The sequence below is a fragment of the Oryctolagus cuniculus genome, chromosome 5, assembly GCF_964237555.1.
Source record: "Oryctolagus cuniculus chromosome 5, mOryCun1.1, whole genome shotgun sequence".
NCBI classification, from domain to species: Eukaryota; Metazoa; Chordata; class Mammalia; order Lagomorpha; family Leporidae; genus Oryctolagus; species Oryctolagus cuniculus.
This window is the reverse complement of record NC_091436.1, coordinates 33,705,152-33,776,870: the sequence shown is the minus strand read 5'-3', so window position 1 is coordinate 33,776,870 and position 71,719 is coordinate 33,705,152. Positions and strand designations below refer to the sequence as shown.

Sequence of the window (71,719 nt, the reverse complement as noted above, 5' to 3'; positions counted from 1 at the left end):
ATCCAAGTCCCCAACATGGGTGTTAGGGATCCAACTACTTGAGCCATCGCTCACTGCTTCCCAGAATGTGCATTATCAGAAAGCTGGAATCAAAAGCTGAGACAGAACTTAAATCTGGGTAAATAGAATGCCGGAGTCCTAAACAGGATCACAACCACAACACCAAATGCCTGCCCCTCAAAGTTGTTCTCCATGAGAGAACAGAAAATAATGCCTGTGTTAAAGCTGGGATTCAGACACAATTTCTTGTTCTAGATTGGTTGCTTACCAGAAATCATTTGCTTGAAACTCTGGGGTGTCTCTTGGGAGAAGATTCTCTCTATAAAGAAAAACAGCCATTCAAAGAAACATGGTGTAGTTAGGATCCAGTTTCTTGAGGGGGGAAAAAAAAAAAACCACTGTAGCGGTTGGAGGAGAGAGGAACTGAGTGCTGCACCCTGATCACCCAGTAGTTTCCTCCTCTGATGCAGCCCCCGAGTGCTGTGTTAGCCTTGAGGCTGTAACACTAAAGGCTGTGCACGCCTGCTCAGTGCACTGCTTGTCTGGAGCACCGTGCAAGCTCTTGTGGGCTCCATGAGGAACTCAGCCCATGGCTGCCTGTGCCTGGTGGGGATGACTTAGCATTAGCACCCCAGGCAGCTACTGGGGTCACACAGGGGTGAGGGGAAACACTTGGAGGGAAAGAATCCGCAGAACCATGACTAGCTAGAAGGGAAGGTTCTTAAGTCCAGGTTGGACCTCTCCAAGGGGCTCCCAGGAATGAGAATTGTGTCTGAGTAAGGGTCATGAAATAATGGGGAAAAGAGTCCAAGAGCCATGGGTTTATGCAAACCTTACTGCATTAAAATCATACAAAAATGATAACAATGGGCTATTCTGGTTGCACATTCTAAAATGAATCCAGATAATAAAGAGAGTTAGTGATCACCTTTCGTATCTGTATTTGTGAATGTCCACATGATGGTCATGGACTTCACCTTCAGGGATGAAGATGATGCGAACTACTTCATCATGTGTCATTGCTTGAAAATGCATCCCATCCAAGCCAGCAGTCAGTGAGACACACATTTCTTACAACACCCTGTTTTAAAAAGAAACTAATTGCAGAAAGACCAGCGACTTGTCCCAGGTCACACAGAACACAACAGAAGGCGACCTTCAGCCTCTGGAGCTCAGCACCCGGAGAGATTTTCCTAGGCCTGTCTGACTGCCCGTTCTCACGGGCAATCCTTGGTGATTCCAGGGGCAGCAGACAAAAGCTCAGGCTCACCACGGAGAAACCCCAAATGGAATTCTCCTGGCTCTTGCTCAGCTGTCTCTGACCTTGGGAAAGTCACTTCACTTTCTATTTTAATTCCCCCATCTGCAGAATGGGTTGGGTAGTAACAACACCTGCCCCACCCAGCCTTACATGAATGTTACCAAGAAGAATTAGATAATGTCTGCACTGAGTTTTGCTCTCCTTAGAAGAAAGTCTCTATAAAACACAAGGCAGAAATTCATCTGGCTTTACGAGGGCTGATGAGATCAAAGCCTCCGGCCATGGCCTAAGGAAGCTTTCCCCTGCACGGAGACCATTTATTGCCCTACGCTCTAATAACATTCCTCCCTCAAGATTCTAAAATGATTTGCAGATAGTCATTAAGTAAATCTTGCTGCCCTCAAGCGAAGTGCAATTTGCACCATAACAGCCTAAAGCTTTATGAAAACGCAATCTCAGGGAAGCAGAGGCGCTGCTGAACAAAATAACGCAGGAGTTAGGGTCCTGGCGTCTCCTTTCTGATCACCTGCTCTCTAGATGCACAAAGTATGTTTTATATTTAACTCTTCAGCTTCCCAGTCCTAGCAGCCAGGCAGGGTGGGAAGCACCATGCATCAATGAGGGAAAACAAAAACTCTAAAGTGTTAGTAACTTTCAAGAGCGTAGGGCAACTGGACAACTTTATAGGTGTCCCTAGTTTTGATACTTATTGAACCAAAAATCTCCTCTCCCGTCCTGTTTGCTCTGCAGGTTCTTCTTTCCTTCAGAAAATAGACAAAGTCACCAAACCACCAAAGAACCCACTGCTCAGTTTTAGGGAACCCATCTCCCCCAAACATGAGGATGCATTAACCAGGTCTTGAGACGTTTGCATAATATTGCCTCACCTCAGCTTCTGATGTCTCAACTTGACTGCATTTCATTTTAATTTATTAAACTTCACTGGCAAAGTCTCAGAGTAAAATGCTGTGCTATCTTATTTTTGAATCTCCATGTTAATCGTGTCTAATTGGCCTTCATTTCCATCTGCACAGATCTCTGGTCCTCATTTCTGGAATTAGCAGATCCAACTTTCCAAGCCCAGCCCCAGTCATGACCTCAAGACGTTCATTTGACTTTGCCTCAGTGTTCCAGCAAAGCCACAGAAGTTACCAGGCAGAGCGAGGCCCGCGTGATCAGAAAACGAATTCAAGCTTTTCTAAAATTTCCTGTTTGGTTTCTTGTCTGTTGAAAGGCCAGGCTTCAAAGCACGGGAGACCCCTTACTCTCAGGCAAGACGGACCTAGTTGTGTTTTCTTTCTCTTAGACACCTTTGCTGGTGTTCACTGAAATGAGACTTAGCGGTCAGTGTCGAGGAAACACACATTTATGAGACTGAATATCCCTGAATCTCTCCAAGAAGTATTGTTTTAAAAAAGGAGGGACTGGTTTGATCTAGTTCTAAAAAGGGAAGACTAACTTTGTATCAATGCTAGATTAATTACCATGAGGACTTCGCCATCCAAAAAAACCCTAAATCTTCTATGCCAACTCAGATTTGGTATCAAAGGATAGCCTTCAAATAATTTCCAAGGTGTTGCAACGGTGCCTTTTTGCAAAATAATTTTCTTCATCCACTGTTGGTGTGTTTCCTCTCACAAAATCCTCGGGCGAAATGCAAATAGCTCTAGAAGCTTCTTTTGGTCATTCACACTGTTGTGTGAATGAATTGACCAGACTCTGTGGGGGTGGGGAAGGCGCTGGGAAGGAAAGTCACAAAATGTTGCGTGGCCAGATGTTTTCTCCGTAACAACACAGCCTCCCTTCTGTTCCCCTCCCCAACTTTGGTGCCTGAAACGACCCACCAAAGCTTTTCATGGAAGTCTACCCAGGCATTCCGTGTTCCCAGAGTGAGAAGATGAAGAGGTGGGGGCAGGCGCTGAGGTTAATTTTCTCCTCTGTGCCCAGGAGGGCAGGCTGGGAATAGCATTCAAGCCGACAAACCTGCAGCAACACGCCAGCGTCCAGGGTTCCAGACGGAGGGCTCAAGTGCAGAACATTTCATTGTCATCGTGCCAAGGAGTCTGAACTGCAAAGTGAAATAATAGAAAGACCTCATCAATGCTGGGAGATTGTGCACTGCAGTCTAACTGCAACTGGGCCACTCAGAGTCACAGAGGAGTTGGTGCTTCCCGGTCGCCAGTTCCTCCAACTCACAACTGCGAATTAAAATGAACGCTTCTGTAAAATGACAAGAAATAAAAATGCAACAATGCCCCAGCACATTTGGTGGCTGGAGAGGTGAACTCTACTTAAAAACATAGCTGTGGGGCCGGTGTTGTGGTGCAGCAGGCTAAGCTGATGTTTGCGGCACCAGCATCCCATACTGGAGCGCTGGTTTGAGTCCTGGCAACTCTGCTGCCGATCCAGCCCCCTGCTAATGCACCTGGGAAGACAGCAGATGATGAACCAAGTGCCTGGGCACCTGCTACTCATAGAGGAGAACAAGATGGAGTTCCTGGCTCTTAGCTTCAGCCCGGCCCAGGCCTGGCTGTTGTGGACATTTAGGGAGTGAACCAAGGGATGGAAGATCTCTCTCTGTGTCTCTGTGTGTGTGTGTGTGTGTGTGTGTTACTTTTTCTCTCTTTCTATTACTCTGCCTTTCAAATACATAAATAAACAAATAAATATGCAAATATTTGAAAAACCATACGATCACACTCAACATACAGGAAAAACGTAATTTCAAAAATCTTAAAATCTTCCTATTGTTTATGGATAGTAGAGTAGACTGATTTTGGTTTAGTAAACAGTATGATGAGCAAGTTCAAGGAGGTGTCTTTCCTTTGCCTGGTATTTGTGCTGCTTTGGGGAATGAGAGAAGACAGGTGACAGCTTCATGGAGGGGAAGCAGTGTGGACGGATGGTGGCTAGCAGAGCAGCAGGACAAAGAATGCACACAGGGAACTCAGTGGGAACTGGAGGTGACAAGTGGCTGGAAGGAAGCAGGCACCCATGTGGGCATCTCAGGTCAAGGACAAGGTTTTCGCAGAGCTCCCTGTGGATGTCTGAGCTGCGTTATTTGTAAAAGCAGAAAGGAAAAGAAAAGGGTAAAGCCAGAATGCTGGAGGATAGCCTTCATACCTAATTGGCTTGCTCTGGCTGCATAAGGCCTGATAATCACTGGAAGTCATGGTTTCTTTCTCTCTCCTAAGACACACCTCCTCCCTGCTTCCACTCTGAGATCCAGAACCATCTGGAACGGTCGGATTCTGAATCTGGGCACAGCTTCACATAGTCCAATCCAGTTGTGTGTTGGTAAGCTGTCTGGTGGAGCAGGCTGATTATTAGGGAGTAAATACACCCACTTTAGCCAATTCCAAGCTACAAAATGTACATCACTGAACAGGAAGTTGGGAGGAGACATGTGCAGGACCGGCTCTCAGAAGCCAACATAGCCCTCACTCAGTCCATATGGCAGCAATTCATTCCATTCTGTCACTGGACCAGCCACCTGGCCTTCTTTCAATTCCCTTTATTTGCTCTTCTTCCTCCTGCAAAAGGGCTTTGTACTTTCTGTTCCTTGTGCCCAGGACGCTCGTTCCTTCCTTTTCACCTAATCAATGTCTACTCATCCATCTGTTCTCAGAACAACTGTGTCTTCAGCTCAACTTTGGTTGAACCTTTGGCCAGCTCAAGGACTTTCATTGCATCCTGCACTTTCCCTTCCTAGACTAGGTCAAAGGTATCATTTTGCACTTCTTCAACTATTGATTTAATGAAGGTCTGTCTCTCATCCTTGAGGGTAAACTCCAGGAGGTCAGGCCTTGTCTGCTTTAGATCGCATTGCATCCCTGGCACAAGGCCTGGCAATGCTGAATGAATGCACATCCCAGATCATTCGCCAGTCAGCTGAGCCCTTTCACTTGAAGGTGGAAGGGGTGGAGCACAGACTCCATCTTCTCTCTCCTCTCCATCAACACCGTAGGTGCAGGTCCTTTGCATCAGAGGTGTTCTCTGAATCAGACCCACTGGAACAACCGCAGTGCAACTTCATATCTGAAGACCCACTGGCAAAGGCCTAGAAATCATTTGGTGTCTCCTTGAGACATATACATAACAATGTGTTGTATGGTTGCTTGATAGCATCTTCATCAATTCAGCAAATTTTTTCATTATTTTCTAGCCACACATAGCTACTCAAGACACTCAAGTCAATTAAAATTAAATTAATCCTGGAAACAATAAGAGAAATTAGAATTCTTAACAATAGACATATGCAATTTCTAGTGCTCAACATGTTAACATTTTTTTTTTTTTGACAAGCAGAGTGGAGAGTGAGAGAGAGAGACAGAGAGAAAGGTCTTCCTTTGCCGTTGGTTCACCCTCCAATGGCTGCTGCGGCCGGTGCGCTGCGGCCGGCGCACCGCGCTGATCCGAAGGCAGGAGCCAGGTGCTTCTCCTGGTCTCCCATGGGGTGCAGGGCCCAAGCACTTGGGCCATCCTCCACTGCACTCCCGGGCCATAGCAGAGAGCTGGCCTGGAAGAGGGCAACCAGAACAGAATCCGGTGCCCTGACTGGGACTAGAACCCGGTGTGCCGGCGCCGCTAGGCAGAGGATTAGCCTAGTGAGCCGCGGCGCCGGCTCAGCATGTTAACATTTCATCAGTGAAAGTTACATTAGCATTTCAAAAATGAAAAGGTTTATATCACGTAGCAAGTTGAAGAGCTTACGAAAAGTTGTTAAATAGCTGAAAGTGTGGAGTATAGCTATGGACAGAGAAATTATACTTTGGGCTCAAGGTCACAGGGCTGGAGATAATGGAGACTTGGAAGTCATGACTCTGACACTGGAGCCCACACATCTAATCACCAAGCTCTGAAGGCTAAGGGGAAAAAAATCAAATGTAACATAGATAGAGTGAAGCTTCAGTCGGGGAGGAATAATGTGGACACGCACGTCCAAAAGGAGTTGAAAGAAGGCAAAAAGGAATTTAAATAACCATGGTTGACTAAGAGGATCGGATCAGGTAGTTTTTGTTTGTTTGTTTTAAAGTTTCACTGAAGAGTACTATAAAGCAATTCTTAAAAGGGACAAAAAAAAAAAAAAAAAACCAGCTTGCATCTTCTGACCCGTGGGGCCTGCCCACACACTGTCATTATCTTGCTAAGGATTCTAAGAGGAAAATGGATTTCAGTTTATTCCTTCCTAGCCACGTGAGATGTGGCCTAGCCTAGTCATACTTGTAAGAACATATTTTGGCAGTAAAATCATCGTTAGATTTAGTTAAACTGCTTAGCTATGCATCAAAAGTTAAGAGTTGACTGCAGGTAGTTTAATATAACTTTCTGTAAAGAATCCATTAGGGGCTAAAACCAAACAAATAAAAATGAAGAAGACTTTTAGAGACAAATTAAATATCATTCCCTGCAATCGCCACTCAGTTCCCTTCACCGGTAACAATTCTTTCACTGAGAACTTCCCATTTGCCAGGCTTAAGCTAAATGCTGTGGCTGGACACACATTACTTCACCTGACTCCTACAAACTCCTGTCATCTGCCCATTGTTAGTGTCTTCATTTCAGAGCTGAGAAGGGAAGTAACTAACTCCAGTGGACACATTTAAGGGAAGAGAGAGCAGAATTTGAATGAAATTATTTCTGTCTGATTCACTCTACACATTTCACTGACAAACACAAAAAAGCTGAGAAGACAATTTTCAGTTCCAACTGGCTATGGGCAGAACTTGACCCTTTGGCCATGTCAATCCATGACCATTTCTTCCCTCTGGAAACATAGATCACAAGGGAACTTTTTGTTGGTAAGAAGCTTGACAAAGCAGTCTTCTTGCTCATTGGAGGAAAAAAACACACATTTGAGAAATAGCAAAACCATAGCATTAGTTTTCAATTCTAATATATTCAAATCATCTGAAGAATTTCAGAAACCAGAATGCTAGTCCTTGGGCCCCATCCAAGACCAATTAAATCAGAATCTCTTAAGGGTGAAACCTGGGCCTCAGTGATTCTCATGTACAGCAGAGCTAGGAGCAGTTTGCTTGCCTTTCACCGGAGCGCTGAACTCCACTGAAGGGCTTCCCTCTGACCCCTCTGCCTCCTTCACCTCTAATAAAGCCAGGGTGGGTGAAAAAAATGTTCATGGGTAATAAAAGTTCAATGTCAATAAAACTTTTTGCTAAGAAGTTTGATTGGCAACGCACACAACTACTTGCAAGTTGTTTTATAAACTTGTCTGTGCTCTGCCACTTTAAGTTTTTAATTTCAAAAGTCATACCAAAAGGCAACAGTAGATGGCTCACCTCTCTCAAAAAGAAAGATCAAAGACCAGACACAGTTACATGGAAGAATGGAAGCTTTCCTTGTAAATTAATGTGAGTGGAAGACGAGCGAGAAAACTAAAACACGATGGAGAAAATAAAAACTGAGAGTCTTGTCTAGAAAATTGAAAAACGGGTTAAAATAATCTCTCTCTCTCTCTCTCACACACACATACACACACACAAATACATAAAAAGACAGAATGCAAAGAATGGAAACAAGCAATAGTGATTCCCAAGTAAACATAGAGTCTTTGATACTGATAATGAAAGTAGTGAAAGTCAGAACAGGGAAGTTGGCAAACCATAAAAGTTGAGTTCCAAAGTTCCCCCTAATATGGATATCTTTTTTCCCCTTTTGGGATGAAAGTGGGAATGGAAGATTTTAGGTTTAAGAGGACAACATCTGTGAGGAAATTTGGTTATGTTCTCTAACTGCCAATGTGCACCAAAAAGAAAGAGCAAGAAAGTCCAGGAATTTTCCATCGCATCATCTATTCTTAAAATTGCTCTCATTTTCACTTTCACCGTTTGTATTATACTTCAGAGTCACCAAGTGAACATACCATTCATAAGAAATTAATGAAAGTAAAAGTCTAATTAAAAGCTAACTTCTGGGGTGAGAGTGGGGCCCAGCAGTCACGACACTGGTTGGGGTGCTTACATCTCGTCCTGGAGTACCCAGGGTTGTGTCCTGGCTCTGCTCTTGATTCCAGCTTCTTGATAATGCGGACCCCAGGAGGCAGCAGGTGATGGCTCAAGAAGTTGGGTCCGGCTCACTTAGGCTAATCCTCTGCCTTGTGGCGCGGGCACACCGGGTTCTAGTCCCGGTTGGGGTGCTGGATTCTGTCCCGGTTGCCCCTCTTCCAGGCCAGCTCTCTGCTGTGGCCAGGGAGTGCAGTGGAGGATGGCCCAAGTGCTTGGGCCCTGCACCCCATGGGAGACCAGGGTAAGTACCTGGCTCCTGCCATTGGATCAGCGTGGTGCGCCGGCCGCAGCGCGCCGGCCACAGCGGCCATTGGAGAGTGAACCAACGGCAAAGGAAGACCTTTCTCTCTGTCTCTCTCTCTCTCTCACTGTCCACTCTGCCTGTCAAAAAAAAAAAAAAAAAAAAAAAAAAAAAAAGAAGAAGAAGAAGTTGGGTCCCGCCACCAACAAGTTCCTGACTCACAGCTTTGTCCTGTCCACATCCAGGCCATCATAAACATTTGGGGAGTGAACCAGCAGGTAGAAGCTCTCTGTCTGTCTCTCTCTTTTTCTCTGCCTCTCAAATAATTTTTTAAAAATAATCTTTTATCTTCTGTATATGAAGGTAATTGAAAATGAAACTCGATGAAGGGTGGGATAGGAGAGGGAGAGGGAGAGGGAGGGCCGCGGGAGGGAGGGAGGTGGGGGGGAGCCACAACAATACAAAAGTTGCACTTTGTAAATTCACATTTATTAAATTAAAAAAAAATAATCTTTTAGGGGCTGGTGCTGTGGTGTAGTGGGTAAAGCTGCCGCCGTCAGTGCCAGCATCCTGTATGGGTGCTGTTTTAAGTCCTGGCTGCTCCACTTCCAATCCAGCTCTCTGCTGTGGCCTGGGAAAGCAATAGAAGATGGCCCAAGTCCTTGGGCCCCTGCACCAGCATGGAAGACCTGGAAAGAAGCTCCTGGCTTCAGATTGGCCCAGCTCTGGCTGGTGTGGCCAAGTGGGAAGTGAACCAACGGATGGAAGGCTTTTCTCTCTCTCTCTCTCTCTCTCACTCTCTCTCTCTCTCTCTGTCTCTCCTTCTCTCTGTGTAACTTTGACTTTCAAATAAATAAATAAATTTTTTAAAAACAATAATCTTTTAAAATAAAAAGGCCAACTTCTATACAGTTAATTCTCTAGCATGAAGTATTCATTATAATTCAAACAGTTTAAGGGGATTATCTTTTCTTATTATGCAAGTGTAATTTTTAACTAATTACAGTAATAATAGACACTATCGAGAATTGTCTTATGCAGATCTCAATACACACCTTTCCATTTCCTAATTAATAGATAGAGAAAAGGCGGTTTGACGAAGATCCTCAAGCAAAATTAACTTCATCACTCCAGACCCAGAGTTCTACTTTCTGACTTTATTGCCTCTGGGTTGGTAGAGATTTGAGCTTATAGTTTCACTGTTAAGGAAAATTCTGTCCTAGTTCTAAGATCTGCCATGATTAAACGCTTAGAGTCCAATTGTAGTCATTAGTTTCAACTTTTGACCCCAAACTCAATCTGGACCTATGCAAAGCCAGTGGCCCCACTTAAAGCTGCAGTTGGGGGGGGGGGGGCGTGGAGGGGTGGGCATGCAAGGACATAGCCCTCTTACAGAGCTTAAAACCCAACTCTTGACTTGATGTGCTAGGAATGTGGACCTCACTACAAAGTTAGTCTCCTCCATGCACAAGTCCAATATGCTCCCAAAAGTGTTGAGCTTTCATTCGGGTTTCAATCTGGCAGTGTGTACAGCTATGGCAGTGCATTGATCCTTCCCCGAAGCTATGGTAGAATATAGAGATGTTTGTCCTGTAAGTCCACTCATTACCAGGTGTTAGTGAGCAGAGAGAAGGGGCTGGTGGGAGTGGCTAGGCTAGACAACGGTGTCTAAAGCAAAGCAAGCAGCCATGGCCATGACACCAGGTAAACAGTGGGCCGGGCCACAGCTTAATCACATTCTCCAGGCATGAGCTCACCTCACCACTGGCTGAGCTCCGTATACAAACAGGTACCTATTCAAATAGGTAGAGGTCTAAGGATGCATTCCTTTGTATTTATTCTACCTGTGCATGTCAGGTAGTTTGTAGAAGACTGATTTCTGTTCAGTGCTCAGAATGGGAAGTTACTGACCCTCGTTTTTAATAGTGCGGACAATTCCAGCTGAGTATGCGATGCATGCAATTGGCAGCTATAAACACACGTGGTGATGGTGAGGCTGGTGATAGAGCTGTCCGGTGGTTCACTGCATTCCTGAGTCCTTGATTAACACCAACTGTAACCACAAGCAAGTACAAGTACTGGAGTTGCCCCTATGGACATGCCCTCTATGCCTATTTTCAGGGAGTTCTTATAAATCTGATCACCACGGTGCTGTAAAATTGTTGTATTGTTCTCTGTTACCTCTAGGATGAGCTTTCCAGTACAAGGAATAGAAGTTCTTCTTGAAACTCTCTCCACCAGATCTCACCATCTGTGTCATCTGCCTTGCTCTACCAGCCCTCCCATCCCCCAGAGCAGATTCCCTGCTCTTGCTACCCAGAACCAACCATTTTCCAAGCGTGGTATTGGCCACGATTGCCACCGGAGATCTGGGGGCCCATCTATCCTACAGACAAGTTTCATTTGGGCCTTAGAGTGCTTTAAACTATTTTTGTTTGGACATTTGACAATACTTTTTATCTTCTTGTGAAAAATGGAAGATTTGCCAACATACTAGCATGACCCACATATTTGAATGGTGGCAAGTCGTGGCTTTCTGGTTCAAGTGTGGCATGTTAGCTTCTCACAATATCCACCTCTCCCCATTGCTCGTTCCCAACCTGCTTATTCATTTTCTTTATCTCACCTGTCTTCATCCGACCACGACCTTTACTCTTCCATATCATTCTCTTATGCTAGTTACTCTTTGGGAGATGTTTTCATGAGTTTCTGCCTGGTAGGCTTCTCCCAGTATGGGCTCAAGAGCTCCTCCATTGGGAAGTCCTTCGCTGATGCCTTTCATCTGTGATCTCTTACATATATTGTTATCATAGCATGGATCACAGTATATAGAGTTTATTTTATAACCACCAAGTCCCTGACTACCAAGTCTCCTTGAGTGTAAGAACCAGCTATTATCGATGTTTGTACTGCCAATATCTAGCACAGATCCTCACGAATACATACATATTTGAGAAAGTCATAACATGAGATAGAAAAAAGTGAATGATTTCCCTTGACATTGAGGAGAGAGTGATTCTTTTTTCTGAGTCAGACGTCAGTTGTGTTAACAGTGGTTGAAAGTGGGGCAAAAAAGTAGGGTAACAAGAAAGTTAAAACACAAGAAGAATAAATTCAGATGTCAGGACTCAAATTGTAAATACCCTTTGAATATAGACGTGTTTGAATGTAGTCATGTTGTTCTTATAATTTAGGAAAAACAATTTCAGGAATTATTTATAAACCTGTTCTACTACATTACATAGGTAAGAGATTCTAACTACCAAATGTGTATTGTGGAAGAAACAACAAAAACAAAGAGAAAGTAGTTCTCATATTTTTGTTCACTAAAGAATGAAATGGAGGGGGAAAATACTGACTTTATTAACATCTAAGAGGTTTACTGTTAAGTAGACCAGAAGTTAACTGTATATTTCCAAAACAGCAATTATCATCACATCGTCTTTAAATTTCTTAAGAGATGTAATTGCATCTTCAAAAATTTAGCAAGCAGCAAAACTATGAAGAGTTGAATTGTTGAATGGTTGTTGACTGAATGAGGCATATGAAAAATAAAAGTGATTTGCACACATCATAACAACACAACTAATAGATACCCTGTAGTGAAACAATAGTCTTGTTTATGTAAGTCTCTGTATTACTCTCACAGGTACACATACTCTCTTGTAGAATTCTCAGAGCTCTTTCTTCAGCTTCTACATAAAGCACTTTCACAAATGTGTTTCAATGCATTTAAATTTATCCTTTATGTCCTTTGCTGTTCATCTGCCCCTACATCTTTTCCATTAGCTGCTTGAAAAGGAAGAAGAAAAGCAGCCTATGATAATTGACCTAAAAGACAAGTCACCAGCTTTTTAGGTGAAAGAAAGGAAGTGTATTGTCGGTAAGCTTATTGGGATGATTATTTTGAATGACTTTGGGGATCTCATATCTTTCTTCTATAACATTTAGTTGGTGGTGTGTTCTTAGGTTTAAAAAAGTTTTCTCCCCTCTTACAAAATCCTGTTGAAAAAATAAAACACACACATCTAAGTATAAGGGGCTAATTTCCTCAAGTATCTTCTTGAAGTTACAAAACTCATGATGAAATAACAGCCTCTTTAAACATTGTGTTCAATATCTCTGACTTCAGTTTATGCCGTTAGAAAGTCCCTGGCATCAGAACTTTCATTCTCAGTCTCTTGCTCCCCACACCTCCACTCCGTGAGAAGACAAGAAGTAGAAATGTTAAGAGGAAGAATTGAAATGCTGTCTTCTGGGAGGAAGAAAGTATGTCTTCACATTATCATTCTAAAACATCTATTATCATGGTCAAATCCCTTCCTGTCACCAGTTTTCTAAAGTTGAATGTCTTCTTTTTACTTGAATGGACATCAACATGTATAGGTTTCACAGACAATGTCTTGGACCACAAAGTCTTTAAAACATTTTCTTGCTGCCTTTGGAAAGCTGGTGAAAATTTCATGAAGATAAGTTAAAAGCAAAATGACATTAATTATGGTTTTATTTTCCTCCATTTCTGTTCTTTGGGAAAAGAGAAATTGACCTTTGACTTAAAAAAAAAAAAAAACAACATAAAATTCATTCTTTTTTCAGTGCATGAGTCAGCATGAGTTCTTGCCTGTCTCCTCCCCTGAAGCGAACACCTCCCAAGTGCAGATGTGCCTACCATAACTCAACCTTCATGCTGAACGTGGGTTTTTACTCGAATGCTTTGTGTCTTGTTTTGTGGCATTATTCTGTGTTTGGGCTCAATTACATTGCCTATCAACATGTGGTCCAAGTCATTTGCAAGTGGCCTCATTTTCACTTGTGGATATTCACCAATTAGAGATCTAGTGTCCTAGGACCAGTATCAGCCTGCATCCCTTTAAATTTGCCACTGCCTGTCTCTGTTACATTGGGCACATTTTCTAAATCCCTTTCACTCCATTCCCTCATCTCGGAAAAGAGGTTAATTCCATAAATTGTGGTATAGCTGTAAAGATTAGGTAGGATAATGCATGCCATGTTCTGGGTCAAAGCTGAGAACATAAAAATAGTTAGCAAATGATAATGATAGCCAAGATGGTGAATGGGGGAATAGGCAAAAAGAGAAAAGAAGAGTTGAGTTTTTGGCTGTTCTGTATCAAGCCCGTGTGTTCTAAATAGAATTGATGAATTCTTTTCACTCAGTCCAGGAACTGTTGGGAAGAATATAAGGTTGTCAGAGCTATTTGAATGGTCTAGAGGGATGAGATTCTATTGATAGGCTGTGCAGAAATAATTGTTCGGCTGCCTGCAGTGCCAACATCCCATATGGGCGCCGGTTCGAGTCCCAGCTACTCCTCTTCCCATCCAGCTCTCTGCTATGGCTTGGGAAAGCAGTAGAAGATGGCCCAAGTCCTTAGGTCCCTGCACCAGTGTGGGAGACCCGGAAGAAACTCCTGGCTTCTGGCTTCAGATTAGCACAGCTTTGCCACTGTGGCCATTTGGGGAGTGAATCAGCAGATAGAAGACCTCTCTCTCTCTCTCTCTCTCTGCCTCTTCTTCTCTCTCTGTGTAACTCTGCATTTTAAATAAAATAAATAAATCTTAAAAAAAAAGAAGTAGAGGTTATTTTCATTCTTGCATTCATGCACCAGATATTTACCATGTGCCCACTGTGGTACGAGGCCCTCTTCAAAGCACAAGGGGTATAGCTGTGAAGAAATAAATCTGCCTGCCCTCTTGAACTTGTATCTTAGAGGAGGAGACAGAGATAAACCAGTCCAAATATCTCGTGCATCAGAAAGTGGTTAAGTGCTGACGAGAAACCTTCTGCAAAGAAGCGGCACTGGGAACGTGATGGTGAGGAGCTCAGCTCTCTGCGCACACAGGAAGATCTCAGTGAGAAGAAGACTTTAAACAAAGGTCTAGGAAGCAAGGGAGCAAATCACGTAGAGAGGGAAGAACACGCAGATAGAAGAAAACCCAAGTGCAAGTGCCTGACTGGGAGCAAGCCTCGTGTGGCTCAGGGGCAGCCAAGAAAGCATAGTAATAGAAGCGCCCTGGGCGAAACCAATAGCCGCAGCTGCAGAACCAAATTGGGATGGAAGGCAGGGGTGGTGAATCGCACGTTATGTTGTTAGAGGGACTTGGATTTTTACCCTCAATGGGAATCCATCAGAAGCTTTTAATCAAGGGAGTACCAGGGCCTGATCACTCTTTGAAAATGATCTTTCTAGCAGCTGTGTGGATAACGACTGGAGGTGGGCGATCAGAGCCGTATAACATGGTATTGAAAGGTGAGGGTAGCTAGGGACGCAGTGGTAGTCACGGAGACCTGGTCATACTCTGGATATTTTTAAAGGAGAAGTCAACAAGATTTCTTGATGGATTATGAAGAGAAAAACCAATAACCCCCAAGCCTGACAGCTGAAAGAATGAAATTGACATTTAGTAAGAAACAAAATAGTTAAAAGGAGCCAGATTAGAAAGCAGGGTAGGGAGCCATGGAAACATAGTAATTTTGTCACATAAGCCTGGAGGGCAAGAGTCAGATCCAGGCTAGAGATAAAATTTCAGCATCTGGGTCAGGGGTTTGATGCAGTGCTTAAGATGCCCGTAGCCTGTATCAGTGTGCCTGGTTCAAGTCCTGGCTCCTCTGCTTCCTATCCAGTTTCCTGCAGATACGTGCCCTGGGAGGCGACAGGTGACAGCTCAAGTACTTGAGTCTCTGCCACCCATGTGGAAGACCCAGAAGGAGTGCTGGGCCCCTGACTTCAATCTGGCCCAGTCCTGGCTATTGTAAACATTTGAGAAATGGCCAGTGGATGAAGATATACATACATACACATGTGTGTGTGTGTGTCTGGTACATATCTACCTTTTAATAAAATGAAAATAAGTAAATATTTTATTCTTAAAGTTTCAGAATCATAAGTATATAGGACATATTTAACCCATTTGTAAGGAACTCTAAAATAATTATGAGTAAACACCTAAAACAAACTTGGGCAGAATGGAGAAGAGAAAAAAGACCATAAAAATGAAGACATGGTAATGATGTTTGCTGCGCGCGCTCTGGGACCCAGGCTGCTGGACCCAGCCCACTGTGACAGCACACTGGCCTCGGGGCAGGGCTGTGAAGGCAGATGAGCAATTCTGCCTCCTCTAGGCCCAGCACAAGGCCCTGATGATCTCATCCTGCTCTTGGTTCTTTACACCTCAGCCCACCCTCCACAGTCAACAGACACCTGCTTCCTGATTTCACCCTAACTTAATTTCTCTAGTAAAAAGGTAATAATTTACTAAAGGACTTATTATATAAAAATAACATTTAAAAAGGCTAAAAAGGGGGCTGGCATCATGGTATAGCAAATTAAGACTCCCCCTGCGACACCAGCATCCCATGTGGGCGCCCAGATCCAGATCCAGTTTCTCTACTTCTGACCCAGCTCCCTGCTAATGTGCCTGGGAAAGTAGTGGAAGATGGTCCAAGTGCTTGAGTCCCTCCACTCAATGGGAGACCAGGAAGAAGCTCTGGGCTCCTGGTTTCGGCTTGGCCCCACCCTAGCCATTGGGGCTATTTGGGGAATAAACCAGTGACCCAAAGATCTGTGTGTGTGTGTGTGTGTGTGTGTCTTCTCTTTGTAACTCTGCCTTTCAAATGAATAAAAAAAACTTTAAAAAAAAGGCTAGAAAGTAATATTTATCTACTCTATATGCATAGAAAATGTTAAGCTTGCATTGGCATGTAACTGTGCTTGCTAAGAATCTTTCTTGGGGATTTAGTGAAGCAGGATCTTGGGATAATCAGCCTTGGTTGTAACTCATGGCCAGTGACACCTAGAGTGCTTAGGGCTTCTCTTCCCACACTCCGTTCTTGGATGGGTTTCCTCCCTCATCCCATGACCTACGTTCTTGGTTCCTTCCCCTATTCAACCTGATCTCTCTCTCTCTCTCTCACTTGCTTGCACACTCTCTCTCTTTCTCTCTCTCAGTTATCAAACACCCATCTGAGTACCACCATATCTGGTGATGTTCCTCATTTTTCTACTTCTCATACTAAGCCCAGAAAAACAATATTCACATCTTCCATCACTTAGAGGAATCTGAAAAGCCACACCTGCTGCGGCAGGCATTGGCTTTGTGGGTAGGAGTACCTGGGTTTGAGTTGCAGCTCTATGCCTGAATCCAGCTTCCTGCTAATGCGCACCCTGAGAGTCAGCAAGTGATGACCACAATAGTTGGAGCTGGACCAGGCTGACACTAGGAGCTTGGAACTCCATCCAGATCTCCCACATGGGTGATAGAGACCCAAACACTTGTGCCATCCTCCACTGTAATCCTAGGCACAAAAGCAAGAAGTTGGATTGGGCGTAGAGCAGCTGGGACTTGAACAAGCACTCTGATATCTCTCTGCACCACTAGGCCAGCCCCAGTCATGTTCTACAATTGAAATATTACCCCCTCTTAGACCACTTCTGTAATTTCTGCATTTTTATATATATCTAAGATTTTAATAATTACCCAGGAATATGTCTGTGTCAACAATGGTAAATCCCTTGAGAGTCATTCCTGTACTTCCTTGTGGATGTCAATTGACTAATTCCCAATTTCAACAACCTGAGACCAGTTGGTAAAGGTGGGGATATAGACATCAGAGATGGCAGTAAGATGCAATGGAAAAGGAAGGGGCTGATATCTTGTCATAGTAAAGACTTGTTAGAGTTGATGTTGGGGGCCGGCGCCATGGCTCACTAGGCTAATCCTCCGCCTAGCGGCGCCGGCACACCAGGTTCTAGTCCCGGTTGAGGCGCCGGATTCTGTCCTGGTTGCCCCTCTTCCAGGACAGCTCTCTGCTGTGGCCAGGGAGTGCAGTGGAGGATGGCCCAGGTGCTTGGGCCCTGCACCCCATGGGAGACCAGGAAAAGCACCTGGCTCCTGGCTCCTGCTATCGGATCAGCGCGGTGCGCCGGCTGCAGCGCGCTGGCCACGGCGGCCATTGGAGGGTGAACCAACGGCAAAGGAAGACCTTTCTCTCTGTCTCTCTCTCTCACTGTCCACTCTGCCTGTCAAAAAATAAAAAAAATAAAAATAAAATAGAGTTGATGTTGGATGTGCTCCATAGAGTTGTGCATACATAGCCTCTATATAACCACACACACAGCACCTGATTAAATATACTTGAACCCATGTATGAGAAGGTCTGATTGTAAACAATACCATGAAAGGCACAGATGAGGCACAAAGAACAGACACAGTTCTGTTGCATTCCGAGAGCTATCTAGCTGGAGAGGAGAATGAACAATGCAAGACAGTATAGAATTAATTTATGTACATGGAATAGACGGTTCTGGAAAAGAAAAATCAATAAGAATCGTAATGACAAGATTCATACAGAGGTGAACTTAGTGGTGGTCTTAAAAATGGGTAAAATTCAGGGACAGACTTTTGACCTAGCATTAAAGATGCTTTTGTTCCACATCGAAGTATCTAGGTTTAATTCCCGGCTCTGTTCCTGACTCCAGCTTCCTGCTGATGCAAACTCTGGAAATCAGCAAGCGAGGTTCCAGTAGTTGGATTCTTAACACCCACATAGGACACCTGGATGGAGTTCCCAGCTGCCCACTCCGGCCCACTGGCTGGTGCAGGCATTTAGGTAGTGAGTCACTGGATAAGAGCTCTCTTTCGATCTGTTTCTCTCTTTCTATTTGTCTGTCATCTAATAAATTAAAATTCCAAGCTTAAAAAAATAGGTGAAATTCAGTGGCAAGGGAGATTAAGAAAAAAATGCACATCTAAGTTCAGGAGTGTGTGCACAGGAGAATCGAGAGTCTGACCTGCCTGAAGGAGGGGCTTATGAGGTGGTGGGAAATCAGGGAGAACATGCAAAAGACTGAAAAGCAGTGCAGAAGGGGAATGTGCGTGCCTACAACAAGAACAATTAATCTGAACAATCTGTAACTACCATTTGACCCTATAGTTTATCAAAGGTCGATGATTCTTTCAGCTTGGTTGAATTCTCTTAGGTCTTCCTAAAGAAGAAGTACAATGACATGGATCCAGCAGTCTGCAGAAGTAAAGGAAAAAAGGGGGCATGCCTGGTGTCCATCAATGGAGACACAGCCCCTGGCTAAGGAGGGACATTGTGAAAAGCAGTCTTTGGATTTGATTTTTTTTTTTTTTTTGCCATATGTGTATGTTAAAGCGGTGCACTGTATCCCATAAACAGTTGTATAAATATTATACCCAACTATTTGATCCATCACTACTGCCTCCCAGAATCCATTTGAGCAGGAAACTGGAATCACATTAATTGAAATTTAAACAATATAATATTTTTTTAAAAAGGAGGCCATTGTTCCTCCCAGGGACCAAAAGACTGATCTTTTTCATGGGAAGAGCAATATCCAAAGAAGTTGCCTAGTGGGCAATCAGAGTTAGGATTTCTGAGTAAAACATCAATTAGCGACCAACAAGCATGTGTGCAACTACAGAAAGAGCACTTGAAGGCTGGTCCAAAGAGACATCTTTGTGCACGAATGTGATGGAAACAGAAGATATCAGTTAAAGAAAGGACACGAAAGGAAATGAAAGAGAGGTGTGAGGTTTGTCAGCCTTCTCCCAGTGCACCCTCTCCAGCTCTCAGCGAGTGCAGTGTAACTACCCAACACGACCAAAAACTCATCGTGAAACTCCAGGCAGCGGCAACACCGAATGAGCAATTTCATAGAACAACTGACGTGAGCTCTGTAACAGAACTAGAGAAGAGTTAACTGTTAAACCTCCAAAAGTTATGTTCTGTCTGCTTTAAAAACAGCAAACTTCAGAGACCATACAGTCTTAAGTTTAATCCCCAAATGTAGTGCTTTTCTTTTATAAGCTTGCTTAGAAACTGAACACACTAGACTATAGGAGATTTTTTTTCTGTAATTTGTTGTGTATTATCAGCTATTTACATAATTACTCTAATTAAGCTAGTTACAGCAGTTCCTGTAAATATGTGAGAGATCACTGAAACATGTAATTATGTCCTTATATCATTAATTAAACTGTATCAGCTGGGAAAATTACTGTAAATATGTCTGGAGGTGTCATTAGTCTGTGTAATGGAGACATAGAATTCTTTATTGAACTACAATAAAGTGTTCTGCATTAATAATCCATTTAAACACCACTTGTGATTTTTTGAAGTTCAAAATCGCAGCCTAAAAGAGAAATGTATCTTTGCCCCACAATGGTTTGGAAAACTAATGCGAGTTTTGGCCTTTATTATTAACTGAGTTGAAGGCAAATTGGCAAGAAAGCTCAATTCCCTAGCGGTCATTCTTGGCATTGCAGCAGGAGACTCAAACAGAGGCCTAGCCAAGGCCTAGGCAGAGAGGACCCCAAGGACATGTCTGGCCTCCATGCTGGACCTGCCCCAACTGTTCCCTCCCAGGTTCACATGCACCTACCAACCAAACTCTTTCTCAGTGTTTATGTGTAAACAGATGTGGCAATGCCCCTGGCCAAAGTATTACATTAATAATGGGATTGCCAGCTCACACTGCTTTTTAAAGCGCACAAACCGAGAGAGAGTGGAAAACCTCAAGGTAGTACATTTCTGAAGGTAGAATTTCAGACACTGAGATCATGGTTAGTGCAGCTGAGAATCCAGCCTTTCAACCCGCCCCATCGCACAACCTCTGCCTCCCTTGAGGCAGGCCCTGTGGTCAGTCCCCCTTGGAGGTGCATCAAGCCCTTGGCCACGAAATGGTACCCTGAGTCAGGGAAGGGAAAATGCAGAGATCCCCGCCAGGGCCTGGCAAACGGCAGCCCCAGAAGGCCTTAGTGGGTCAAAGGATGCTCACAATGAAGGAAAGGTGCTCAGGGCTCAACAGATGAGGGGATCCCCAGAGCTTCAGAAAGACACGCAGGAAACCCCCTCCTTCAGAAAATAACAAACAGAGAAAGCTTTCAGTTCTTCCAGTGTAAAAAATAAAAGCTTGTGACTAGAATTTGGATTCTCTTTAGCCTGCTGTGTATTTCTGGGGAGAGGAAAAGGTTAACTGTGTTTCTTATATCAAGATCTTATGCAAGTTTTCATCATTTTTGGCGGTGAACATCCACATTTTAAAAGCACAGTCTTTGAAGTACAAGTGTCTAAGTTTTGGGACAAAGCACAGGATTTTCCTTTTAATAGTTATAAAACTGCAATACTTCCCTTTGTCTCTATTCTTTGTATGTAGCAAATAGCATCCTTGACCTTGGTTGCAGCAAATTCATACTTATGAGTTAAATAGCTATTTTGAGAGTATTTTGGATTTAATTTCTACCTTCTCTCAACTTCATTGCCTGAGGCAGAATTAAGCATATTCAACGAAATGACACGTAAGGATGCACCAGCGACTCCCCCCATTTTTGGGACCTCTGGCAACTTCACGAGCCTAACGACCATTACGGAAATTCTGCCCCTGAAGCAATTAAAACTTGAATACATTCACTGTGTTCATACAATTGTTGCACACAATTTTAAGTGTCCCCTAAAGGGTATTCATGGACCCAGATTATCTCTGAAATATACCTTGACTTTTATATTATTTTTCTTTTTATTGGATTGTGAGGGCTCTCTGTCAGGAGATCTAGAGTTAAGGTGAAAACTTAAAAACTTTTACTGAAAGAACAGAATTAATAATGTGCAGTGCTGAATACTGGCACGTAAACCCTGGTCAGGGACTTAGACTGACTTTTAGCTCACAAGTCCACTTCCCATCCTTCCTTTGATTAATCTTCACATATGTATAAACTGGTTTCCAACATATTCCTGAGGTCAGATGGTCTTTCTGATCCTGCAGTGCTGTTGTACCGCTTCCCCAAAGCAGACAGCCTCAGCACACCCATCCACACACCTGTCTTGATTTCAGGATTCCAGAACCTTCAGGAGAAATCTTGTCCAGAAAAGTGAAAGGATGGTGCAGAAGGCAGGTTCTTAAACAAAAAGGGGGGGGGGGGGATAGGGAGCAACTGTGAGAAAGAGAAAATAGAAAACAAGAGAGATTGCACTTATTCTCTGCACCCCTAGAAATGCACACCCCAAATTGTAAGCCAGTAAACAGAGCACCTCCACAGCCTGCCTGCTTCTCTTCAGGTTGGAGGCAGCCAGCCTTGATCTTACTGGAAAGCCCTCAGTTAGGCTGTGCCAATGCCACGTTCAAAACCAGGCTCCTCTGAGGTCGGTGCGGAGATGCAAAAACAACACAGGCGCTGCACATTTCACATGGGCCTGTAGGACTCTTCCTCCCGGCAGGTAATCAGTACAGCAAATCTCTTGGTCAGTCAGGGTAAACACGCCTGGAGGCTCACATGGCTGGCCACAGAGTTCTTCCTGGGGGATTAAACTACAAATGGAGTTCCTGATACCATCAATGGATTAACTCACCTCATTTAGGTGGGTAGTTGTGGCCTTGGTGTGACTGTTTACATTAAGGAAAAAAAAAAAAAAAGCTAATCCAGACTCTGTAAAGACTACCATGATATTTTCCAAATCACAGGTCTTGGAAGAAATTTTTTAAAAATACACCTGACAACATGTGGCGTATAATGGACACTTGTGGGAGTTGTATTTATTATACACAGAGCAACACTGAAAAAGCCAGGTTCATTCAAGGCTTCCTCCCAAGACCATTAATGGGGTACACTCACTGAAACATATCTCCTATCTAAGGAGGTGTTTCAATCCGGTGTCAATCTGGGCCTGTTTTCAACCCAACCCCCAATTCAAAAGTAAATGCACATTAATAAGGAATAGTTATAAACAGATTGGTGTGGTCATTTAATTCAAAGCAATAGTTGGAACAGGAATCTGCTATCTCCCCTGGGTTATTATGTGTCAGACAGGCAGGGAAAGTATCTTTGTTCACACTTGTCTACAAAAACGAATTAGACTGAGTTACACAGGGCAAGTCTTTACCAACCTCTTCTCCGCTTGTTTCAGAATTAAGGAAGGGGCAGGCATCTGGTGCAGTGGTTAAGATGCTGCTTGGGACTCCCACTTCCCGTATCGGAGCACTTGTTCAAGTCCTGGCTATTCTGTGTGCGATCAAGTTTTCTGCTGGTGTGCAGCCTGGGAGCAGCAGTTAATGGCTCAAATACCTGGGTCCTGGCTGACTACATGGGAGACTCACAATGGAGTTCCTGGCTCGCGGCTTTGGTCTGATCCAGCTCTGGCTGTTGAGAGCATTTGAGAACCAGTAGATGGATGATCTCTGTCTCTGTTTCTTTGGCTTTCCAATCAAGTGAAAAACAAATACATAAATACAATAAATAGAATTAAGAAAACCCAAGTTCTCTTCCATAGAACTTTATGTATCTTGTCTGATAATTTACTATAGCCTGGTCTCCTCCACTAAGCCCCTTCAGGGCACAAGCTTGTCACACTCATCTTTGTCTCTCCAACTCTAGCAAGGGCCCATTTCATGGCAAATCCTGACCAAAATGCTCTAGTTATATGAATATGACAAACACAGCATATGCTAATTATGAATCTCTTAAAATGTTTATTTATTTTCATTTAATTGAAAGGCAGAGCAAGAGAGAGAGACAGAAAGACGAGAGATGAGAGAAATATCTTCTATTTGCTGGTTCATTCTCCAAACACCCTCAACAGTCAGATCAGGGACAGGCCAAAGCCAGGATACTGGAATGCCATCCGGGTCTCCCATGCAGGTGGCTGGGGGCCTAGCACTTGAGCCATCTTCTGATGCCTTCACAGGCACATTAACAGGAAGCTGGATCTGAAGCAAAGTAGCTGGGACTCAAACCAGAACTCTGCTACGGGATGCTGGTGTCACGGTGGCTTAACCAACTACCCCACAACACAACCACCTTCCCCTCAGTAGTTTTCTTTAATGAATGTGTGCCTAATCATTGCCAACTAACTCCCATGGCTCCAGGCACAACTCAAAGCTAGAAATGCCAGCAATTACCCAGCTCAGAGGATCACATATTCCTTCTTTGGGAAATTATCTGTAGCAAATTCTCTGTGGAGTTAGTCTGCACTCTATTGCAATGAGTTAACCTCTTATAGACCTGGAATTCCTTAATCTTTCTCAGAATGAGTTGTATCCTCAGTTCATTCATTATTTGTAGCAACCATAAATGGGTTGTTTTATTCAATCACAGAGAGAAAATCTAGGACTCTCACATTTTTGGCTTGTTTTAATTTGGCAAAACATCTAGGAAAGCCCATAGGCTTTGAGATGCCATCCGGGTTTCCCATGCAGATTCAGATTCTGATTCTGAACTTTAAAGGTGGCACAGGTACTTGAACTCTCAGCTGCTCTGAGTTTTTCTCAGTCAAACAGAGTTGAGATTATCTATCTGGCAAGGTGCTTTGAAGATTAACATTAGTCCAGAGTGGCTGGAATATAGTAAATGTTAATAAATGATAGGTATTCATCTAGGATTTTTTTTTTTTTTTTGACAGGCAGAGTGGACAGTGAGAGAGAGAGACAGAGAGAAAGGTCTTCCTTTGCTGTTGGTTCACCCTCCAATGGCCGCTGCGGCTGGCATGCTGCGGCCGGCGCACTGCGCCGATCCGATGGCAGGAGCCAGGTACTTATCCTGGTCTCCCATGGGGTGCAGGGCCCAAGTTCTTGGGCCATCCTCCACTGCGCTCCCTGGCCATAGCAGAGAGCTGGCCTGGAAGAGGGCAACCGGGACAGAATCTGGCGTCCCGACCGGGACTAGAATCCGGTGTGCCGGCGCCACAAGGCGGAGGATTATCCTAGTGAGCCGCGGCGCCGGCCCATCTAGGATTTTAATCTATTAGTTATAAACCATATTTGTATTCTTGTAAGTTATCTACAGTTTGCAAAAAACATTAACATATGAAAAGAGAAAAAGTTCATGGGACAATGGAAATTAAAATATAAATTAATTTTATTGTAAAAGAAATTAAAACTCACCCATAGTTTTTCGTAATATGTATTTTCTGTGAGTGTTTTGAAGATCACTTGATCCTCACTTTGGTTGTCATGCATGAAATAGGGACCATCTCAGTTCTATAGATAAAGGTATGGGCTGAGGTAGTAAGCATTTTGCCTACAACCACAGCTTGTTGGGGAGTGCTAGGACTCCAACTTGGGGTCTCTGACTCAAAAAAAAATTTTTTTTTTGACAGGCAGAGTGGACAGTGAGAGAGAGAGAGACAGAGAGAAAGGTCTTCCTTTGCCGTTGGTTCACCCTCCAATGGCCGCCGCAGCCAGCGCGATGCGGCCGGCGCACCGCGCTGATCCGATGGCAGGAGCCAGGAGCCAGGTGCTTTTCCTGGTCTCCCATGGGGTGCAGGGCCCAAGCACCTGGGCCATCCTCCACTGCACTCCCGGGCCACAGCAGAGAGCTGGCCTGGAAGAGGGGCAACCAGGACAGAATCCGGCGCCCCAACCGGGACTAGAACCCGGTGTGCCAGCACTGCAAGGCGGAGGATTAGCCTAGTGAGCCGCGGCGCCGGCCTCTGACTCAAAATTGATAGTAATTTTTGTCCCTCATATCACACCACCTCCTGTCACTGACCCAATCGGCCTGTTCATCTCTTTAAGTTAAAATGTTCAATAAGTAAAATTATAATATTGGATAATCTAACTGGAACATATTAGCAGAAATTTTCTTATTGTCAGCAGTTAAGGATTCTCCAAATCTAATTCTTAAGAAAATGCAGAAAGTGAGTTTGAAGAGCTTGAAAATAGTTTTTTAATGAGTATTGAACCTGGAAGAATTTCATGTTCTAGAGTTATAGTATCTCATAAAGTAGCCATAACTAAATATAGCCACTGAGAAACTGAATTAGATGGAAGAACTGAATAAAAATTTGTTCTTATTTTAATTAACTTAATAATTACTGATTTCCAACTAATTTATCAATTATTGACTTGTTTATTAATTAATATTAATTAATTTAATGTTACATTTAAAATCTGACACTTCAGTTACTGGAAAGCTCTTAAGTATTTTTAAATAAATTTGGATATGTGAATCCACTCTTTACATTGTAAGTTTTATGAATTCTAGATACAAATCAATTTTGTTCTGATGAAAGTTTAGCATCTGAATTGACATGTACACACTGGATTTCAAAGTTTATCACCAAAAAAGAATCTTCTTTTTGAGATTTAGCAAAATTTCATACATGAAAATTATAACATTTTAGATTTTAGAGTTTCAATAAAATATATTATTTGAATTAGCTTGTCTTTTTAATGTTTAAAATTTAAAAATTAATTCTTAATTTTTAAAATAAAATGTGATTTGAATTAAATGTCACTTGGCAGTAACATCCTATAGGAAACCCAACTATCTGTGTAACTGGGGAAAATCAGACGACATCACTTTTCATTTAATTGATGAAGTTTCACTTTTGACTGGCCTGAGTCTGATTATCATTACTACAGTCTTTCACAGGCGCTACCTTCTCTGAGGCAGCCAGAGATGCAAGGAGATGAGTTTTTGTTTTTGATGAAAGTGGAGAGACAGATGAAGGCCCCAAAACTCCTGAAACTGACATAACTCTTGAATTGAACGCGATGTTCAATTTAACTCAATGCCTCCAACACTTATGACGCATATGCAAAGTGCAAATTACTTGTTGCACAAAGCTTAATTGAGCCCCAAATGCTGACTTCTATGGTGCTTACATTTGAGTGCAGTATTTCTTGAGTTGTGGTTTATAAACCATCGCATTAGCCTGACCCAATTCTGCCGATTTAATAATAATATATATTCCTAGGACCCAAATAGGCCTATTGCGTTAGATTCTAGATGTGGCTACTTAGAAATCTGCATGATAAATGGTCATGTTTATGCCACCAGTGGACAAGAAAAGACTCACTGCTCCAGAAGGAGGGAGAGAGACACAAAACAAACATGGATGGATGTGGTGGGGCAACCCTGCTGGAGGCATTAAAGCATTTGCAGAGAGCCATGACGATGCCTTTGAGCAGCAGGCCCCAGAACAAAGGGTGGAGTTCCAGCAGGAGTTCGTTACTAAGGAAGATGGGAGGAGAGTGGCAAGCAGAGGACCAGAATGAGCCAGGTGCCTGGACACAGGTTCTGCGGGTGTGTATGTTGAAGCCAAGAGCAGTGGGCTATTCCCATAGCAACAGTATGGAGATGAGGCTGTGAAGAACTTCGGATGAAATGTTAAAGACCTGGGATGTTTCACCTTTAAAGTAGACTGGTGTTTTTTAGGGTGAATGGGACATTGGTGGTGGTAACAGAGGAGGCCTGCATTGTTTGGAAACAGTTTCCAGGTGACCTTGACATTCAGGTCAAGAGCCACTGCTGCCAGCAGGATTTTCAGCAGAGGAGTATTATGGCCATGACTGTGTTTAGGACTACTGTGTTTTAAAAGATATGAGGAGAAGGGCTGTGAGACAGCTAGTCTGACATCAGAAAGTCCACTGAAGCTATTGTTAGGAAAGATACGAAGGAGGGAAACTATTGGATGAATTGTAAAGAAGTGTACTTAGTAGGACTGTGGACTGGAAGGTTGTGGTGGGGAGAGTTTAGGGTGTCTCCAAGTTCCTGGCTTGACTACAGCTGAAGAGGTGGTAATGGCATTCACCAAGAGAGCATATCAACAGCCCAGCCTGTTGTAATTTCACAACTTCACTTGGCATGTTCTTCTGAGTGAGTCATTCTATGTAAAACCACTTGACATCTTCAAAAGGAACCAACGAAGCCATAACATGGCACAAGATTGTTTCACTATGTAGGAGATGTACCCCTTTCTGCATGTGTAAAATCTGTTCCCATTGTTTCCCCTTTTCAGACCAAAGTACACAACCCGACATGGAACATTTTCAAAGAAAACCCTGAGCTATAAAAGCTTCATTACCATCATGAAAATTATAATATTCCCATATTTAAAGGTACCTTTTTGTCACTTTAGTTTTAGAATTCATTTAATAATTGTACATGTTTATGGAGTAGAATGTGACATTTCCATTGACAGGCACATTGTAGGGTGATTACATGGAGGTTAATTGAATTTCCATCACCTTGGGTTTTTATGATTTCTTTATGATGAGCATACTCAAAACCATCTCTTCTTTTTGAGAAATGGGTATGAAAGATACCTGGAAGTGTATTGCAATGAGATGGTTTTCATAGTTGAAACATTAGTAACATATACTTCACATACTCACACGTAAGTCAAATTACTAAGAACAATATATACTAGCATAAAGGTAAAAGGTATCTTGTTTCTACACATATTTCACATGTGTGTTTTTAAATGTTTCATGATGATAACATAAATTCTCAGTAATTCAAAAGAAAGAAAAAGCACCAAAAAGACTTCCAGAGAAAAAGCCAGATGGGATCTAGACTACAGCATAAACTAGAACCTCCATGCATGTATCAAGACATCACACTGTACCTAACCAATGTGCAGAATTATTTATCAACTAAAGATCAAATTAGGGGCAAGCATCTGGCACGGCAGGGAGGACACCTTTTGAGATGCCCACATCCCATATCAGAGGGCCTGGGTTCAAGTCCCGGCTCCACTCCTAATTCCAGCTTCTTGCTAATGTGCATCCTGGGAGGCAGCCAGTGATGGCTCATGTGTTTGGGTGCTGTCATCTGCAAACTTCAGATTGAGATCTGGTCTCCCAACTTCAGCATTGCCCAGTCCCAGCTATCGGAGGCAGCTGATGGGTGAACCAACAGCTAAAGGCTTGAGCTCTCTCTCCCTCAAATAAAATAAAAATAAGCAAAATTTGTTTTAAATAAAATTAGATGAGTAAATTAGAATGCTTCTTAAACTTTAGAGTCCCTGACATTTTTCAAATCAGATAGTCCCTTTCAGGGGCAAAGGTACTCTCTGTCAGACTTCTCTGGTCAGATGAGCCTACCCAAGCTCCCAGCAGAGCTAACGCTTTGAAACTTTGTCAAAGCACCAGTTCGAGTCCCAGCAGCTCCACTTCTGATCAAGCTCCCTGCTAATGGGCCTGGGAAAGCAGTGGAAGATGATCCAATTGCTGGGGCCCCTGCCATCCACACAGGAGACATGTTAGCATTTCAGGATCCTGTTGCAGCCATTTGGGAAGTGAGTCAGCAAATGGAAGATTTCTCTCGCTTCATCCCCTTCTCCCCCAACTGACCTTGTGTGTGTCCTATAACTCTGCTTTTCAAATAAACACCAATCTTTTTTTTAAAAAGAAACTGTCAAAATTTTAATTCAAAGCACTATAAACACTTTGATATTGTTTCCTTAGAGGTTAGTTTATTTACAAAAAGTAAACACTTTGGTAACCTAAATATTTAAACCAAATTAAACCTATATTTTATCTCAGCTGAGTAACTATTTTTATTTATTTTATTGATTTCCTTAGCAGCGTTACTTCACATGAAAGTCAGTCAGAATAAGTCATCTGTGCAGATGTCACAACTTTGTAGTACTGGCTTCACATGTGCCCAGCTTGTATATTTCAATTGAAATGAAAAGACTCAGTTATGGTGTGCTTTATTAGCATGCCATAAAAGACAGGGCTCACATCTACAATTATATAGCTCACTCGGTGCTAAGTGCCAAAGGAAAATCACAACTCCCTTAAAACTGTGCCGTTTTTTTCTTTTTCTTCTTGAATTAAGAAGTTCAATTTCTTAGATGTTGGGTTCGGTTTCAAAAAAGAAATGAGGAAAGACATAGCAGTGGCTAGAAAAGATGCCAGTTCTTACAAAATGGTTTTCACCAAGACTAAGAAAGTTTTTTCACAGTTGCTCGAATTAAGCACTCATTCACTCGTTGACTTTATGACTAGCTTCAAAGTGGAAGGCTCTTTGGGGTAAAGGAATTTACCTTGAGGTAAATTAAATATTACATAAAGGAACATTAAAGTAAATAAATGGAGATAAATATGCAATGGTAGAGTAGGAGGTGAAGAACAGGATTCAGGAAAACAATATGTGAAGCCACATGCTTTCAAAGAGAAAAGTTCAAGCCATGTTGCCAAAAGGTCAGCCATCAATACAAATCTTAGAAACAAGGCCCTCCTACTGATACAGCATGATCGTTGCTAAGATGCGTAAGGTACTCGACCTCTACATGAGGACAGAATTGGATTCTGGGAGGACCCCACCTTTTAAGAAGAATTATGAGAACATAAGGGCACAGCAGTGAAACATTGGAGGTTGTCAGTCACGGAAAGAATGTAAGATTTGGAATTAAAAACCTGGGTTTACACTCCAGCCCTGCTGCATGTCATCTGTGTGGCCGTGGGAAAATCCTATCACCTCTCTCACTCTCAGAAAATGGAGAAAACACTATCAGGGCCCAGGGAGGGAAACAGACCATAACATACTACCTGCCATGAGGATTAAAGGAGATCATGTATGGCACAGTGTGCTGTAAACTCTAAAACCCACAGGTCGGGCGTTATTATGTTCATATATTTTACAAATCCAAACAGCTCCAACTAGCCGCTCATCAATTGCCCTCAACACAATAAAATCCATGTTCATAATTGTGCTCAAGACCCATGAACTGAGTATTCAGAAAGCTAAAAGACACTCTTCCTCCCCTCTAGCTTACAATCAATCGATAGATGATAGATAGATAGATAGATAGATAGATAGATAGATAGATAGATAGATATGCAGACACCTGAAGGGAGGGAATAAATAGCCAAGGCTGCACACTCAATACGAGGCTGGGGAAGGCGAACAATAACACCGCTCACCGAAGGAGAGATTGTGGGTTAGGGAGTCTAAGACGGTCTCAGAGAAAAGACTGGGCTCCAGTAGGGCCTGAAGGACAAGCGGTGCTTTCGTAAGCAAGCAGAGGGAGGAAGGCACTGCAGGCAGGAGGCACAGAGGAAGCAGAGGCCTGGGACGGCCCATGGTTTTGAGGGAAGGATACAGAATGAAGAGAGCGTGGTAGGAGATAAGGTTGGAAGGCAGATGGTGTTGTCAGACAAAAGGGTGTTCAGCCAGTATGCCCGGTCCAGCTTTGAGGGTGTCTATGTCCAAGCCCATTCTGATTGGCCAGTGGATGAGCCATCCCAATTATTAAATACTGACACCCCCGAGGGTAAGGCTGTGTAGGCACAGAGGCCAGAGCAATCTCAAGACAGGGGATGCCAAGTTAAGAAGTTCAGATCTTATCTTGTCAACATTAGGGAGCCAGTTATGGGTTTTTAAACAGATGACTAAACTGCCAAAAGTGGTTGTAATGAGATTCGTGGAGCAGTGGCTGTAGAATGGATGAGAGAGAAAAAAGAGCATGAGGTGAAAAATTAATGAGGGGCTGTTATCATAGCTCAGGGTGAAGTGATGACAGCCTAGAAGAAGGTGGTGACAAGAGAACTGGAAAACAAGCCGTGAATGTCAAAGAATCACCTAGCAAAGGGCCAGGTTTCTTTCTGTCTGCCAGTCCATGCCTAGCACAGTGGCCAGTGCTGAGAACATCCGCCACACGTGTCTATCAACGATAAGAAACCACGCAATCAGCGTTAGGGCGACAAAGGTAAAATGAGACCTAGGTATTTTGGCAGAAAACAGACTGAAGACTAGAAACACTTGTGAAGGTCTCCCCTGCCACCTCCACAGTTTCTAGGTGTGAAAACAACTTCAGAGACCTTGCGTTCCAGTTGTACTTCGACAGCTTTTCATTTGGTTATTAAAGTAAACCCCTCATGTTACTCATCTTCGTTGTTTCTATTTGATCTCTTTCAACAAAACCTTGCTTGTTTGTGGATTGACTCCGACGGCTGTTATTTAATGTTTATAACTTTTACAGGGTAAGTGCAGAGAAGGGGGAGGAATGGACTAAGAAGAGAAGCTAAGAAAATTGCTTTTGTAAACTGGTTTTGAGGACTTTGTCCCAAAGCTTTGAGAAGATAGGGTTGTGACTTGGGGAGAAGTGAGCCATTGCATCAAACAGAAGGAAGTAAGGCCTTCATCCTCCACGGCAAGGGTTTTCAAGCTATGGTTCACCATCCACAAACAGGTCATACAAACAACTTGGTGCTCCTCACCAGGAGGAATAGAATAGGGTATCGGATTGCGTGGTTGGTGGTAAAGGGTAAGTATCATTTTATGAAACTTTTTCATCCGTGTGTGTGTATGTGTGTTTGTGTGTTGAGATAGTATGTAGGATGTGTTTCTTATTGTGAGTCACAGTCAAAAATGTTTGAAAGCCACTGCCTAACAAACACTTTTTCACAAAGTAGATGAAAGCCCTTTTCAATCAGCTGACAAAATACAGGGTTTTACTAAAAGAATAAAAAAAGGCATTTACTTCTTTAAGTCTAGAAAACCTTCTCTGCTTTCTAACAGATCTCTCCACCCAGCCTACGTTTCTACCCCATGTCTTAACCTCTTAAATATTCTCTAGTAACAGATTTTCGTTTTTTTGCATTTTTTGTTTTTTGTGCATATTGTTGAGCTCTTGGTATAGAGTTGGTCTTCTGTGCATAAAGTTAATTGTAAATGGATCTTAGTGGAGAATGGGACTGGCAATGGGAGAGATAGGAGAAGGAGGAGTGGGAGTGTGGGTGGGAGGGTGGGTATGATGGGAACAATCACTATATTTCTAAAGTTGTACTTATGAAATGCATGAAGTTTATACTGGTAGCTTTGCAAGGGAAGATGTGTTACACGCCGGACACCTTGCATATACTTCTTAAATAAAAGGTTTCTTTGGGAAAAATAAATAAAATAAACACATAAATAAAAATTAAAAATTAAAAAATTCTCCAGTTTCCTTGGCCATCTCTGTATATAAATGTACATTAGTGGGGCCGGCGCCGTGGCTCACTTGGTTAATCCTCCGCCTGCGGCGCTGGCATCCCATATGGGCACGGGGTTCTAGTCCCGGTTGCTCTTCTTCTGGCCCAGCTCTCTGCTGAGGCCCATGAGGGCAGTGGAGGATGGTCCAAGTGTTTGGGCCCCTGCACCCGCATGGGAGACCAGGAGAAGCACCTGGCTTCTGGCTTCGGATTGGCGCAGCGCCGGCCGAGGCAGCCATTTGGGGAGTGAAAGAAGACCTTTCTCTCTCACTGCCTATAACTCTGTCAAATAAATAATAAAAAAAAAGTATATTAGCAATTCTATGATACAGTACAATTATCACTTTTATACAAATAAAACCTATATATAGCACTTATTTTTTAAAAAAAAAATTGATTTATTTGTTTGAAAGGCAGAGTAATAGAGAGGGAGGGAGGAAGAGAGAGAGAGAAAGGGAGAGAGAGTGTGTGTGAGAGGGAGAGGGAGAGACAGAGAGAGATCTTCCATTGCTCATTCACTCTCCAAATGCAGAGGCTGTGCTAGGCCTAAGTCAGGAGCCGGGTGCTCCATACTGACCTCCCTGGTGGGTGCACTTGGGCCACCATCTGCTGCCTTTCAGGTGCATTAGCAGGAAACTGGGTCAGAAGTGGAGGCAAGACCAAAACCCATGGAATGTGGGTGTCCCAAGGCGTGGTTTAACCCATTGTGCCACAATGCCCAGACCCATACAGTATTTACTGAATGTGTTACAGCTAAATGTTTAACAATAGGTCTCCCATGGGGAAACAACCCCTGTTTGTAGCATTTGCCACTTTTGTGGTGTAAATGCTCCAAGAATAGGCAATTTCAAGCTACTGTCACTGCTTGACTGATGCGAAATTGGAAGGCAAGGCCCAATAGCTCATACTATATGGCACTTCCACCACACAGATGTAGTAGACACACAACCTCAAGTGCACAGATAATAGGAAAAAAATATATATGTATATATATATATATAAAAGGAAGTGATGAGGTTTGAATGTCTTTTTTAAGAGAACTTATTGAGCCGCATGGTTATACACTTGGTGTTTAATAATGGCCACATGTAACAACCAGCTCACAAGCATTTGCTATGCACAATGCTGTCCTGGATCAGCCTCCCGGGCAAGCTCTGTTCTCAACGCCGTCTACCATCTGCTGAAGAACTCAACCCAGAGCTCTTCCATAAGAAACCACAAGCCTAACACACTGAAATCTACATGCACTTTCCTCTTTGAATCTGCTCCTGCACACTTCTCTTCCTCTCCTGACTTCCCTATTTCTATTAATGGTGCCTCCAATATCCATCCGATCAGTTGCTCTGAGCAGCCCTCTCCTTTTCATTCCACTTAGGGTTGCTGCCATAGTCTAGACCAGCTAACTGGCCCTCCCCTTCGGCCTCTTTTCACTCCAATCTATGGAGCACGCCTCTGCCAGTATAGCCCTTCCATGCTACACACACATTCATCAGGCCTTCACAGCTCTCTGCTCCAGGCCATCTGGACAGCTCCGTGTTCCCTGTGCTTGGAATACACCTTGCGGTTCCTGACTGTGTGCTTTTGCTCACACTTTCCCCTTCCTCCGAAATATCCTTCCCTTGTCATGGACGCCTCCCCTGTACTCACATGACAATGAAAATAATCCCAGCTTCAACTCTGATCAGAGTGCCTGGGTCCAGCTCCTCCGCTTCCAATCCACTTTCCTGCTAATGCACATGCTGGGAGGCAGCAAGTGAGGCTCAAGGACTTGAGTCCTTCCACCTGCTTATCATGGGAATATATACATGATGAGAATCTGCAGAGTGAAAACAAGCAGGAAGTGCCAAATCACTGAAACATCTAAAGCTAAAAATGCATTTGCTCACCCTCTCTTCTGGGTGCTCTATGAAACATATTCCATTAAAGTAACACCCCATTGCTGTAACTAAGAGCTTTGCCAGAAGTCACCATGAGGTTACTCTCAAACCTACGGCTTTCAACCACACACGCTACAGCCATTCTTCATGAACTGAAATGATCAGGAATTATGGATCCTTTAACCATTTGGTGCTTGCTGTAATTACCTTCCTCTTAATGCCCTGAGCCAACAGGGTTGAAGGGCTGAGGGAAAGGCAGGTGGTAGAGACATGGAGCCCTTGACCCCTGCTCTGTGGTCACCATTGATAATTCTCATTCACTTTCAGGATGAGGATCACAGATATTAAGGATCCTCCACAGGCCCAAGATTTCACTGCAGTCACAAACAAGCTGAATTTGTGTCTTTTGTATGTCTTTCTCCCTTAAGCCTTCCACAATCTTCAGAATCACATAAAATGCTTCAAGTGCTGGTTTTCTGGAGGGGGAGAGTCATAATGATGATTCACAAAGCACCAAGTGATTCCTTTTCTTTCAAGTTTCAGTTATGAAGCTGATGTTTTGCAGAAAAAAATAAAGACAATAGGTTACCACAGCCCTCTGGGCACCGGCAGCATCTCCCTCATGGAGGAAAAGGATTTGGGGTTAGGGAGAGCCCAAATCCTTCACCCAGGAGAGGTGAAAAAGATTGAGGTAGGAGAAGGTGATGGAAGGCACCCAGCACTCAGCTACCAACCCTAACACTGGGGTTATTAACAAGTGGTCTAGGGATCTCTTCCATGAAAACCATATGGGTACTTGTTTAGAATTCAGATTTGGAGCAAGCATTTGGCACGGTGGTTAACATGGCACTTGGGATGCCCTCATCCCTAACAGGAATGCCTGGCTCCAGCTTCTCCATTTCCAGGCCACCTCTCGCTAATGCACAGCCCGGGTACCTGCAAGTAATGGCTCAAATGCTTGGGTTCCTACCACCCACTTGGGAGGCTCAGATTCAGTTCCAGGCTCCTGGCTTTGGCCTGGCCCAGCCCTGGCTGTTGTCGGCATGTGGAGAATGAGTCAGCAAGTGGAAGACCTTTCTCTGTGATTCTCTTTCAAAGAGAGAGGGAAAGAGAGAGAGGGAGAGAGAGAGAGAGAAATTTGAAAATTTGAAAAAGATTTTTGGGCCCCACCTACTGAATTAGTCTATGGGGACAGCCTGGGTCTACGCTTTTTCATGGCTACACCCAGGGATTCTGATATACAATGAAGATCAAGGATTACTGTTCTAGTGTTGGCCAGCTAAAGCTTGCAAGTTCTATACAGCTATCAACTTAAAAATAGTGTTTACATTTTTAAAAGGTTATTGGAAGAAAGGAAAAGAAAGAATGAGAGGGAGAAAGAGAGATATGGAACAACCCACAAAGCCCGAAACATTTACTACCCAGCCCTGCACAGAGCAGCTCGCTGACTGTTGTCCAGTGCATCACAAACACAAACCTTTATTGGAATTTAGCTCCATCCCAGCCCTGCCCCAGTTTAGGTAACTGATGCAGCAGATCTTTTAAAAAATAAAATGATAAAATATGCAAAATTGGCATCTAAACTGTAAATGAAGTGGAGGCAGAGGTGAATTCTCATAACTTCCATAAACTTAACAGATGGCAGTATGTCACAAAGTAGCATAATTAAATGTCTGCATATATATTCTTTATTGGAGTACGCATGTTCCAAGCACATGATCGCCACACAACCAAGGGAAAAACGTAAAGCTATGCTCCCTTACTATCTGGGGAATGAAAATGCAACCATTAGAAACTCTCAAAACAAGGCATAGAAGAACAATGCTCAAGAGGAATGAAGGAAAATGGAATTCAGTGTCTTTCTACATAACAAGAGTTTCAGCATCTTAGAGCAGGTCCCCTGCCAGAGAATCTTGGGAAAGAGGCTGTGAACTCTCAACAGAAAGGGTTTGGATAGTCGCACTGTGTACAGGACGCCCAGCAACTGGGGCTCTTGCCAGATAGAATCAAGAAGACATCCCAAAGCCAGAATACAGTTCCTCCAGGGGTAGTTTCTAGATGTTTGTTCTAGATATTTTTTTAAATGTTGTTTATTTTTTATGTGGAGAAGGAAACTTTATTATAGGATCTAGAAATAAATATTGGCTTTAAAAATACATTAACTTGAAAGTGACATGTCTTTGGGAGTTGTGACCTGAACTATCTCTCAGCACTGGTCTCAGTGTTTTGGGTTGTTTGTTTTTTTTTTTTTTTTCTCACGAAGAAAGGAATGTTAAAACCTTACTAGAAACTAGCCTATGTTTGATAAGGATTTCAACTACATAACAATTTTTAAGAAACAAAGTTTAAAACACTAGATAAAGTCTTGAAACCTAGCATGCTTCACCATTTAATAAAATTATGACTCATTTTAGTAAGAACATGCTTTTTTTTTTTTTTTTGGTAAGAAACCTGCTTTCTGAGCTAAGTTTGAACGGTGGGGCACATGGGACACCCACAAACCCCGTCAGCAGAAGTCTCAAACTCCTGAAAGATTAAAGGAAAAATAAATTAGTGTGTACAGAGAATGAAAAAAAAAAAAAAACCCCAATGGTACTAATCTATAAGCGGAAGTAAAACTAAAACTCCCCTAAAATCCCCCAATCACCAATCCTTATAAATTCGGCACTTCTCTGCTCCTTCGACTTCTCCAGCAATCCCCCAGCTAACCGAACACCAAAGTCTCTGCTGACTTGCAGCTGATAAAACAGAGTTCTCCCACCACCCCTAGCACGGACCCCGACCTCTGTACTCACAAACCGTGTGCTTTTAAAGCCACGCATGCAAACGCGGGGTTTCCAGAGCGCTGCCGCGGGCGGGCTGTTGGGGACCCCGTGCATTCCTTCGCAGGTGCGTACCCCAGGGCGCGTACGGCGCTGGGGCGCAGGTGTGCGGTGGGCGCCCGGGTGGGTGGGGCCTGGCACGAGCCGGGGCTTGGGAGCTGGGGGCTCCTGACCAGGGACGGTAGCGTTTGGGCTGCGGGATGCTGGAGCGGAGGGAGAGCTCGGCTGGGGGGATGCTCCATGGGTGCACGGTGATAACCCCGCTAAGTGTTCCCTGTCACAAGTTTAATGAGATGTGTTCTGTATTAAAAGGGACCTGGCCAAACTCCCTCAAGTAAACACAGGTTGCCTTGCCTCCAAGTCTTCCCCCTCTAGAGAACCGAGTTGTAAACCCTACCTGAAAGCCAATCCCAATCAAATGCGGGAGTTGCCCCCACCCGCGACCCCTTGCCACCCAGGCTTCAGGTGCCCGGGAGCACGCCCGGGGGGCGACCGCGGTGCGGCTACCGAGGAGGAAAGGAGGCGGCTTCCGCGGGACTTGGCGCGGGCCAGCGCCGCCACGGCCCGGGAGCGGGGTTTGCGCAGGAAAAGGCGCCTCGGCCGCGGCCCCGGGCGCCCCTCCCCGGCCCCGGGCTCTCCGCCCGCGCGCCGCCCGGGCCTCACCGCGCGCCAGGCACAGCGCGGCGGCGCGAGCGGCGAATGGGAGCGGCGGCCCGGCGGGCCCCTCGGCCCCGCGGGCTGCAGCCAGGGCGACCGCGGAGGCGGCGGGCAGGGCGCGTGCGCACTGCAGGGGCGCCAGATTTGGCGGGAGGGGGAGTGTCCAAAGCTCTTTGTTTGATGGCATCTCTGTTTACAGAGTTTACACTTTAATATCAACCTGTTTCCTCCTCCTCCTTCTCCTCCTCCGCCGCCTCCACCTCCTCCTCCTCCTCCTCCTCTTTCTCCTAAGAAACTTCGCCCCGGCGGTGCCCAGCGTCGCTGCGCAGCCGGGGAGGGACGCAGGCAGGCGGCGGGCAGCGGGAGGCGACAGCCCCGTGCGGTCCCCGCTGCTCTCGGCGGAGCCCCGCTCCCGCCGCGCCATGGCCCGGAGACCCCGGCACAGGTAACGGGGAGCCTCGGCGGGCGACGGAGGGCGGGGACCCGCGGGGCGCCCGGCGCCCCAGAGCAGGTGGGAATGGGTTCTGGGATCCTGTGCGGGGCTGTCAGATCCCGGGCAGACCTGGAGCGCCTGGCTCGGCCGCGGGAGCCCCTGGACAGACTGACGAATGCAGAGTCTCTGCGGGAACTGTACTGGGACTTCGGGAAGGAAGCACGCCCAGCGGCTCCGTGTGCACGCTGCACGGGGATACGTTTCTCTTTCGGGGGGAAGCAGGGTGGTAAAGGAGCAGGTTCCAGCCGGGTGCAGAGCGGTGCCCCCCGGCCCCGGGGAGCCCAGCGGGTGCCGGCGAGGGGGCGCAGCCTAATTGCTGGATGCATGGAGATGCGTTTGGGGCTTGGAAGCGCAGAACATATGGCAGACACGGGAAATGCTGGATCGTTTATAGCTGCAGGTAGTTTATTTCAATTTCATTCATTCTTTATGGAGGCCGGGGCGAGTGTCAGCTGACGAGCGGCTGGAAGGAAGATTTCAGGCTAGCACGGGGGGCTCCTCGCTTGCAAACTGTTGAAGCACAGGTTGGAAGGCTCGAGGCGTTATTCCTAGGGAAGCGTTTATTTCTGTTGCAAACTCTGCCAGTGCACCCACGCGCCCGCTCCGCACATGTCCCCCGCGCTGGGCAGGCGAAAGCCCAGGGCGCTTTGGCCGAGGAGGGACATATTCGTCCGAACTGTCATTTGCTGGCCTCAGCTGCCACCGGCCGCGGCACCTCCCCGGGCTGGACACGCCGGGGCTCCCTGTGAGCCACCGCTGCCGGGGCTTAAGCCGGGGCCGTCGTGGTCGCCACGAGACCGACAGCACCCATGGCCGCTGCCGCGCAACCGACGCGTTCCCCGCCGGCGCTTCCCGGGGGCCACGGGTCCCAGCGCGGCGCGCACACGTGGACGCCGTCGCTCGGCGGCCGGCGCCTGAGGTCGCCTGTGCCGAGGCGCTGCGGCCCGACGGCCCCTGGCGCTGGACAGAAGTCCGGGGAGGCAAGGCAAGACCCACCCGCTCTTCCTTGGGTGCTCTGCTTTGCTGTCTCTTACTGCTTTTGGCTGCTCGCGCGGCGCTGGGAAGTTGCAGAGAGCGTGGGCGTGGGCCCTGCAGGAGCGCCCGGGCCACGCTGGCGGGGAGCAGCGCCCGGGCGCTGCCGGGCGCCCGGGGGCGAAATGGGCGACTCGGGGTGGGGGATGGGCTGAAGAGGACCTCGGGGGACTGGGTTTCACCTTTCGCCTTTGGGACTTAGCCGGAGAGCACCTCGGGCCACCTGCTTTCCGAGAGCAGAACGGGCATTAGGAGGAGGAGGGCGCCGGGCGCCGGGCAGGGGAGCCTGGAGGAGGCGCGGCCGAGGCTCCGCGCCCCGAGGTCCCTGCTGCCCCCCGCGGGGCGGGGCCGCGCAGGTTCCCGGCCGCTCCCAGGTAGCCCGGAGGGGAGGCGGCCGGGAGGGGCGGGAACCTTGAACCTGCCTCAGGGGGAAGAGAAACCCGGCTGCGGGCTCGGAGCCGTTTCTTGCATGGCGAGCGTCGACTCGGCCGGGATTATTAACCAGGTCAGCGAAATGAGTCTTAGCCCCTATTCTAGAATCACAGTGGCGGCCACAAGGCACTTCCTCCCGTACCCTCCCTCTTCCCAGCCACCCCCCGACACCTCTTTTCTTTTTCGTTTCTTTGCACGGTTTGTTTCCTTGACAGAACGCAGTATTCATAGTTGTACTCCGGTAACCACACCGGGTCTAGCAGGTGGGGGGAGTCGGGTGCACGGAGCCTCCTGTAAGCCTTTGAACGTCCTCTGACTGTTGGCTCCGAGACCTCGCCAGTGCAGATAAAGGAAAAGTTATTTCAGGCCCTGAGGAGAAATTAATCATGCTACCGAGGCGACAGAGAACCCTGCGAGCTAGGAAGTCGCCTGCAGAGAGAGCTCCAAGGCGGGAGCGTCCGCGCCCAGCCGGCTGATGCGGGACCCCCGAGCCGACGACGGCCTGGGCAGCCCGGACTCTCCCTGCTGCCCTCGGGGCCCCCTCAGGCCCCGCCGAAGTCACAGCCCACGACCTCCGCGCGACCTCGGGTTTGCACATCTCTGCCTCGGTGCGCGGTCTGCAAGAGTCCCGGAAGACGTGGAAGCATCATTTCTGAGCGCTGGAAAGTACCTTAGAAATAGGATCCAAGCCCTTGTGCACAGGCGAGGAACACAGGCCCCGAGAGAGAGGAAGTGATTTGTCCAAGCCACGCTGCAAGGTGGAGGCAGAGCTAGCGCCGGCCGGCCTCCGGAACCGGGTCCTGGCCCAAGGCTGTTTGCCCTCACCTGTCCTTGGCTGCCCCCTGTGGGCGGCCGCAGGTGTTGCTTGTGCCCGGGTCGCTGAGCTCAGTTCTGCAAATAGGATTTTCAGATCCAGCCAAACCTAAAAAGTGACTTTGGCTTGAATCTCTGGCTCCACTTACAGATTGCTGTGGTTCTCCTGGTGTTCCTGGTATTTGACAAGGGGATAGCTACTGCATTTGGGGGTGCATAAAACGGAGTTGCTAGGGACCTTTCAAAACTGACTTAAAGCTCCCAGCTTATCGCAATTGGGGGAGGGGTCACTGTGTTTACATGAAAGAAAAACGTGTAATTATTATTGGTCAGAAGTTGTTCAGTACCTCGTGTTCAACGTGCGAAACCGCAGTAGGCTCTTCTTTCAAAAGATCACCCCTATATAAAAGAAATTATTTCAGATTATAAATATAGTTCAGTATACGATGTGTTTGTTGCTTGGCTGGTTTAGTTTTTTGGTACTTAAATTTGACTAAGTACTAATTTAAGTACTAAGTACTTAAATTTGTTTCACAGTGCAACCTGAGCCACCTGATGTTGTCCTAAATTCTAGTTAGAAACTATTTGAACCCCTAAGCCAGGGTTTTGGGTGAGTATTTTTGCTTGACCTGTGGGACATTGGCAGTATGCACTCATGAGTAGTTTGGGAAGATAAAACCTGAAACAAATATAAACCTCCTTCTAAAAAATAATAAACCACATTATGATGTTACTTTAGATCATCGTTTTTATTGGTCCCATTTCAGTGGATTTCTCAATATTACAATGATAAATTTTCTAAGATTAGTATAATTTTTCCTATCCTAAGTTTTATTAGAAAAATTATAGCTAAAGCTAAACCATCAAGTTACTCCCATCTAGTTAGTATACGATTAATAAACATTGAGTGTAGGGTTGCTTCAAAAGTCATCAAAAGTCTTGATTTTAGTCAACTAGGTAAAGGAAAAGCTCTTTTGAAAATGGTAATGGGTTCTTTTTAAACTCATCGACTTCTTCTGCGTGAATCCCTTAGTTTTGGGTAAGGCACATTGTAAGATATTTCAAACACCGTTCCATCAGAGACAGAAAAAAGCACAGGTGTGAGATTCAGACTATCAGATGACTTCATCATTCACTTAGTTACTCTGGAGATGGGGTATTGTAAACAAGACCAGAGCCTGGGTCAGCCTGGCCCAGAGCTTTAAGAATTGGATATTGATGTCATTTACCGTTCACTCCCTTGTCGGTCGGTCTACCCTTCCTTGGGATTAAAATCCCTTTTCTCTTAGATTCTCCTAATCTTCTCATCTTTAAGAAATGACTGTAATTATGTTAGTGGATATATTACTTCTCAAAACTTTTTTTTGTTTGTTTAGTAGAATGCCAGCCCTGTTGGAGTAACCTAATTGAGTTGTTTATTGTGTTTGAGAAATACCGTTTAAATGATGTGACATATGCCTGAGATTTCGAGTGTGTGCTATAGAAAGGACATGGGCTCTTGTTCCTTTTCTTGCCCTGAACATTAAGATTTAAACGGAAGCCTTCATTGGTTGGAAGGTGGCCAGATGTGTCACTTGTCGCTGGTCTAGCAGTAACAGCAGGTTGAAACATGCAGAGGAATAGGCAAGTGCCAGATCCTTCACCGTATCTGTGGATACCAACAACAGCAGAGCCAGTTTCCAATACCAGAGCAACAGATTGCAGAATGCAGTCTTGTGGTGCGAGTTTTCAGAGTTTCATCTCCATAACCATTGGAAAGATGACTGAGGAGCCGTTGTGCACATTTTGAAATCCAGTAGTTCAAACCCTCTGGTTTCAGCCCTCGTCTGCCCCCTTCTTATTTCCGCAGCATTTACAGTAGCGACGAGGATGACGACGATATTGAGATGTGTGACCACGACTATGACGGGCTGCTTCCCAAATCCGGAAAGCGTCACTTGGGGAAAACTAGGTGGACCAGGGAAGAGGTAACGAATCACTTTATCAGAACATGAGGCGGACGCAGCGTGTGTCATTTAGGAAACACAAGATTTCAGCCAAGTCACAGGTGTCCAAACTCCTTAGCAAGCTCTCTGAGATCCTGTCCCAGCCGGCCCGTGCAGCAGGCAGCCCTCACCACTCTGCCACACGTCCATTCCCAAGCTCTTTCTAGTTCTTTGAATGTCCTCTTCTTGCCACTTTCTGCTTCCTCTGCGCTTCTGTCCACCTGCCAATGTCTCAACCTTTAGCCCCTCCAGGTCTTACTGCTTCTTCGGGACCCATGAACGCAGGGCCTCTTCCGTGAAGCCAGCCGTGGCTTCCTCAGATGTCTCAGCCTGCGGTCCCATGCTGTTGGCTCCCTGTCTGCCTTACTGTTGCTGTGACCCATCTGCCTCTCTTAGGAGACTGCAAGGCTCTTGAGGGCAGCGCTAAGTGTCTCTTCCTCTTTATGTTCACAATGGCTTGACACAAAGTAGAATGCCAATACATGTTCCCTGAATGAATTGTTATTTCCCAAAACTCAGCAAACAAACGAAGAAAACGAAACATTGAAAAATCGTCTCGGTATAATATGCTCATTTAATATCCTTCATGTATTTCACAGAGCGTCCAGTAATGAATGCACATGTATTTGCTTCCCACTCTTCTTTCGCAACAAGCTCACCAAAAGCTTCATCTTTCGATCTGATCCCAATTAGTAATGCTTGAGGAGGGGTTTCTTCTTCTTTAATGCTGTCAGTGAATTTGCAACTAATTTTAGAGGATTTCTTGTTAGAATAAATGGTATTAACTCTTCTTCAGATCCATTGCACTGTACTTCATTGAAACCAGAGCCCCTCCTGACACGAGTCAGGGTTCCCTGGGAGTCTTACAGGAACTGCACATTTCACCTCGCCATGTGCACTTGGATGGTCCCTAGAGATCTAGAAGTTCTGCTGTTAATCCTGGTTTCCTAATTCCTGCGTCTGTGTTGTCCCGAGGCTTCCGTTGCGTGTGAATGTTATCTTTGCAGAAACTTTAGAAGGAAGACACTTAGACACGTGTGAGCTGGTAGCACTGCCAACAGTCTGTGAGCTGAACCAATTGCCCACACGTGTTAGCGTCTTCTGTGTTCTCATATGTTGGGTCTCATTTGACACAAAACTGAAATATTTTCATACATTGAATGTGCCTTCAGGTTTAACTAAGAAAAGGGAGCTTCCATTTTGTTATTTGAAAGAGGTTGAGCCTATATATATATATATATATATATATATATATATCAAACACTCAATATGTGTCGGCATCATGCTATTTTCAGTAATTATGTCATGTAATTCCCTCTTGATATCAGCATTCCCATTTTACAGATGACAATACCACATTGCAGAAAGGTACAACGACCAACCCAAGCTCAGACAACTAATCAGCACCTGAGTTGAGATGCAAACTTGGTCTGATTCTAAATAAATCAGTGCTCTCAGTCACTCTATTACATTTTTATCTGCTGTATTTGGACACAGTCGAGAGAGTTTTTTTTTTTTCCTGGCGTGCACTATTGGATCGGTTCCTTTGTTTACTGTAAGTTGAACAGAGTTATACAGTAAATGATTGATATCCTAGGATTACCTTTAAATGTCTTAGGATGAAAAACTAAAGAAGCTGGTGGAACAGAATGGAACAGATGACTGGAAAGTTATTGCCAATTATCTCCCGGTAAGTTAGTGTTTTTTAAAAATTTTTATGAAAGTAAAGCTCTTCGCAAAGACTTAAATAAAATATTCAAGGAAAGGTTCTTAAGGTGTTAGACATTTACTCCAATTTAAGAAGTTGGGGATGAGATGTGCCATCCATAAATTATATTTATATTGTAATTCATGTAATTGGAGTTTTAAAGTAGATCATTATAGGATTTTGACAACATAAGCAGTTGCTTCTTATTCATTTGTTAGGATAATTTAGCATTTTGGTGATTTGTTACATGGAAGATGATTAAAATTGATATTTTCGGGGCCAGAGCTATGGCGTGGCGGGTAAAGCCACGCCTGCAGCACTGGCATCCCATATGGGTGCTGGTTCAAGTCCCACTTCCAATCCAGCTCTCTGCTGTGGTATGAGAGAGCAGTGAAGGATGGTCCAGTGCTTGGGCCCCTGCACCCACATGGGAGACCCGGAAGAATCTCCTGGCATCTGGCTTCAGATCAGCTCAGCTCCGGCCACTGCAGCCATCTGGGGAGTGAACCAGTGGTTGGAGGACCTCTCTCTCTCTCTCTCTCTCTCTCTCTGCTTCTGCCTCTCTGTAACTACTTTTCAAATAAATAAATCTAAAAAAAAAAAAAAAACTAATATTTTCCCCACGTTGGCTTCTTCTAAATTCCATACTTTCATCAATAGCCATACTTTTGGCTCCCAGGTTGGGAACTCGGGAGCCCTTTTTGACTTATCCCAGTCTCCTGTGTGCTGCCCCTGGCAGTTCCTAAGCTCCCTGGCCTTCCCTTGCAGGCGGTCCCTTCCTTTCACTCTCGGGGTTGTGGCCCTGGGTAGGCCGCCACCCTCTCATCTGGGCTGTTGCAAGGGCTTCCTGCTTCTGGCATTTCACTTTAACAACCTTCCCAAACACCTTTGGAAGACAGAGCTTCCTGAAATGCAGAGCAACCCTATCTTTCCCGAACCAGCAGCGGGGACTTTGAACCTCACAAATTCAATAACCCGCTTCATAACATAAATGACGCCTGGGGCCTTCCTCCACAGCCCCCAGCTTCCAGCTCTGGTTCTCTGTCCTGCTTCCTCCGCGTAAGCAGCTTGGGTTGAATTCATTTCTGCTTTCCCTCCTCTGGGCTTCTGCTCCTGGTTATCCCGCTTACTGGAATGTTCTCCCTTTGCTTCACCAGTTAAAGTTCTGTCCAACCTTTAAAGCCCCCTATCAGGACCACCCACCTACAGAAATAGCTTCTCCTAAGGAGATCTGTCCTCACCACGCTATCATTTTGCTTTGTCTCTTCTTGCATGTGAATCAAATTCGACCGTCTGTTAGAGTTAATTGTGTATTTGTCTTTTTCTTCCTATACGATTACAAGTTCCTCTAAGGTAGGGCATATCTTTTATGAATCTTCATTCTTTCTACAATACAAATATTGTGGTCCTAAATGGAAGAATGTCTCCTAGTTTGGATAGGAGGCAGACTTGAGTCAATGAGGGTGGGTTTCCATAAAAGCCTGGCCATATGGAATCCCTGACAAGTCTGAGGCTGTGTGAGTACCTCCATGTGCCGCTGAGATTAAGGTGAAGTTAAATGCACTATGATATTCCTTTGGATCACGTGGCAGAACTGTCTCAGGAGCCATCTAATTTCAGATGCAACTTTGCCATGGTCTGTGCAGCTTCTCAAGCCTAAACGTAACAAAGGATAGATGGGTACTCTACACATGCCCTAAAATGTTGCTCGCCATGTTCCCTGAATGTTGTGTATGTGTGATTCTCATTGCAACAAAGGCTTCACGTGCCTGTCACATCCTATCTTCCTGACGGTGCATCCTTTCTTTGTCTAGAATCGAACAGATGTGCAGTGCCAGCACCGATGGCAGAAAGTACTAAATCCTGAGCTCATCAAGGGCCCTTGGACCAAAGAAGAAGACCAGAGAGTAAGTGTTTTCTTCACTGGTGTGTGAGCCACAATGAGCGATATTCCCCAAACCAAACCGCTCCATTGAATGATTCCCAGCTTGAGAAAGCAGTGAAGTGTGCAAACAGGAAGTAGAGGGCTCTATTCCCTTATTTCCAGTGAATGAAAGCAGATTTTTAGAATTTCTCTAAAGGTCTTATAAGAGTGAAGAATGATGCCCTGACTCATGACATAACATTAAAACCTAGGTTATTTTTGTGTGTTTATCTGAAGGTGATAGAGCTTGTACAGAAATACGGTCCGAAACGTTGGTCTGTTATTGCCAAGCACTTAAAAGGGAGAATTGGAAAACAATGTAGGGAGAGGTGGCATAACCACTTGAATCCAGAAGTTAAGAAAACCTCCTGGACAGAAGAGGAAGACAGAATTATTTACCAGGCACACAAGAGACTGGGGAACAGATGGGCAGAAATCGCAAAGCTGCTGCCCGGACGGTAATAACGTGTGGAAAATCTGTTGACTGGGAAGAATGAGGGAGTGGGTTCTGAACATTCCTGTTTTCGATGTATGGTGAATGAGTTACATTCGATCAGTGTAAGTGTCTCATAGCTTTTAGAACTGGAAGAGATCTTAGGACATCATCCGTTTGAGGACTTCCAGGGTCCACTCAACAGGCAGCCTTGAGCCAAGTCATTTTAATTTTGCTCAGCCTCAGTTTCCCCATTTGCAAAATGAAGAAGAATCTATTCTTACAGACTTAGGAGCAAGTAAAATAAATTATTTAGGATCAAATAAAATGAATGCCAGAATGCTTTGTGAACTGCAAAACCATAAGCACATAGAAGGAAACTGAGGACAGACAGCTTGTCTCTGGTCTGGGTTCACCCAGTTGGATACCTGGCCAGCTACCACTGGGGAAACTATGTAGCTACTGTTTTCCTAATACCTGTGTTCATTCCATTATACCACATAAAGAAATAATATACTTCTAGAATTATCATAGCACTTCCAGATTTTTAAATAATGTCATATAATGCTTTTTCAAATGAACAACGGATAGAGATAACCGTGGAAGCTCATTTGTGTCCCAGTTTCTCCATTAGAAGTAGTGTATAACTGATGTTCAGTTTTTTTTTTTTAACTACAAAGCCTCCATAAGAATAATGTAACAGAAAATATTAACAATTTTTTTTTTCTTGAGCTTCTTAGTCCAAAAATGAAGAAAAGGTCCTTTCAAACTCAGTTTGTGTAGTGTTTTCTTGTGATACACAAAGCATTTCCTCCATGATGGTTGAGTATAAAGCTTAGAATAGTTACGAGGTTTGTCGAAGGAGACTTTTCTCCCGTGTGCTCTGAGAGGATATGTTGTTGATTCTTCTAAAAATTAAAGGGGTGATTGAACTTCCTCTTTCTTTGGCAAGCAGTCCCCCGCCCCCATGGAAATACTTAAAGGGAGGCTTCAAACGGTTTTTTTGAATTGAGAAACTTTTCCTGAGAATGGAAAGACTTTAGCAAAATCCTTTGCAGCTTGAAAGTATTTGGGGGGTTAGCATCTTTCCCGGGGGGTCCCATTGTCCACTCTCATCTCTGATTCTGAGAACAAGCAGAGCGGTGTTCATTTAGAATTTTGTTTTATTCAAAATTTCTCACTCCTGTATTGAAAGATGAGGAGTGGACTTTGAAGCAGCATTATTGTCAGTCACCAGGCTTTTCCAAGTCCCTGTTGTGGAGTGTAGGTCCTGCTAGGCCACTCTCTAAGGAAGAATTTTTCTAGGACAGCTGGAGCTTTAAAGATAAGGTCAGAATCAACATGAGTGATTATGGCATTGAAAATATTCCTTTACTAAGGAAGCAATGTGGTTCAAAGACAAAACTGTGGGAAGCTGTATACATCTCAGGTTATGTCAGTAAGAGAAATCTATAGCTTTTAAATTAAGCAAAAAGGTTAAGCATGGTCTTGGGAGGTAGAAAAGACTGAGACAAGTAAAAAGAGAAAACAGCGGTTAGTAGATCCAAAGAAAAGATCTCTGTTAGAAGCAGTGTTCTGTCAGTTTACTATCATCTGAATTCAAATTTTTGTTCATGAAATTTGGATGTGATGCATTTCTGTGCAGAACTGATAATGCTATCAAGAACCATTGGAATTCGACAATGCGACGGAAAGTCGAACAGGAAGGTTATCTGCAGGAGTCTTCCAAAGCCAGCCAGCCTACAGTGGCCACAAGCTTCCAGAAGAACAGTCACTTGTTGGGGTTTGCTCACACGCCACCTTCAACTCAACTCCCTGCAGCAGGCCAGCCCTCAGTTAACAATGACTATTCCTATTACCACATTTCTGAAGCACAAAACGTAAGCCATTTCTGAGAATTTAATGAGAAAGATGGTTTTTCAGCTCCAGGTGACATTAATACCTGGCGGTTGTACACTGTTCAGAGAGCTTTCACAAATATGATGATGATTGCTCTTCACCCTCACCCTTTGCAGTGCACAGGGGTAGGTGTTGTTAACCCCAGTGTATGCATCTAGAAAAAAGCAAGGTCAGAGGATTGTCCAGGATTATACATGGAAGTACTGCTGAGTAGAATCCAAATTGTCCAGTTTTATCTTGCTAATTTGAAGTTAGCTTTTGAACCTAAATGTACTCAAAGTTGTACTACAGAAGAGTAGGGGGATGGAGAGACATTTGTAGTATAATATCTTTTGTTCAAAAATGAAAAGTGAACTTCATATTCCATTTAAAGGAGAGATCGTTCGGACAGTAAGATTCAGTGGATAATTGTAAGTCCGATTCTAGTCACGACCTAGCACAAATGTCTTCACGGGTTCACTCACTTGTTTACTCCGTTCTCTGAGTTAGGAGCAGAGCTCTGTGCTGTTGCTTCTCTGCTTACCCTCAGAGTGACTCTTCTCATTCCCGGATATTTCTGTTCGGAGAAAGAAACCATTCATAAGAGCAGAAAAGCAGAATCAAGGGAGAGGGATCAAGCTATGTTAATCTTAGAATTAACAATAGCAAATGATGAAACTTACCCAAGAATACAGAGCTCATATGGAAAGCCTATGCAAAATGTATTCCTAAATAGTTTTTCTCCTCTCGATCTGTTCCATGCATTTGACTACAAGCTTTCCAGAAAAGTCTCAGGTGAAATAATTCTCATAAGTTCTGTGTTTCTTATTAAAACTCACAACTATTCCAAGAAAACATTTTATTTACAAGCACCCAGTGCCATCAGTGTTTCCCATCCATACTTGTTCCATGTATTTGTGAATATGTTTTACGTTGTATTTGCCACTGTATTTTTCTTTAATTAAGGAATAGTTTCTGAAAGGCCCAATGAGCATTGTGCATTTCTGGTAAATGTCAAATTAGAGGAGATTTTTGTTTTTTATTGTTCAGTGAATTTTATCAATAAAGTATTTGCTTCCCTCAGTCCCAGAACAACCCCCACCCCGGGAGCCAAATTCCATGAAGCCCATGCAAGAGTGAATGACCTGGCCTCTGTTCTGCCCATCCCATCCAGGTGCCCAGTCCAGTTCCGTATCCTGTAGCGTTACATGTAAATATAGTCAATGTCCCTCAACCAGCTGCTGCGGCCATTCAGGTAAGAGCTCTCCTAATGAAACTCGCCAGTTGTTCAAGGCTTCACTCTTAAGAGATGCTTGCTGTCTTTCATCCACACGCTTACTTGCACCTGATCAACCCAAGTGAGAAAAAAAAGAGAGGGTGGGCATTTGACTAGTGAGCAAGCCACCCACTGGAATGCTTGTGTCCTACATAGGAGTGCCTGGAGGCTGGTTCTAGCTTCTTGCTGGTGTGAACTCTAACAGGTAGCAGTGATGGTTCAAGTAATTGGGTTCCTGCCAACCACTTGGAAGCCCTGGACTGGGTTCCTGGCCCAGTCCAGTTGTTGCAGGTGTTTGGGGGGTACAGCATCAGTTAGGATTCTCTCTCTCTTGTCTCCTCTCTCTCTAATTTTAAAACAAAGAAAATGGAATAGAGGAGGAGAAGGCAGAGTTCTGGCCAGCGATCTGCCCACCTTGGCTTCTGGAGTGAATGTGCTTTGAAATTCTCTCTTCTCTGACAGGAGAAGTTGAAACAACACAATGGGTTTCATCCACACTAGCCTCAGATATCCCATTGCTCCCTCAATCTGAAATATCAGGCACAAAGAGTTCTATAGTGGTGAAATTTGGTTGGCGGTGGTTTCACACCGAGGGCTATGGTTGGTACCTCACGACTACGGACTATACATCAGACTCGTCTCCCTTTCCCCTCAGAGACACTATAATGATGAAGACCCTGAGAAAGAAAAGCGGATAAAGGAATTAGAGTTGCTCCTGATGTCGACCGAGAATGAGCTCAAAGGACAGCAGGCGCTACCAGTAAGACTCCACATTGGCTTGGAGGGGAGGGGATGGCAGCTTTGCCCTGTGTCCTTTCTCTACCCTTCTAAAAACTTCCCTGACCAAGGCTCTATCCATCCCTTAACAATGTTTAGACACAAGGTGTTGCTGTGGTGGCAGCATTGTGGCACAGTTTGTTAAGCCGCTACCTGCGGTACTGGCGTCCCATATCAGAGCACAGGTTCAAGTCCCTGCTGCTCCGATTCCGATGCAGCTCCCTGATACTGCATCTAGGAAAGCAGTAGAGGATGGCTCAAGTATTTAGACCCATGTGGGAGAACAGGATGCAGTTCCTGGCTCCTGGCTTTGCCCCAGACCAGCCCTGGCCATTGTGGCTATTTGAGGAGTGAACCAGCAGATGGAAGATCTCTTTCTCTCTCTGTCACTCACTCTGTCTTTCAAATAAATAAATAAATCCTTTAAAAAGAAAAAAAAGAAATTGCTGTAATAAAATGCAAATGCTCTTAGAATGTATGTTGACCAAACTAGAAATAGCTTTTCATTTTTATTGCAATAGAAACACAGTGTTCACTTGTCATTGTCATTATCATTGTAATGAAAATCTGCATGTTTTTGCAAACTGTACCTCTATGGTGCTGACCTGATTTTTTTCTTTATTATTCCTTTACATATATTTTCACACATTGTCATTTAAAACACGATTTGATGCATGTTCATACGTACCTGTAAAAAGGAGTCTGTAAAACCTCTTCATGAGTGACCTTAGCGCCTTGCATTTGTTTGCATGCAAGCTGTGCAAGCCCTTAGCCCTTAGTTGAATTCTGAAATCCTCTCGAGTTGGACTGCAGACAGCAGCTTGTACTTTATAACATATTCGAGGACACCACAAAAAATTCATGGAAAATAGAATAAAAAGATAAGGTTTGTTTGGTCCCCCCAATTTTTTAAATCTATCCATACAAAAGATCTTCAAGAAGTTCATGAAAAGGTCTGGTGCTGTGGCATAATGGGTAAAGCCACTTACTTGCAGTGCCTGCATCCCATATGGGCGCTGGTTCGAGTCCCGGCTGCTCCACTTCCAATCCAGCTTTCTGCTTCGGCTTGGGAAAGCAGTGGAAAATCTCCCAAGTCCTTGGACCCCACACCCATGTGAGAGATTCGGAGGAGGCTCCTGGCTCCGGCTCCCATCTGCTAACTCCTAGCTCCAGCTGCTGGCTCCTGGCTCCTGGCTCCTGGCTTCAGATCCGCCCAGCTCCAGCCATTGCAGTCATTTGGGAAGTGAATCAGCAGATGGAGGACCTCTCTCTCTCTCTCTGCCTCTCTGTAACTCTGCCTTTCAAATAAATAAATAAATCTTAAACAACAAAGTTCATGAAAAATGCATACTGTGAAAAAAACATGCATGGATTTCAAAAATGGTGGGCATCAAAAGGAAATTATTGTTTAGTTCCATTTTCCATGAACATTTTGAAGTACCCTTGTGTAGTTGATCAGCAAAGTGGATAAAAGACAAGTGACACCTAGCAGGTCCTCTTAGGGGTAAATTTCTCTTTGGTTAACTAATAAAATGATTACGTGCATATAATAGTTCAACCACTTTTTAACTTTAGTTAATGTTTTGCAATTTCTTCTGTTGCATGGTCATGCTCTAGGGAGACTTCTGTTAATTTGCTCTTCTGCTTTCCTAACCACGTCGATCTGGCAGCACTGCGCTGCGTCAGTGCCACCTGTAGCATCAGAAAGGGACAGATGCAACAGCAGTGTGCGCAGAGCAAAGCAACACCAACTCTAGAATCCTCTCGCCCTTTTGTAGATTAGAATGCCGGTAGAACAAGTCTTCACTCTCAGCCATCACTTCTGGAATATTTACAAATTGTATCGAAGTGGGTTTTCAGACCTGCAATATGGACTTACACTTTGTAGCATAGTTCCATGGTTTGAAGTTTGTGACAAAATGATATCAAGGTAATCACATAGGTACAAACTATGGTACTATTAAAAAGCAGGGTCTTGCACTGATAAAAAGGAAACATCTTGACAACTGTTTCAGAGGGGTAAGTTTTGGGTGATGCAACGACTTTTATCTTTCCTGCAACAGCATCTGATACCTTGTGCAACATCATTGCTAAGTTCCTTCTCCCTTTCTTCTCCCCACTCTTTCTTATTTCCACACCCCCCTTTCCTCAGACACAGAACCACACGTGCAGCTACCCTGGGTGGCACAGCGCCTCCATGGGCGACCACAGCAGACCTCATGGAGACAGTGCACCTGTTTCCTGTTTGGGAGAACACCACTCTACTCCATCTCTACCGGTGGATCCCAGCTCCCTACCTGAAGAGAGCGCCTCGCCGGCAAGGTGCAGGATCGTCCACCAGGGCACCATTCTGGACAATGTTAAGAATCTCTTAGAATTTGCAGAAACACTCCAATTCATAGATTCTGTAAGTAGAATGCTTAAAGCAAGTTCATGTTTCTAGAAGGGGAATTAGAAAACCTGTTCCTTAAATCATCGCCATTTTCTGTAGCAAATACAAGGATGTTGGTAGTATGGATTAACGTGAAAGTACAAGGAGGCTTTTAGTTCCAGTGAATCTGTTTTTTCAAAGATATGATTTCATAGGCTGCCCCAACAAAAGGAAGCTTTTCGCACTTTTCCCTCACAAAGCCTGTATTTAGTGAAGTGAATTACTTATAAAGCAGGACTTGGGCTATGGAATAGTGTTCAGGTTACTCTTAACTATTCATTTTTTTTTTTTTTTACTTTGCTTACTCCTTTGTGTTTCTCCAGGATTTTACTTTGCTTTTGGATTGCACAGTAAGAATTTTAAAGCAATCTTTCAGTGTATTTGGAGTGATCATCAGTTCATTGGTGGTGGTACATGACTTTCTCCACAAAGCACTGAGTTTTGAATGCCAGTGCCCTTGGTTTCATTGAGATCAACCATCTTAATTTGAGTTCAGCACCTCCTCAGCAGATACTCAGTTCAGTTCCTCCCGGTTTCCAAGCTGGTGGAAAAGCATTTGTTGCATGCCCATTGGACAGGGGATGGGTGTGGCTAGAATGTGCCCTCTAGGAAAAGTCCTCTTTCTACTTTACGTACACATGACAGCCCAGAGGTGTCTGCAGCAGGGCGTAGGGCCAGCCCACTGTCCTGCAGGGTGACAGTGCAACTGTGACTCCCAAAGCCCACGGGACGGTGTTTTCTTTGTGTGTATCCTGCTTGTTCGGTGCTGTTGCAGGCGATGACAGCACACGTCATGCACACACTGTCTCAAAGTTCTGTGCCTCCCACATTGTTTCAGGATTCTTCATCATGGTGTGATCTCAGCCGTTCTGAATTCTTTGAAGAAGCAGCTTTTCCACCTAGCCCAGAGCACACAGGCAAAGTGCTGCAGCTTCACCCAAGAGAGGGCACTGGGAGTAGACCTGCAGGAGAGAGGGTGAACAGACGCATGTTGAGCCAGGGTTCGCTTGAACCACCCAAGGCCTCGCCTCCTGCAAGGCACAGCACAGTCCCACTGGTCGTCCTTCGAAAAAAGCGGGGCCAGGCCAGCTCCTGGGTCCCTGGAGATGCTAGCTGCTTCCTAGTTGCTGACATCAGCAGCTCACCTCCCAAGCCTTCCCCTCTCAAAAGCCTCCCCTTCTCCCCCTCGCAGGTAGAGCACAATTTCTGCACAGCTGTTACTAATTTTCAGCAGACACCTGAGCCTTAATCATCTAGAAACTAATCCTTCGGAACAAATGACTAATTACTGTTGCCCTCGCTGATTTCATTCTGTCGTGGGATCGAGCTGTCACTCAGCCGTTCGGCCTCCCAGAGTTTAGGCTGTTTGCAGGCTGGCTGATGGTTTTGTCCTAATTCTCTGGCTTTTACTCTGTCAGTGATTTGGAAGATAGTCAGTTGCATGGGATGTGTTTTTATTTCCATCACCAGTAGAGTTTAACATTTGTGTCCCTTTCTCTTCTCCTTTCTGATCCCTCCCTTTTACAATTGTAACATATTTTTCCACCTTTTTGTTCTTTTATTATGTGATTCACTGACCCACGGGAGGAGGGAGCCAAATTGTGTTCATATAACACTTGGGATACAATTAAAAATGTAAAGGTTACACTCCATCTGTAAGCAGAAATGTTTAGGAACTCAAGGAAAATTATTTTGAATTTCAATTTTTTCAACATTGTTTTTTTTTGTTATGCTATAGTTTACCATCACAGTTTTTGCCAATGCAATATTCTTATTTCACAGTTTATTTTAAAGCGTGGAAATTGTAACTCTCATCAGAGACTTGTGTTCCTAAATTGATAAAATAAATGAATTTAAGAGAGAATCTGGCACTGCCAAACATTTTTCCAGCTCTGTTTGCAGAGCTTGAGAATAGCTTTAAGTATAAACAAATGATGCCCTCACCATAGAAGTGTATTTTTTTTTTTGACTGTGTTCTCCAAACTCTGTTCAGCAAGCAGTCAGTTCTGCACGTCTTCATGAGATGTTCCAGAAATATATCTGAATATATAGGTGTATACATTTGGGAAACATTGCATCAAACAAAGTTAAAAAAACACTCTCTTCCCTGGAAAACCTAGTGGAGTTTTTAACATGCTGGTGAGCACTGTGCGTCTCCAGGGTGAGATTACCTTCTGTCGAGTTGTCTAGACTTTACCTTGAGAACACCTGTTTTTTTCCCAGAATTTTAGTATTCTGAGAGATAGTTTATTATCAAAGAATTTTTCACCTGATATCAACCTTATGGAACCATAATTTTTCAAGTTTGTTACTTGGAAATCACACTTCAAATCTTGGATGCTCTATTGCAAAAAAAACAATACCCTAGCCATTGAATGATTTTTAAGCATCTTTATTATATTATATTGTGGGTCAGTAAAACATATTGAATACTTTTCTAGCTGTAATTTTTAAATTGGAATGAATAAAAAATTACTGTTTAATTGAAGTATTTTCCTTCCATATTTAGTTCTTAAACACTTCCAGTAACCACGAAAACTTAGACTTGGAAATGCCTTCTTTAACTTCGACCCCTCTCAGTGGTCACAAATTGACTGTTACAACGCCATTTCATAAAGACCAGACTGTGAAAACTCAAAAGGAGAATGCTATGTAAGTCCTTGCATCAAAAATAAAACTGTGTCGTATTCGCTTATGGGTAACTAATGGAACGTCCTCCCTTGATGTCAGACCCACTTCTCCATGTACAGTTTTACATACGCTTGTATGTGGTTGTGTATATTTCCACACTGAATCTGCCTGGCCTGCACGTGTTACAGCTACCTAGAGGCAGACGGTGTGAGGATAAATTAAATTACCTTTCATCTTTCACTCTAAAATTTCCTGTATATATATTAAATTACTTTATATAGATTATATTACCTTTTATATATATGAATTACCTCTTGTTTTTCACTCTAAAACTTTATACATATATATATATATTTATATACACACAAAGGTGGTTTTCATATTACTTTCCTGTTTATCTGTTCATTCAGTAACCCTTTTCATCACATTGAAAACAAAGATTTTCAGACTCCTTTCCCCTCTGATTATAAGCTTCAGAACAAGAATGAGTATGATCCTTTACTTTGTTAATATTTTTAATCTATATATATATATGCATGTATGTATATATATATATATATATATAGGACCTCTCTTCTGGCATCCCCAGAAATATTATATGATTAAGAGCCAAGAGATGGATTAGCTGTCATTTTTATTTGATAAAGTCTTAACTGATTCAAAGAAATGATAGTGCAAATCATAAGAAACTTTTGGGAAAAAAACATTGTCTTAATTATTTTTAAGTACAAAAACTAAATTTTAAAAGGTTAACATATTTTATCATATGGACCCCTGTTTGAACAAATAGATAACATTGTTATGTCATTGAAAACAATTCACAGTGCTTGGGGTCATTATATACACCTGTGGTTACCACATTAAGCCCCATTAAGGAAAGATGAAAAATAGTTTTATACTCTTAGTCTTAGGGGTGTCATATTATGAAATATTTGCTAGTATGTTATGTACATATTTTTCTTAATGAGTACATATGATTGATCAACATACCCAATTCCATGTCAATAACAGTGTTGATTGTTTTCAGTGGAAAAATAGGAAGTTTAACAGGTGGAGCAATGAAAAGTTTGTTATTTGAGCCACTGCGTATTTTCTTTTTAAAGTTTTAGAACTCCAGCGATCAAAAGGTCAGTCCTAGAAAGCTCTCCAAGAACTCCTACACCGTTCAAACATGCACTTGCAGCTCAAGAAATTAAATACGGTCCCCTGAAGATGCTAGTAAGTTTCCGAAACAGTCTGGGGTGAGCTGGCCTATACCCACAGACAGGAATCTCCCGCTGATGAAAAATCCCCCCTCTGTCCTTCAGCCTCAGACACCCTCTCACCTCGTGGAAGACCTACAGGATGTGATCAAACAGGAATCTGATGAGTCTGGAATTGTTGCCGAATTTCCAGAAGGTGGACCACCTCTGCTGAAGAAAATCAAGCAAGAGGTAAGCACGGGGTATTGGGAAGAAGGCCCGTGACTCTGCTGCTTGACGCACACCTGGCCTTAGCCCTGTGTTCACAGCGCTCTCCGCACGGGAGTGTCTTACAGTGTGCAGCTCAAGCCATGGCCAGACGTTTGGACAGAAAAGATGATAGAGAGGATTAAGGAAAAACAGGGAAGCATCTTTTTATTCTATTTTTTTAAATCACTCATGTTAGATAAAGGTTAGACAGATACTTCATTTTTCGATGCCATGGAAAACTGGAATTACATTAAAATAGTGGGATCTTTAATTCCTGGTACTAAAGAAAGGGATCTAATCTGCAAGGATTGCAGCTTTAGGGAACTGGCAAGAGGCATTTCCAACAGGTTAGATGTAACATATCTTGAATTTCTTTGCATGAAAAGATGAGTGCTTGAGAGACTGGTCAGAAATCCACACTGGAGAGTAAATGTTTCTGGGAAATTCAAGTTGTAGGAATAACAGATCTCTTCTTGATTGTATTCAGGTGGAGTCTCCGACTGATAAAGCAGGAAACTTCTTCTGCTCCAGTCACTGGGAAGGGGACAGTCTAAATGCCCAGCTGTTCCCTCAGGCATCACCTGTGGCAGATGCACCAGTAAGTATACACCAAGTCCAGGAGCCCCTAGCTCCTGTGTGTGGCATATGGGCCCATTGTGGTTTCAGCACTCACTTTTTTTTTTTTTTTTTTAAGATTTATTTATTTATTTGAAAAGCAGAGACACAAAGAGGGAAAGGCAGAGAGAAAAATCTTTCATCCGCTGGTTCTCTCCCCAGATGGCTGCAAAGGCCAAGGTTGGGCCAGGCTGAAACCAGGAGTTAGGAGCTTCTTCTGGGTTCCCCAGGTGGCTGCAGGGTCCCAAGCACTTGGGCCATCTTCCACTGCTTTCCCAGGTGCATTAGCAAGGAGTGGATCGGAAGTAGAGCAGCCAGGACTTGAACCAGCACCTGTATAGAATGCCAGTTCTACAGGCAGCAGCTTTACCCGCAATGCCACCACATGGGCCCCCAGCACTCAGTCTTTAATGCATCTTATTTCTAAAGATTGTCTCTTGCTTTTATTAATGTAAGTATAAAGCTGAGAGTTTACATTTTGGAAACAGATCCTGATTCACTACAGAGTTTTTCATGATTTGTTTTCTTATGATTTGAGTCTTTGCTGCTTAAAAAAATCTATTGCATGAGTATTTTCATGATAGTAGAAAGTTAATTTTTCCACTTTTCTTTAATTTTTCCGTCTTCTGAATGAAGTATTTCCTTCTTGTTAAGTTGCCTCTTGTTTGGTTTTATATACAGTCTAGCACTGTGCCAACTGAGGGGTCTAGGGTAGATGCCCAGTATTATACTGAATAATACATTGCATTGGTTACCACAACTTTTAAAGTTTGTAATTTATGGGGCCGGCACTGTGGCGTAGCAGGTTAACGCCCTGGCCTGAAGCACCAGCGTCCCATATGGGCGCCGGTTTGAGACCCGGCTGCTTCACTTCTGATCCAGCTCTCTGCTATGGCCTGGGAAAGCAGTAGAAGGTGGCCCAAATCCTTGGGCCCGTGCACCCGCATGGGAGACCCAGAGGAAGCTCCTGGCTCCTGGCTTCGGATCGGCGCAGCTCTGGCCGTTGCGGCCAATTGGGGAGTGAACCAGTAGATGGAAGACCTCTCTCTCTCTCTCTTCTCTCTCTCTCTCTCACTCTGTGTCTCTCCTCCCTCTCTGTATGACTCTGATTTTCAAATAAATAAATCTTTAAAAAAAGTTTGTAATTTGTGATGGGTTTCCCTTTCCTAAGTCTTATGGAGAAATCGAGCTAATCAAATTGCTAATATTTATTCAGCATGGACTGCGTGCTTAGTCATGTTGTAAAGGCTTTAGGTGAATTAATCCGTTTAGCCCTCACAGCAGCCCGTTGGTCACATTACCATTTCCATTAAACCAACTGGGAAACTGACCCACAGAGAGGCGGAGTTGCTTGCATAAGATGATACACCCAGTAAGTGGGGGTGCTGGGTTGGGACTGAGAAAGTCTGGTTCTACATTTTGTACTTCTCGCCGTTATACTAAACTGCTGTTAATTTGTATCTCTGAGATACTTCTGTACCAATATATGAAATAAAAAGTTCTCTTTCTAGAGCTCAGCAAATCATTTGTTTTTTTATTTTTATTTTTTGACAGGCAGAGTGGACAGTGAGAGGGAGAGACAGAGGGAAAGGTCTTCCTTTGCCGTTGGTTCACCCTCCAATGGCCGCCGCGGCCAGCGCACTGCGGCCGGCGCACTGCGCTGATCCGATGGCAGGAGCCAGGTGCTTCTCCTGGTCTCCCATGGGGTGCAGGGCCCAAGTACTTGGGCCATCCTCCACTGCACTCCCGGGCCACAGCAGAGAGCTGGCCTGGAAGAGGGGCAACCGGGACAGATTCCGGCGCCCCGACCGGGACTAGAACCCGGTGTGCCGGCGCTGCAAGGCGGAGGATTAGCCTAGTGAGCCGCATTTATTTTAAAAAGCAAGTATTTCTAAATTCATTGGGCAGTTGCCGTCTGAATGCCTGCTGTACGCATACTTAGAAGTTTTTTGTTTTGGTGATATTTGCCACATGGGGATTAGGGTTTAGTGCATAGTTCAGTTCTTTTCACCCATGAGGAAGAGAATCTCTGGCAGATCCTTCCTCTTTCCTGTACTGTTGTCATCTGGTAGTCATCTGCTCTGTACTGTGTCAGAACTGTGTCGCCTGCCACGTTATCTAACCTCATTTAATTCCAAATTATTCCCTTTCCCTTTAGAATATTCTTACAAGTTCCGTTTTAATGACACCAGTATCAGAGGATGAAGACAATGTCCTGAAAGCATTTACTGTACCTAAAAACAGGTCCCTGGCCAGTCCCTTGCAGGTAATTACTGTTCCAACATTGGTCTCTTAAAATTCATTTACTAAAAAGCTGTCATCTTGCACTGTTATTGTTGTTTTAACATGTTGTAACTCAAATCAAGAAATGCATTTATTTAAAGGGAGACAGACAGAGACAGAGAAAGTTCCCATCTGCTGCTTCACTCCTCAAATGCCTGCAACATCTACGGTTGGCTGAAGCTGCGAGATGGGAACTCAACCTGGATCTCCCACTGAATGGCAGAGATCCAGCTACGTGAGCCATCACCACTGCCTCCCGGGTTCTGCGTTAGCAGGAAGCTGGAGTCAGGAGCCTGCACCAGGAGCCATACCCAGGCTCTCCACTATAGGACATGGGTGTCCTAACCATTAGGCCTTAATGCCCAACTCATTTTGTTTGTTTGTTTAACATTTTATACATAGAGGAGTGATGCTTTTAAGTAACTTGTTGTATCAAATATCCCATAATTCTTTGTTGCTGCTCATATGAGACATACTGCACATTTTTGAGAGCTGGTGCCCAAAGTATGATAGAAGAGAACATTTCTTACTGTGGCTGAGACTAAAGTTATATATGACATGTCTATCTCTTCAGATTCTAAATATTTTTAGAAGTTTACTTTTTGGGGGCCAGCGTTTGTGGTGCAGTGTGTTCAGCTGCAAGTTGCAACCCTGGTGTCCCCATATTGGTCACCAGTTCAAGGCCTGGCTGCTCCATTTTCCATCTAGTTCCCTACTAATGATCCTGGGAAAGCAGAGAAAAATGGTTCAAGTACTTGGGCCCCTGCCATCCATCTGAGAGCTTGGCCTAGCCCTGGCTGTTGTGGCCAGTTAGGAAGTGAACCAGCAGATGGAAGATCTCTCTCTCTCTGTCTCTCTCTCTGTTGCTCTGCCTTTCAAATAAATAGTGATTTTTTTTATTTTACATTTTTGTTTCAAATTTTTTATTATTTTTTTATTTGAAAGGCACAGTCACAGAGAAACAGAGGAGGGACAGACAGAAAGAGAGGGAGGCCTTCCATCTGCTGGCCCACTCCCCAAATGACTGCAATGGTTGGAGCTGGGTGGGTCCGAAGCCAGGAGCCAGGAGCTTTTTCTGAGTCTCCCACGTGAGTGGGGGCACAAGCACTCGGGCCATCTTCTGATGCCCTCCTAGGCCATTAGCAGGGAGCTGGATGAGAAGTACAGCAGCCAGTTCTCAAACCAGTGCCCACATGGGATGCTTGCATCGTAGGCGACGGCTTTACCCTCGGCACCATGACACCAACCCCCAATTTTTTATGCCCAGACACTGCTTAGATTTTAAATGAAATTTGAAATTAGCTAACCAGAGAAGAATTGCAATGTATTTGACTTTCAGAATAAGAAAGTTGTAAGGCTAATCTGTAGCTGAGCATCTGCTGTCAGGTTTTAATATCAAAAGAGATTTCCCTGGTAACCCTTAAATGGGTGTGTGTTGGTGAAATACAGCAATTCCAAATTAATCCTGAGCCAAATGTAAACAGGAATGCAAATTTTCTCCTTAAAGCTATTTAAAACAGCTCTCAACACTAAATAGCCTGAGACCCAGCCACCTGCAGAGCCCTGCCCTCCCCACTGCTGTGCTGTATAAACCTTGGAGCAGGTGGAGAACCTAGATTTAGGAACGTGGAGTCACATTTGATACTGTAAGTTAGAGACACCACCATAGGGTGGGCATTTGGTGCAGTGGTTAAGACACTACCAGTGCCTGATTCCCTATCAGAATGTCAGCTGTGCGCCCCATTCCAGCTTCCTGCTAATGCCCAGAGGCACAGATAATGGCTCAAGGGCTTGGATCCTTGACATCCACATGGGAGATCCAGATTGAATTCTGGGCTTCTGGCTTCAACCTGGCTGGGCCCCAGCTGTGATGGGTATTTGGGGAATGAACCAGGGGAAATAAGAGCTGTGTCTGTCTGTCTGTCTGCATTTCAAATTCTAAAATAAAAGGCACTGTGAGAGGGCAGTAGCCTTTGAGAGCTTGTCCATCCCTTTAAAGGGTTTTCTCATCACTGTCATGTGTCTGCTCATTCCAAACTGTGAGAATCTTAAAACCCCTTGTCGATCCCCCTCTTCGTGGAGGAATGACACAGGACCCTGCGCTATTCTTTTGTCTGCTCGGCCCTTCCCGGGTTTGCTGCTGGTTCTTCCCGGGTTGGCTACCGACCCTTCCACCTCCGTGGAAGGGCGGTTCCCCCTGCCACTTTCCCCACTTCCGCTGGGGAGCGGCACACCGCCGGCCGGCCGGCTCTCTCGGGGGCTGCACAGGTGTTCCTTCAGATAGATATTCCCCGGTGCATGTTGTCTCTCTCCTCCTTTATAGTCCTCCTCCACCAATCTCAACTCTGCTACCCACACGCCGAGTACGCTGCTCTCCTCCAATCAGGAGCAAGTCCTGCTGTTTATTGGTTGAACTGGAGGCAGCTGTGTAGAAGCTGTTTCCTCCTCTCCCAGCGCCATATTGTGGGAGAGCAGATGCATAGAATAAGTCTTAATTCGAGTAACAGTCTAGTCTGAGTTGCTCTCCACACCCCTTTGTTAAGTATTTGAGATACTTCGCCTTATATTTAAAGTAGTGCTCATACAGCCAGGAGGGTGGCAGGCGCAATTTGTTTATTAATTTACTGACACTCTTCCCCTGTGGCCTCTCTCAGCTCTCAGCCACTTGATAAAGGGTGGTTGAGGCTGGAGTGTGGTACTGTTTGATGATCAGATAATCCTAGGTTAGCCAGGCTTGGGCAGGTCCCACTTGGAGAATATGCACAATAACACAAAGGACTGGGAGAGGAGGAAGAGAATGGATTCCACCCAAGCATGAGAGGGAAACAGAAAAGGGACTACTAGTAGGGTGTCCATGCAAGGGGCAGCCATTTCCAATGTTACTTGGAGTTTGGGGAGTGGGTGTCCTGGAGTAGTGGGTTGGGCCAACACTTGTGACGTCATCATCCCTTATCAGAGTGCTGGTTCCATCTGAGCCTCTCTGCTTCAAATCTAGCTTCCTGTTCATGCCTCCTGGGAGCAGTAGGTGTTGGTCCAAGTACTTGGGTCCCCACTAGCCATGTAGGAGACCCAGCTAGAGTTCAGGGCTCTTGGCTTCAGCCTGACCAGTCCCAGTTGTTCCAGTACTTGGGGAATGAACCAGTGCATAATCTCTCTCTCTCTCTCACACACACTCTCGCTCTCTCCCTATCTCTCTTCCTTTCTCCCCTCCACTCAAGTAGATGAAAATAAATAAGCATTAAAAAAATTGTTATTCCTAGTTGATCCTGGGTCCAGAAGGAAAGCCCTTTCTTTGTGTTTCTTTCCCTCCTGAATTACTTTGGTTTCCAGACTGTAAGGCTGGACCGGTGCTATTAGTTCTCTACACAAGGTTAAGTTTAACATAGATGGTGTAACCCTTCCTGGGACCCAGCCTGCATTTATAGTAGAATTGAAAAACTTTGTCCTAAATTTCAAAGAGCAAACATGTAAATGTGTTTGGGGACAGTTATTATTATGTACGTTGAAAACCTCTGGTTATTTTCCTAAAATTGAATCCTAATAGCTTTTGGCCTCACCAGATGGTATTTAGATGAAACCACTTGGAAGTGAACATAGTACTGAAATAAAATATATATTATATAAAAGTTGGCAAAAATGTCAGTATTTATGAAAAATAGGTTGTCCAGGATTTTACCAGAAATTGCTTAATGCTTCTAAGTTTGAAAAAAAATAATGTGTATGGAACTCTGTCAATATATTCATATTCTATTTGATTGAAATTTAAAGTTAAGAAGTAGCCCTGTTTTATTCATCTGTGTCTTCTAGTACACCATTGAGTCGTATTTGGCAATACATTTTAGACAAAGAAATTATTATTGTTTTAGAGGCCTACATACTGGCCCCTTGTGGTTTTACTTCTAATGTATATATTCATGTGCATGCTTTTATATAACTATGTATAAATTTTGATATTTTAAAATTGCAAATACAAGAGTCTATATGTTTAACATTTAATTAAGACAACTTGCAAACATGTAGAAGCCCAGAAAATATACAGTGTTCTCATTTAACAGTTATTAACATTTTGCCATATTTATTCATCTGGTTTTTTCCAAAGTAATTAAATTCCAGACACTATAACTTTATTCTTATGTGCTTTCAGATCTATCTCTAAAACTGACTTTTTCTTATATAAGCAAATACAGTTATCATACATTATTAACAGTAAGTTCTTAAGGATATTCTGATTCCCAGGGAATATTTAACTGTTCCCATTAATAAAAAAATCTTTTTATTATTTGTTTGGTCAACATCGAAACAGTTTCACAAACTGTATGAGGTTGAGTCTCCTAAATCTTTTAACCTCTAGACCAGGGGTGTCCCGCTGAGCTCCTGCAACGATGGACACATGCAGTATGATAGCTGCTGGTCAGATATGGCTTTTGAGCGCTTGAAATGTGCCTGGTACTATAGAAGACCTGAATTTGCAATTTTATTTCAGTTGCTTTAATTTAATAGCCGATGTTCTTAGAACTCTCTTCTTGGAATTCGCCATTTCCTCAAGGTGCTTTGAATCCTTTTGGTGGGAGATGCAGTGTAGAAAACAACCAAGGTGCTTGCTCCGTGTGCCCTTGGCTGCATGGGTTGTCATTGAGATACAATGAATTTTAACAACTCAGAACTTTCCACATATGGCCTAGTCTATAATTTATAAATAGGTTAAATTTATTTAACTTTAATAGAGCCTTATGTTGAGACTTTTATTGGCCATATGTGCAATTATGTTACACTGTGTTTTTAAATTATGCATGCTTAATCTTTTTCCCAAAAGAATTTGATCTTATAATTGTTGGGGTTTACTCCTTTTTCTTCCTTCTCCTCCTTCTCTTTGTCTTCCTCTTTAAGTTGCTTTAATTTTAAATGGTAAGCTCAACCAAGGTATTCTTATAATACAACAGCTCTGAGACGCTTTTGATATTTGTGTCTTTCACGTGGCTCATGGAGATTTTTCACATTGTATCCTTGTCAGTGCTCAGCCTAGCTTACAAAGTGATCCCAATTGAGGAAACAACCGAAGCCTTCAACCTAGAGAAGGCAGATTCACTGTGAAATGCCTTTAGATTTTTAATAAATTAATTCATAAATTGTATGTATTTGAAAGGCAGTGAAACAGAGGTAGTGAACTCCTATGCACAGGTTCACTCCCCAAATGCCTGCAACAATAGGGCTGGGCCAGACCAAAGCCAGCAACTGGGAACTCAGTCCAGGTCTCCCACTAGGGAGGCAGGGACCCAGTTACTCTTGAGCCATCACCTGCTGTTGTCTCCCAAGGCGTTAACCAGAAGCTCAAATAGAGAGCAGAGCTGGGACAGGAACCCAGGCACTCCATTATGGGATGTGGGCATCCTGAGCGGTTTCTTAACCACTGAGCCAGCTGCCTGGCCCTGGATTCTGCCTGTTCAGAAATTACCAAGAAAGACTGAGGCAAACAGACACACACACATATACAGCTCCCTCTGCAAGGAGAAAAGAGCTGCCTCCTTTTCTCAATCTGCTTGCAGTGGTGAAATAAACGCATTATGCTAATAAACATTTCTTACAGTAGACACTTTTATCGGTAGACCTGAAACCATAAGTTACAAGCCTTCTGAACTTCTGTATTTTTCTCTTAAATTATAATTTCCTTTTATTCCTATTTAAAACTCGAGTGTAAGAGATGTGTTCATGTGCATTGTACTCACTTTCCTCTTTTTTCTAACCACAGAATGACAGCCTTAAATTTTAATTTCCTGACTTGGCTTGTCACGGCCAAGCTTTTTTTTTTTTTTTTTTTTTTTTTTTAAACAGTAAGCTTAATTTAAATAAATTTCTCAAACCATTATTACTCAAACACATTTGCACAGGATCAAAGAATTTTCAAGTATTGTCGGTAGGGACTGAAACTCACCTTCCCCTCGGCCTTTTGGTTTCACGGGTTTGGGATTGCCCTTCTCCTTATATGACTTGTTTGTGATATGTTAGATTTTTCAAAAATTGAAGCCAACCCTTGTTGCATGATAGGAATTGCTGAGAAGTGTAAGAAGTTTGCATGCAGTCGGTGGCACCTGGGTTCGACGTGCCTCCATTTTCTGTTTGCGTGACTCTGATTCATGAAATGAATTAAATGGCTCTTGCCTGTAAGTAGGGACCGTGGCAGAGCCGGCACTCGTCATCACACAGGTTGCTATGAAGTTCGCGTGCATAGCACATAGCATTCAGGGTGGCGGCATCCTCACCAGTGCACAGCTGCAGCCTTGAACGTGAAGCAGCCGCTTCACAATCCCTGTCCTAGGAAGCCCAGGCAAGGGGGCCTCGCCGGCAGCTGGGTCTCGCGCACTGTGGTATGTTGCTTCCTCTAACATGACATTCCTTGTGCCACTCTTGCAGAACTGTGTCACTGGGTCACCAGAAGACCTGATTCAACGCAGCCCTTGCAGTTCAGGTTGCCAGGCCTGTGATGTTATGGAAATGAAATAGCTGACCGGTTTTCTCTGCCTTTTTGTTGCACAGAAACACGTGTGTTGGCGTAATAAAACCCACGTGACAGAGTACGTGTGATAGGGAGCGCTCCGAGCCTTTCTTAATCCAGCACATTGGTCTGGCCCCCTGGACGTCTCTGCACTCATTTGCTTCTCCCTTTTGGTCACTTTTTTTTCCTGCTTACCAGGGCAAGATTTAACCTCGCTGTCTTTAGCATTGCAGTGACCTGCTTTCAATTGACGTTATACATTCAGTAGAGTTTCTCCGCACAGGTTTTGGGTTGACCTGAGAAAGATTAAATGAAGGGGGAAGATCTGTTGAGCTGGGAGTCAGAATATTCTGCCCCAGACATTACAAGACAGGCGTTTTTCATTTGTTTTGTTTGGTGACACTTAGAATAAACACTTGGAGATACAATCTTCCCAGGAGTGGAAAGAGGGCACAGATAGAATTGCTTTAGAACAGTTTGGCTCTTGTCCTCATCTTAATAGTCTGGAACTAATATGGGAGCAGAGGAAGAGTTGTTCTTCCAAAATATTGTGACGCCCTAGGCCATGTGATATAAATGCTGGGAAGTCTGTGAGCATGCAAGTTGATGAGCTCTCTGGAGACACCTGGGGTGGACCCCAAATTCGAGAAAGGGTCATCTTAATTTAAAGGCGACTTCATTCAGCCTTGGGAAGGGCGAGCACAGGTGGGCTAGGCAACTGTCAGCCACCCCCTCCGCCTTTCACTTTAAAAGTCTTTCCTATGAGGAGATAGCAACCCTCAAGCTGAAAGTATTTAGTTGATCTGCTGGAAGCATTTACTGGGGAAGGACTCTGGTAACCAGTGCCTTTACCTTAGCAATATTTCAGCTCTAGTTCATCCTTGAGTTTTAAGATACCTGAAAATTTCTTTATTGTCTCTTATTACTGATGCATTTTTAAAAGGTGTCTCTTTGGGACTTAGAATTTTCGCCAAGGGGAAGAATTTTCTTCACACGGGTTCAATGGAATAATCAGAGAATTCTTACTGCTTACTCCTGGTGCCACTCTCATCTGCTTATTATTTTCAAAAAGATTAAAAGCACAGTACAATCTCATGAGTTATTTGGTTTTAGGGGTTTATATGAGTTTCTGATTACATCTGCAAATTTTTAGACAAAGATTTTGCCAAGACTTTTGATGTCAACAGATACTGTGTGAAGTCACTCTGTGAATATAATAATAGTAGTTGTACAACATGATTTAAAAAAAATCTATTCAGATTCTAAATGTGAAGAGAATGAAATCCTGACAGAAAACCACCTATGGACATGATCTGGTCTCATCATATTTCTTCTGTTTTCTGCAACGGATCTGAGTATTTATCTAAAGTGCTTTAGCAGGATATCCTAGTTAAGGATTTGACAGACAGTTTGTAGTTCACTTCTGCCCAGAGGCAATTAAAGGCACATTACAGGATAAGCAAGACGACTCCCGGCAAGAGGAGGAGGATGTATGGGTAGGATTATTAATGCCCAGGTGAATTAGGCTGGAGTGACGTGTCTGCCACAGCACGGTGGGTTGGTAATTGAACAAGAATTCAGATGCAGAAATCCGTAATTCTGATCGCTTCTTTAGTATAAATGCAACTAGCATTTGGATAAAAGAACAAGGAGGATGCCCAAAGATGTGCATGACAGTGTTCGAGCATATTCTTCCAGCACAAAGACATTTAATCCTCTTTTGTCAAAACTGCTCTGTCTGCTTGCAAAGTTGGAATAGGGCCCCAGGGCTTCGAGGTAAGAAGGGAGAAAGGGACCTTTCTTTTCCCCACCCGGGCCGGGGGCTCTACCCCCTGATCTTCCTGGACTTTCTCAGGTAGGTCTATTGGCTGCCTTCACTGTTGTGAGATAGGCCCGCTTTGTGTTCCCCCAGCTCGGAGGAGCTGCCACACTGGCACTTGCTGGCCCTCCTGTTCCTGTGCACCCAGACACACAGTGGCTACTGCATCCTGGTGTTCATAGTGCTGGGAGAATCAGGTGGCCCAAGTCATTGTGTCCACCTTAGGCTGTGAGCTTCTGGGCTTATATGCCCCAGGGTGCTTTCAGGAATTTGGACATTTCAGTGACGGGGGTGTGTTTCTTGCTAAATTGTTTTGATTCAGGAGAAGCTGTGTCTTTGAAAAGTTCTCTCAATATACTTATTAAAAATATGTGGTACCTTATTTACATTGATCTCATGTTAACTACCTGGCCCAGGAGGAAGAGTCAGACATGTAAAAAGCGAGGAGCCGTGTGGAGGTGTCTACAGAAATGCAGTAGCATTTTAAGCAGAAAATGCATTAAGTCAGTAATGATAGTATTTGATTCTCTGCAACAGACTTTGCGAATTCTGAGTCTACCTGAGTACGAAGGATAAGAACTTGACTTTTTACCAGGAGGCATGGTAAATGCAGACAAAAGATGACTTTAATGGTATTTTTGAAACACTCAATTTGCACATTTAGAAATGTAATAATATATTCATCGAAGCCCAGCTACATAAAAAAATTCTTAATCAGAGAAAAACAGAGACCATCCTGTCTCCCTTGCTCCTCCCTGCTGTCTTCATTCTCATTTTCATTCCCCTTTCCCCTCCATTTGTTTCAAAGTATGCATCGTGTGTGTGTGTGTGTGTGTGTGTGCACGCGCGCATGTGTGTATCCTTAGGTAAACTGTAAATTTCCACGTAAGATATTAATTATGGACTGTTTCATTCTGCTCCCTCTTTAGTCACTGGTTCTTTAAAATCCATGTTCTTTGTCCTTTGTGCATCAGGTTACTGCTTCCAAGCAAGCACTACGTAATCCTTTCCTGCAAGGTCCGCCATGTTAAACCATCCGCTTTCAGAGTAGACTTTATTGGTCACGTTGCCACAGTGCCCACTAACACAGGCTCAGGAACTGAGAAGATAACATTAAGCTTTATGTCTTAATGAATATTTATTTTATTTGAAAGGCAAAGAGACAGAGACAGATAGAAATCTCCCATCTACTGCTTCACTCCCTGATGCCCAAAAACAGCCAGGGCTAGGCGAAAACTCACTTTGGGTCATTTTCTGCTACCTCCCCAGGTTCACATTAGCCACATTAGCAGGAAGCCACAAACAGGAACTGAGCTGGGACTCAAACCTTGACACTCCAGGATGGTCCACAGCAGCTTAACCATTGTGACAAATGCCCACTCCTCCCCAATTTTTTAAATTGGTTTCTTGGTCAAGGTATCATTTCAGTGCAGTCATTAGACTGTTTAGCAAATTTTCGCAGCAACATGTATAACTATAATCTGGAATTTAGATGGGCAGATGCACAGAAGTGAACTATGCCTATTTAATCCACATGCTGGAATCTAGGGAAACATCAGTTATTCAGAACTATTTCAAAAAATGCTATAATTACCCTGGTGATCTTGTTTAGGAAAGTGTTAAACGTGGCTTTGTGTCAGAGCGCCACTCAACTTTGTCATTTTTGCGATACACAGTTCCTGGGGAAATAGTAGGCAAATCCATCTTGCTGTGTGGGATTTCAAGTTCTATGTTGAGCCTCTGTGCTTTCAGAGTAAACCTATGTATTTGGACAGTGCCATTATATCAGTGGGAGATGGTGCACGCTAAGAAGCTGGCTTTGTGTCCTAGGAAAATTCGGAAACTAGAACATGAAAATGACACCGCAGACATGTGGCTGGGACTTTGTTCCAGCCATGGGGAGAGGGAGCTCCAGCACCCCACCGATACGATGTTCATTCGGAAGTATCAGACCCCTTTGCTAAACAGTCTGATAACTGCCCTGCCCCGATTCAACGCCTCTTCCTGGATGCCAATCCCCAGGCGCCCTAACCCCCCAGCTTCCCACTGATTTTCTTGTGCTGTTCCTGACAAGAACTCCCATGGAAACAGCATCTTGTACGGAGCAGAGTTCAAATTCTTGCTGCATCATTGTTTGAAGGGTGTTGCCTAAATTCTCTCTTCCTTTCAAATTGCCTGGCCTGTACAATAGGGGAGTGAATCACAGCTATGGCCAGGTGTTTTGTGCGAGAGGGAAATGAGCTGAGACATGTGCACCACTCCGCATCGTGGGTGGCACACAGAAGGGCTTGCTATAGGGTGTCATCACCCGCTGTGTGCTTTCCTCTTTCTCCCAGTCCCTCCCACCAGCGATGTACACATGGCAGCTTCCTTTCTCTTTCCTGCTACTTCTCCTGGATTTCACTCCTGCCTTTCCAACCTGCCTGTCCTTGTCCTGCTTTGGCAGCATTGCCCTCAGTGTCCCATTCCGCCGGCCACACCGAAACCTGTTCACCAGCACATGGCACCAGTACCTGCACACACAATCTTTGACACTCTACCTGTTCTGACACATGGGTTCATTTTGCCTGGAGAGCAAGAAGCTTGCTTATTCTTTCATCCCATGGTAAATAATCCCTCTTCAAAGTTGTCAATGAGAGGAGCAGTGCTTTTACCAAGCCACTGGTTTTGTTTTGAGCTTAGGTGCACCGAATCTCCTGTCTGCTTTTGTTTCTGTCTCCCTATCTGCCTCGACGCATGGAAAGCTCAGAGTCAAACTGGAGGTTGACATCTGGCTAGGACACTATACTTTGTGTGTGACAAGTGTTTTGTCACATTTTTATTTTTATTTCACCATGAACTCTCTGACTTTTCGAAAGCTTATTGTCTTCTATTTATTTTGTAAGCATGTTGAATCCTTTTGAAAACTAAGTAGTCCCAAGGTCAACCATTTCCATATAGGAGTCAGCATTTCTTATGCAGACCCTGCTCCCAGCTCGGGTCGGGAGTTCCTGTGTGGACGACGGTATGTGCTTCCTGGCCTCACTTTGCCATTTCTTTTGCCCCGTTAGCCTTGTAGCGGTGCCTGGGAACCTGCATCCTGCGGGAAGACAGAAGATCAGATGACAGCCTCCGGCCAGCCTCGTAAATATGTGAATGCGTTCTCGGCCCGGACTCTGGTCATGTGAGACGTTGCCAGAAAAGCATTATGGTTTTCAGAACACTTCAAGTTGACTTGGGATATTCCATTCCTCAACATGAAACTTTTCATGAATGGGAGAAGAACCTATTTTTGTTGTGGTACAACAGTTGAGAGCAGCACCAAGTGCATTTAGTTGGATCAAATCTTATTGGATTTCACCCAACTAAAATGATTTTTAAAAATAAATAACAGTCTTACCTAAATTATTAGGTAATGAATTGTAACCAGTTGTTAATATCTTAATGCAGATTTTTTTAAAAAAAACATAAAATGATTTATCTGTATTTTTAGAGAATCCAGCAGATCAGTATTTTTTCCTGTGATGAGTTTTTCTGAAATTTTATACACAAAAGGTACTCCAGTATTTCACTTTTCTCAATCACTAAACATAGGCATAGATTTTTAACAATCAGTCAAAGCATTACTATAAATGTTGGCTAAATACC

The 71,719-nt window shown here is 44.1% G+C and overlaps 1 protein-coding gene across 3 annotated transcripts; it reads left to right on the top strand.

The window, feature by feature from the left end:
- Positions 1 to 37,907: 37,907 nt before the first annotated feature.
- MYB (MYB proto-oncogene, transcription factor) lies at positions 37,908 to 71,405 on the top strand. Of its 3 annotated transcripts, none has more exons than XM_002714835.5 (16): positions 37,908 to 38,066; positions 42,241 to 42,358; positions 43,995 to 44,066; positions 45,899 to 45,991; positions 46,246 to 46,466; positions 48,087 to 48,321; positions 49,494 to 49,574; positions 50,251 to 50,355; positions 52,525 to 52,779; positions 53,642 to 53,995; positions 55,313 to 55,455; positions 56,538 to 56,652; positions 56,742 to 56,867; positions 57,373 to 57,483; positions 59,659 to 59,766; positions 71,143 to 71,405. In XM_002714835.5, the coding sequence occupies exons 1-16, from the start codon at positions 38,044 to 38,046 to the stop codon at positions 71,257 to 71,259; spliced, it is 2,277 nt and encodes a 758-aa protein (XP_002714881.1). In that variant the 5' UTR covers positions 37,908 to 38,043; the 3' UTR covers positions 71,260 to 71,405. The 3 variants fall into 3 exon arrangements, with proteins under 3 accessions (XP_002714881.1, XP_002714883.1, XP_051710267.1); XM_051854307.2 differs by lacking the exon at positions 37,908 to 38,066 and adding an exon at positions 39,527 to 39,651; XM_002714837.5 differs by lacking the exon at positions 53,642 to 53,995.
- The last annotated feature ends 314 nt before the right edge of the window (positions 71,406 to 71,719 follow it).

What these genes read in the sequence shown, in the direction of transcription:
- MYB (XM_002714835.5), top strand. Translation starts at nt 38,044, where the DNA reads ATGGCCCGGAGACCCCGGCACAG. An exon ending in ACTCAAAAGGAGAATGCTAT is followed by an intron (nt 55,456 to 56,537) that starts GTAAGTCCTTGC and finishes TTCTTTTTAAAG; the next exon opens with TTTTAGAACTCCAGCGATCA. An exon ending in TGAAGAAAATCAAGCAAGAG is followed by an intron (nt 56,868 to 57,372) that starts GTAAGCACGGGG and finishes GATTGTATTCAG; the next exon opens with GTGGAGTCTCCGACTGATAA.